The sequence below is a fragment of the Excalfactoria chinensis genome, chromosome 1 (assembly GCF_039878825.1).
Source record: "Excalfactoria chinensis isolate bCotChi1 chromosome 1, bCotChi1.hap2, whole genome shotgun sequence".
Lineage (NCBI taxonomy): Eukaryota > Metazoa > Chordata > Aves > Galliformes > Phasianidae > Excalfactoria > Excalfactoria chinensis.
The window spans coordinates 96137295-96209383 of record NC_092825.1 but is presented as its reverse complement, the minus strand read 5'-3'; the positions used below and the strand labels follow the sequence as shown (position 1 = coordinate 96209383).

The following is a 72089-nucleotide window of genomic DNA, read 5'->3' as shown; positions in this document are numbered from 1 at the left end:
TGGATGGAATCCCTTCCTTCTATTGTATTTTCTGCAATATTCATCTTGGTGTCACCAGCAAACTTGTTGAGGATACACTTGATCCCATTTTCTATGTCACTGAGAAAAATGTTGAAGGACACCAGTCCCAAGACTGACCTCTCTGGGATACCACTCATGCTCAGTCTTCATCTTGACAAAGAACCATTGATAACAGCTGTCTCATTGCTATCATGCAACCAATTATTTATCCATCTGATAGTCTGCCCTTCAAATCCATCTCTCCCCAATTTAGAGATAAAGATGATGGGTGGGACCACATCAAAGTCAGGGAGGTGGTTGAATCGCCATCCCTGGATGTGTTTAAGAGCCGTTTGGATGTGGTAATGTGGTACTCAGGGATATGATTTAGCAGAGGTTGGGTTTTTTTTTTTGTTTTTTTTTTTAGAGATGGGGTACTGGTTAGGCTGCGGTTGGACTTGATGATCTTCAAGGTCTTTTCCAACCTGGATAATTCTATGATTCTATGAATTAGAATCTAATCCTCTGAATAACTTTTAAAGTCCTTGCACAAATCCAGGCTGATGGCATCAGCTGAATTGCCTTTGTTAGCCAATGCCTTCACTCCATCATGAAATGCCACCATTGTTTGTTGATTATTTTTTGTGCCCACACAAGGGCATGATCTGCATTTGGTGAAGCCATCCTGGCTGTGTTGGATCACCTTCTTGTCTTGCATGTGTCCTAACATAATTTGCAGGAGGATCTGCTCCAAGGTGAGGCTCACCAGCCTGTAGTTCCCCTGTCTTCCTTTTTTTTTTTTTTTTCCCCTTTTTTAAGAGTGATGTTTCTCATTTTTCAGTCACAGCAGACTTGGCCTACCAGCCATGATTTTTCAAAGATGATATTACTTCAGTCTTAAGTCTATCAAGTGGTATTTATAGAATGATGAAGGATTAATATTAGCCTTGTCACTCACACATGTTGAATGACAGACACGGGCAAGACATGGGACAGGCTTCTACAGGTATACAGAACCTTTAAGTTACAAATTGGGATTTGCTTTTGTTCTAGGATAAGCTTGCACTATCAAATACAGGCAAGAAGTATTATAGTGACTTGACTGCTTTTACCCCTTGTATCACACTGCCATCTACTTTGAAACAATTTGTCATTTACACAATTTCTTAGATTTGGAGAGAATCCAACCACTATCAGTGACCTCTCCTGCTTAAATAAAGACATTTTTGTTTGTTTGTCTTAATGCATTGGAGTCTCCTCTACTATAGTCTTAAGTTATTATCCTGTAGTATAAATGAATCTGTGCTATCTACAGAGAATAGTGGGTTATTGGATTTTTATGTTTTTTACTTTCTATTTCTATTTTACTTTCACACCATCACCACCTGCAAGTGCAGGGAATTGATTCTAACAACACCTCTATTCTCTCCCACTGCCTCATAAAAAAAGTTTCTGTGCTCTCAAACAATCATGAATTCATGAGTTAGGAGAAAAAGTGCAGTACAGAGAGAACATCTCGGACCCACTGCAAACATAAGCAAGGTTCAACACAACTTTTGAATGAACTGTTTTATTTCCCAAGGGGATAATCCTACAGATCCAATTTGGTAAAGCATATATGAATATAGAAGTCATTAGGTTTAAAACCCAATTCCTCACATTTATTCTATAGTTACTACCGTTCTGTATAAATCTTGGGAAATCAGGAGTATTTGTGAAATGAAATTATAGTTTCTATATTAGTAAATGCTTGCGTTGAATGATGCTGCTTCTTTTCTTTGCAGTTTCACCCCTTCCTGTGCACAGAAATACAACAAACTTAACAGAATGCATTTTTTCTTCCATTTCTTTATGAAACTGTTGCTCCAAGTGCTTAGACAGAGCAAGGCAACCTTTCCATGCTTCTACTATCTTGACTTATCCAGTCCTTTTCCTTACAGCTTTGTTATCTGAAAATTAAGTACGTTTTTCTCTCCATCTCATTTTCCCATTTCTCTAGGTTTCATGTAATTCCAAAATTTATCAATGCCACTGTAAAGTGGGGAAAAAAGATAGTGAAAGGCACCAAACTCTTTTTTAAGGATCATTATATTTTAGTAAGTATTCAAAATACATAATGCCTGACTTCTTCTGAAGTACTTAAATGTGATAACAGCAATAGAGACCTTTACAGCAATGTTCTGTAACGCATATTAGATGATACAGAAATAGGGAAGCCAGAAAGCAAAAATCACTTGTAAATATTAAAGAACATATACAATTTATTTTGTATGTGCAAGAAAAGCAAACAGCCTAGCAGAAGAACAAGGACATGGAGTGGCGGCTGAATATGCAGGCTGTAAAGGAGGGTGCACCAATGCTGAGGTTGTAGCAGTGACTGCAGTTAGCATAAAACCAGCTTAGATATATTGCGACACTTACTTAAAGTATCAGTACCAATTTGGCTGTGGCAGCACAAAGTGCAGCATAGGCTGCAAAACCAAGCCAAGGCGCAGGATACATGAATCTGTGTTCTGCTCTCAAGACTAGAATCCCCCTAGTGTACAAGATAGCTGTTATCAATCAGATCAGGGATCTCTATGCAGTTGCTTTTGCGCCTGCCCTGGAGATATAATCTAACAGAGACTTTTTTTTTTTTTTTTTTTTTTTTTTTTTTTTTTAAATGAGGGTGATGGAGGGTAGAGAGGCTGTCAGGGCTGTGGGTGGCAAATTTAGAGACATGGTCGTGCATGAGACAAAAACAATCAGCATAGCGAAGCAGAGACTGCTCTGTTTTTCCAGACTGCACATAAAAAAAAGATACAACACCATGATCTGATAAAAATGTTTTGCTCAGAATAGACTGTGCATATAATAAGAATGGCTCAATTTCCACTGGGCTTTTTAAACCATTTCTTCTTCTCCATACTACTTTTTCATAACCCTTTTGTGACAGGGTATGAAGTATTTACTTTTTGATAATTAGTGCAGGTTTTCAGTTTTCCCTTCTTTATTCAATGAGTTTGTTTGCATTATTTACTCAAGTGCCTGCTACTGACTACGTGGGAATTGGGAACTCACAAAGATAAATGAGACTGTTGACTCCTTACAGCACTACTGTTCAGTCCTCCTTCAGGCTTATTTAGAACTCAATATAATGGCTATGTATTGCATACACTGTATACCTTCTGCAATTATTTTTTTGCCTTCAACCTTAACAAAATATTTTCATTTTTTCAATAGAAATTAGGAGATGTTTCAAGAGAACATAAAGGCCATAAGGAAGTTAACTCAGCATTTTACATATAGCCATATATTCAGGATGTAAAATATCTCCTTCTGAGTCCTGAAAAGGTCTGTGAGCATTGAAGCTTGATGTTAAACATCCATTTGAATGATAAGTGATCAAGATAGATTTGACAAGAAATGATAAAACTCTCTTAAATTGCCTAGATATGATAGTAAGTGAAATAAATAAGGAAAAGTAGAAAAACAAAGTCAAGCTGCTTGTCATTAACAATACCCATAGGACTGGAAGGAGTCACTTATTCTTCTGCGCTACGAATAGAAGACAAAAATAACAAGAGATCATTACTAATACTTATCTTAGTGATCCAGCCTAGAACGTTTCCAGCATTAGAAGTCTCTGTTGACATTTAGGTGTTAAGCCATTTTGTTTCTCTATTTTTTCAGGTTCATTAGCCACTAGTCCCAAGAAATGTTTCAGCAGTCATCAGTTGGTTTCATCCCTTCAGGTTGTTGTCCTTCAGAGAGTTATCCTGCAAAAAGAAAAAGTAAAAAACATGCACTGGATCAATTGGGTTAATGTATTTTTGAAGTATTATTCCAAAGACTAGCTGTCATTGATAAAGCAATTTATTTTACGTTTACACAGTTATATTAATCTATTACCTTCATCTGAACTGTTTGTGCTGCAGGATTGTTTTAGTTTGTTTGATTTTGTGTTGTTTTTGTGGGGTTTTTGTTGTTGTTTTTGTTTTGTTTTAAGGGAAGGGGATATTGTGAGTTTGTGGGGTTTTTTACATTTTTACATTAATTTTTTACATGTTAGGACATCTCCAGGGAACAGTTCCTAGTGAGTTCAGCTCCAAGCTGTCTTCCTTGGGTCTCTGCTTGCTCTAGAGCCAATACAATTTGATGTTTTCATAATTTTGGCATTCTGCTATTTTCTAGAGACATTAAATATACTCTTTAAAGTGACTGCTATACTGTTCGGTCACAAATTCTAACATTTTGGGAACATCTGCAAAAGGATCAGCCACCTTCTCATACTGGGGCTCCTATACCCATCACCCTGGGTATACATATGGCAAGTTAAGGAATTAATGAGTACAGAGAACATTGAGACTCGAGGGTAATTTTCCTCCTGCAGCCTGCTAGGGCTGAGCATATGTTTACAACAGGCAGGCAAAAACACAGCCAGCTACTAACAGATGTACTGAGACAGAACTGTGCTTTTGCGGGCAGCACATGCACATAAACAGCACACACATAAACAGGAATGATACAAATGGCCTCTTCCTGTTCTTACTCACTAGCTAATCAGGCCTGATGCATACTAGCAGATGTCATGCTTGTATCCATCTCCATGGCAAATGCTGGAATCTTTTACACAGACACTACATGCTTCTGGCCCCCCAGAATAATAAAAAAATGCATCTAACATACACCTAGGTGGCTCACACAAATGCTTGTTGCCAATACGTCCTCCTAAACAAACACACAGAAAGCAAAATGGTGCACCAGACAGCCCATGAGCACACCTTCAGGACAGGTGTCACACAGACATGCCAAGGGCACAGTGCCACTTGGATTGACACACTCTGTACTTTGAGGGACAACAATATACTGCCTGCCCTGGCAGCAGAGATAACCAGCACTGTCCCGGGATGTTAATAAAAGGGGCACAGGTGGTAGACTGAGAGAAGGGTTTGCACTCTTTTAATCAGCCCTAGTAAGACTGCATCTAGATACTTTGTCCAGTTTAAGATCCATTAGCACAAGAAAGACAGTGATAAAGTATATCAAGGTCTTGGGAGAACCACCCAGCTATTTACAGGCCCCACAGGTAGGAATGGAGGGATCAGTGATTAGCCTGTAGAAGAGAGAGCTATAGAGAATCTTTAGTGTCTGCCTGCCTGTAACTTCATGGACGTCAAAGAGCAGATAGAACTGATGGTGCATAGGAAATAGAGACAAAAGGCACAGACTGAAACAGAGGTTCAGGCTGGATATGTATTCATTTGCAGGTGAGAGAAGCTGCTGCGCCCTTCTATGTAGATAGTCAGTAATAGGAAAATGTTTAATGTCACAGAAAGCAGTTTCACAAGAGGCTGATACTGGAATATGTGTCCTTAGATCATCATTTATTATAGTGCTGCAACATTCTGGGCCAACCTCTCTTCTGAAAATTTGCTGGACCTTCACTAAGTCAGAAAAGAAACTTACTTTCAGACTAGGAAACCAGGATTCTGCATAAGAAATCTCATTTATTTTTATTTACTCCTGCTTCTTTTTTTGCTGTTTTTTATTTTCATACAGTCTTTCTTCCACGTCACATACATGTGTAGAGTGGGGTCTTTTGTTAAAGAGACCTTGCTTAGATAGTGCTGGTCAAATAAACTCTCACCTCTTCGCCTTCTCTGAGGATAACTGTAGGAGTATGCTGCTCCTCACGCCATCCCAACTGAGATTCATTTAACTGTTGCAGATCTGACAAGGAGACAAAGAATGTGGCACCAACTGATCTAGTTTTCCCCCAAAACAACAGGAAAGATGGAAGAGTCAGAGGAAATTAATCTCCATTTCTATTTTGCTTTTTACTTTTTTTTTTTCTTTTTTCTTTTTTTTTTCTTTTTTTTTTTTTTTTTTTAAACATGGTTCTAGTCCAGACTATTCCTAAATCTCATGCCATTCTTACTTTTTCTTAGCAAATGCTTACTGTCTTATTTTATTCTGTCATTAAATTAGATTAGAATAGACCAGACACCTATCCAGACATTCTTTTCAAATTATGCTGCTATCTAGCATTATATCACTAGTTGGAAAAAGAAACATGTTCAAATTCAGTTTGATGAGATGATTTTAATGTTTCATTTAAAGAGACTACTTCAGGGAGTCACACATGCAAAAGACTTTCACAAATACCAGATCTACCAAAAAGCCAATATAAACCCCATTATTATTATGTTTAAATTTTAAAGTCTTCTGGTGTAAACTCTTTCAAATTCTAGAGGAGTGGAACTCAAATATACGATTTTAAAGTTCTCAAAGTAGTTTACAGAGGAAGTCACATATTTAGGCAGAAAGGCAGCTGCAGCAAATACCTCATATAGCCTCAAAATACCCTGTAAAAAGAATGAAATTCTTATTCAGACTTGTCTCTTCAGCTAAACCAAACATTTTTTTTTATCAAATATTTGTATTCATGATTCAAAGAAGGAAGAGTGGATATCAGAATTACAGCAGGAAAAAAAATAATGCTGTAGTTAAAGCATGTTATCTTCATTATTTCTGTCTTTATCAGCAATCTTCCTCCCATGAATTCAAAATTCATAATAGTAAGAATTACTTGAATTAAAGTGGGAGAGGAGAGGAGAGGAGAGGAGAGGAGAGGAGAGGAGAGGAGAGGAGAGGAGAGGAGAGGAGAGGAGAGGAGAGGAGAGGAGAGGAGAGGAGAGGAGAGGAGAGGAGAGGAGAGGAGAGGAGAGGAGAGGAGAGGAGAGGAGAGGAGAGGAGAGGAGAGGAGAGGAGAGGAGAGGAGAGGAGAGGAGAGGAGAGGAGAGGAGAGGAGAGGAGAGGAGAGGAGGCTGAGAGACTTGGGGTTGTTCAGCCTGGAGGAAGGCTCAAGGGAGACCTTATGTAGAAAGGCTCAAGGGAGCCTTTCTGTACTTAAAGGGGGACCTACAGGAAAGCTGGAGAAGTCTATCAGTTTTAAGTGATACGAAAAGGAGTAATACCTTGAAACTGAGAGAGTAGATTTAGACTACATATTAGGAAGAAATTCTTTACTTAGACAGTGGTGAAGCACTGAAAAAAGATTGTCCAGAGAAGCTGTGGATGGTACATCCTTGAAAGTGTCCAAGGCCAGGTTGGATGGGCTTCTGAGCAACTCAATCTAGTGAGAGGTATCCCCACCCATGGCAGGGGGGTTGGAACCAAATGATTTTTAAGGTCCCTTCCAACCCAAACTGTACTATGATTCTATGACTTACTAGCAGGGCTGGAAATAAACTCCTGTTCTTGATTTATTGACCATAGATTATTCTGCTGTGGATCACTATTCCTTCATGAAAATACCATATAGACCCATAGTTTTGGCAAGAATCTGCTTTGAATTTTGCTTACATTCTACATCTTATAAATCAACATCATAGTCTATTTTTAAATATGTTTTGGGAAGGAGCTAATCTTTTCTGCCTTTTCTGACATACTCCTGAGGGTGGTACTACATGGAGAACTGACTGTCAAATAAGTAATGACTTCTAATATTTATACATTCTTTTTCACAACACTTCAGTTCTCTGAGAGATTCTCAGCAGGGGAAAGGGACCAGATAAGCCATATATCTGAAAATGAATACCATTACTCTCAGAGCACACATATGACTCAAAATATTCCTGAAGACCCAACCATCAGAACTGGCATTTGGTTCAGTTCATACCACAGTCCCCTGAGACTTCCCCCCTGCTAACTGAAAAAGAAGTTGCATTATTTCTGACATTCATTTTATAATGGAGGGAGTAGCATCTGAAAATGCTATTACATAGTGTCCATTAATTAGCGCTGTTATAGAGTGCAAACTATTTCATAGTGTATCTAGTTCAAGCAATAAGAGAGTATTCAGCTCTCCTATGAGCTATAAAGGTGAGTTAACATTAGAGCACTACTAGCAAAGGATAAATTTTAGGGCCAATTGTTTTTGCTTCAAGTGACACAGAAGAAAATAATGACACATTTTGCTAGATGCAGAGCAAGTGAGAAGATGGTTATTTTGGGTTAATAAATTACATAACTGTAATGCAAGTCAAAGTTTTAAAAAACAGAGAAAGTTAATTGATTTTAAATCTAAGCCATTCTGTTTTTATGTTGAGTTTTATATCTGAACATATTATTTTGCCACGCTACAATTTACGATTTTGTAATTACATTTTCCTGGCATTGTGTTATTTCCTAGGAAGCTTTTCTATTCTTGCATAGAAGCAACAAAATAAATTATAGATGTGAAGATAAGAACCAGAGTTTCCTTCCCAGTTGCCATTGTCAGGTAGGGCTTTTACTGAAAGAGTAGTGATATATTGTATGTTTTTATTCATTTTACAATATTCATGAACTGTTTAAAATGTGGAAAGGAAGTTCACTGCATTACAGTATTGTTCTCTCATGCGTTTATTACAAACATAGAATGCATAGTTTATAAATAAAGTCAAAAGATGAACAATAAAAGAAAGTTAACATTCAAACATGTCATTAGAAATAGTGTAGGAAGTGATCATCCCCTGTACTCAGGAAGAAATACCTTGAATGCCTTTTTCAGTTTTGGACACCTCACTATAAGCAAGATATTGAGACCCTGGAGTATGTCCATAAAACGGCAAACAATCTGGTGAAGAATCTAGAGTACAAATCTTGTGGGGAGCACTGAAGGCATGGGGACTCTTTAGTCTGGAGATAAAGAGGCTCAAGAGAGATCCCATTGCTGTCTACAATGATATGAAAGAAGTCTAGCAAGGTAAGTGTCTGTCTCTTCTAATGGGGTACCGAGTGATTAGACAAGAGGGAATGGCCTCAAGTTGCATCAGGAGAAATTCAGGTTGGATATTAGGAAAAATTTCTTCTCTGTAAGAGCAGTGAGGCAGTGGCACAGGCTGCCCAGGGACATGATGGAGTCACCATCCCTGGAGTGTTCAAGAACCATGTGGATGTGGCACTGAGGGACATGATTATTGGGCATGTTGGTTATGGGTCAGTGGTTGTACTTGATAATCTAAGAGGACTTTTCTAACTTTCATGATTCTATGGTTTTGTGATTCATTTATGAAGTCTGTTGTGTTGCTTTGTACTTCGGGTTTGGTTTGGTATTTCATTCTCACTACATGCATGGTTCAAGAGTTTTTAATACTCCTCATAGTCAAAATATAGAAAATGCATGTTATTTTTATAGACCATGGGTATCCAGTGTTTTGGCTTGCCTGCATTATCTGCATTATCATCTGCATTAAATGAAGAATTGTCTTGGGCTGCATATAGAATATATAATATAGTTAATGCGTATAAGTAAAAAAAACTTCTTTTCCTTTCTTTACAGGTTTTATTAATATATATATATATAAAGAGTTAAAGCATAAGGATAGTGCATATTTGTCCTTGTTTTTGTTAAGCTAATGCATAATTTGGAACACAGCATAGATAAGTTGATTTTTACCTTGAAGATGCATGTTTAGCTTATATAAATTAGTGATCAGATCCACCAAAAAATGCTAAATCAGTGAGCCATTTTTTCATCTTCAAGTAGTGGTACAAGTTTTCCTTTTGATTCCATACATTATTTGATTTCATTTCACAAATTAGAAGATCTTCTTAGCATTTTACCTTCCCAGCCACTGCTCCTCCTACTTAAAGAGGGGAAAATCATCAGAAACTTTCTTCTGATTATTAAAAAGAAGGGGAATCAGGGAGAAATGGGCAAACAGACCTGATGGGATGAGGAGCCTCAGCATCACTGTTGCCCAGTTGTAGTGTCCATCCCCAACAGCATTCTTCAGTAAAGAACTGAGTGAAACCATCTTATCTGAACAGTAATACCTGCATTCTGAAGGAAAACAAACAAACAAACACTTTGAAAGAGCCTAAGTATTATAAGAGTTGATAGATACCATTGAGCATAACAAGTTTATCCCTATGTCCATACTATTTAACTTACTCTAGGTTTTTCAGGTTTTGACGTAAATGATTTTTAAAGAAAAGCAGTCCAGAATTAAGATTAATACATATATATATATATATACATGACAGAAAATATATGTACATATAGACACCTCATAAAGTAACAGCAAAGTATTTGTCCATTCTTCAGAAGTAGAAAAATATAATTAAACTCTAATCATGTTTACTGACTTCTATTTGACATCTTCTGAGACTCATGGGACAGAAAGACAAGAAGTTGACACAATTTAAATATGTGAAACACTTCACCAAATTGCATTTATTGAGGTGAAATACAGCATCTAAAACTTCATGAATTTGACCTTAAATATCAGTGTTCAGAAAAGGAAGATTTACACAGGGGGAACAAAACAGGACAAGAAACCAGTAAGATGATTCACAGTAAAGACATCATTGAGTTACTCAGAAATTACTTGTCCAGGATTATCTGTCTGCTGCATTATTGGCAAGACTATCACCTGTTTCTAACAGCTTTCTCCTAGATAGGGATTAGGCAAGGCATTATTATATCTTCCTGATCAATGTCAAGTCTTTTGAAGTCTGGGAATCCTTTAGGTGCTTATTTACTCTTTGTTTCCTTTTTACTTTACTAAGAGAATAGGCACTAGCTATTTTTCCATGTAACACCAGGTTTGAATAAAAATCTACCATGTCTTACATAAAGACTTCCATGTGGATTTTCCTTGGTTCAAAACATTACTGTCCAGCAAATAAAAATGAGGGGAAAAAAACGAAATAATCAAACAACAACATCACACACCATGAAAGGGAGACTGAAAAGACACTTTACCAGGGAACACTATACTTATCTCAGAAGCATCCTTTCCACCATCAAGGCTGCTGGCACACAAGCCTTGAAATGCCAATCTTACTAATATTCACTCAGGACTGGAAATGAAATAGAACAGGAGACCCATTAAGCATGATTTTTTTTTTTTTAATTTTTTTTTTTTTTTGTCCAAATTTGCTCTCAGTAAACTCTACTTTTACAAAAATTGTCATCACGTTTTTATCATTTTACATAAAAATCAAGAATTCATTAATTAGGACAGCATAGGCTGCCTGCAAAAGAAATACGTTTTGTATCTAGCAATAAAAATCTTACTCCTGGAGCCACCAGTCTGCCTTGATAAGGGATATTTCATCAGTTCAGCATGCTTTCTATTTCAGTGTACTTTGGTTGCAAAAGATTTAGATGTATTTCATCTCTTCAAAAGATGTAGTTCCTATGAAGGAAATTATTCACAGAATAAATAAGGCTTCTGAGTGCTTGAAATATTTTCACTTTCCTCTACGCCAACTGCTTTTCTTGATAGCAAAATTTAGAATATACATTGTAGAATCTGATTTTTTTTCTCTCTCCAATGTTGTCATTTCATGTACTCTCAAGCTTATTTTGTATATTTGGTCACAGAAGCACTGCCTAAAAGTGACACAACTGTACCATTTTTTATGGCAGAGATTTACATTTATGCATCAAATTGTGAAATGACTTCTGACTCCTTTAAAATTCCCCGCTAAATTTTATCTGAGGATAAGGATAAGGATACCTTTTTAAACAGATATGCTCCTCTTTAAAATTGTTAAGAAAGGCCAACATTTTCATAAATTAAAAACTGATTTTATATTTTAATGTGTATCAGAGACTTTAACCTAGAAGACTGTTACACTGTTTGGAACCAGCTCAGCTAACAGGATAGGGATAGGTATATCTCACAGCAGTTCAGATGAAATATGAGTAGTTTTGTTCTTTCCAGTTGAAGTTATAGAAGACTTACCTGAATAAAAGTGAAAAATGAGGAATTTTTAACATTTTCAGTTTTCCAGATAGGAAAACCAAGGCCTGTATGTTCAAAAATGCATTAAATAAAGATGTTCAGACAATCACTAGCAGCAGTACTGTATTTTTGCATAAAGTTGTCATTCTCTATGGTTTCCTTTGGCTTACAGAGCAGATTGAGAAGGGAAATCCTATAATAAGTCAAATTTAAATACATATGTATACTTAAAAATCTGTAAGTTGAACACAATTAGCCTGTGCTACTATTAATTACTATATCATAAAATATTGTATCTAAATTATGAAGCTGTTTGGGGATTTAAGAAAAATTAACAATAGATTCAGAAATGCAAAACATTGAATAGAAATAAAAGGTACTGGAGGGGAAGAAAGAAGAAATTTGTTGATTTTGACAGGAAAAATAACACACTGCCAAGTGGTCTGGACACATCACTACAAGTTAAGAAGACAACATCAATTACAGTAGTTTATCGTTCCAATAATCCCTGCACTTCTTGAAGTGTCTTGAGCAAAAGTAAGTAAACTATCAAAAATTAAAGCCAATTAGGCCAAGTCTGGGAACCTGTAAAGTATTAGTCTTCTTTTCTAGACAGTTTGCAAAGAAAGTAACAACACAGAAACTAAACTAAACCCTAAAGACTGGAAGCTTGAATCTACAAATCCTGTGTGATTTGACCATACATTGACACTGCCCTGAGAAGTTCCAGGTGGGCCTAAACTACGAATGAAATTTTACCATTTGGATGGACTAATGACTTCTCTGTTTAATCATTTCTCACATATAATGCTGTAAGAGATAAGCACTTAAAGAATGTTAAGCCAGCAGGATACCCTACTGAAGATCCTTGCAATTGCTGACTTCATTTGCTACATATCGCCTACACCACGTACATGCAGAAAACCCACAACTATTCTAATTAAAGCAGCATCATGATAAAGATTTTAGGTAAAATGGCAAGTACAGTCTTAACCATTCACTGGATAATAACAAATATCTCCACAAATCAAAGGATAAATGTACCCACTTATTTCTTTGCTTAGGTTTCCTGTTTTTTTTTAACAGTAGCTGAATAGGCTGCCTCATAGTGAAAGGCATCTTAGGATGCACAGGCAGCTGGAACTGATGAATGCTTTCTCATTATATAATAATATTTCTGTAGAATGTTTATGACATTAAATTACTTTACCAGATTAAACTTTCATTCAACAAACATTACATAAAACAAACAAAGCTCAGCTTTCAAGGATAGGAGTCTTTCCTACATTGAAGAGGTTGTGCAAGTATTTCTCCATACTATCTGCAGCTATGCTACATTTGGTGTCTTTAAACTTTAGAGTGCACACGTTCCTCTGTTCTAGAAGAAAGCATAAAGGGCAGACTAGAGCAGCATGAAAGAGGTCAAAGTCAATTTATATTTAGATGTCTTGAAATAACAGCCAGAAGCCATCCAAAAGGAACCTAGCCTACTGGGATGCAAACTCAGCCCGCTCCCTCTGCCTGTGCAAAAGGAGCTACTGCTGTTGGTAAACCTTGGACAAGTAAGCCTCCAGCTTCCTAGCAAAACCACCCATCATACTAAGTTTCCCAGTGCAGACAGTGTCAAAAGGATTAAGTCACATTCCTCTGGTTTAACTCAGCATGCATTTCACTCCTTAGGGCCAGTACAAAATATAACCAAAGGAAAACTCCCAGATGACAAAGTCACTGCTGGTGCAAGTACACAGCATGTCAAACTTTCTCAATTTGCATGGTGATTATTAGACGAGGACAAGCTGTAAAACCAAAAACCAAAGATGGACAAATCTGTTATGGAAACAAATTTCATGCTGAGGGTTCTCAGGTGTTTTTAGTTTCACTGACAAATGAGAAATATTATTCGAAATAAATCTAAACACAATTCACTGTTATTTTTCTGCAGCTTTACCTGGGGGGGGGGGTGGGGGGGGGGAAGATAATTTTGACTGCATTAACAGATGCAGTGCAAATCTAGGCAGGACTAGTATTTTTAATTTTCACAGAATCATAGAATGGCTTGGGTTGGAAGGGATCTTCAGGATCATCAAGCTCCAGTTCCCCTGCTGCAGGCAAGGCCACCAACCTCCATATCTAATACTAGACCAAGCTGCACAGGGCCCCATCCAGTCTGGCCTTGAACACCTCTGGGGATGGGGCATCCACACCTTCTCTGAGCAGCCTGTTCCAGCACCTCACCACTCTCTTGGTAGAGAACTTCTTCCTGACATCCAACCTAAATTTTCCCTCCTTCAACTTAAAACCATTTCCCCTTGTCCTGCCATTATCTACCCTTGTAAAGAGTTGACTCACCTCCTGTTTATAGGTTCCTTTAGGTACTGGAAGGCTATAATGAGGTCACCCCACAGCCTTCTTTTCTCCATGCTGAACAAGCCCAGCTCTCTCAGCCTGCCTTCGCAGGGGGAGGTTTCTCTTGTCCCTTATAATTCAAAGGGAAATGTGATAAAACCACATTTATTTACTGCTATGTAGACAGCTGCAGCAGCAAGTTCCCATGGGAATGCTCTTTTGTTGGATAGTAGAAATGATGAACATAGTTGTCTTCTTTGTGAGAAAATCCCACAGGAGCTCATAGGAACAAACTGAGGAACACTTGCATGGATGGACTCTTCATAGCATGCTACACCATGCTTCAGGGCCCATTTGGTGCTAGACTGCTCAGGGCTCCCACCTTCTGAAGGGACAAGGGATTATCCATACTGTTCATTGTTAGCTCTAATAGACAGCATTTAAAATTATCTTTTGTAGAGTCTGAGTGCCTTTCTTACCAGGATAACAACAAACCAGCATCTGCTGGTGCAAAGCAGACGGAGAGTATCATGAGTATTCAAATTCTGTTTTCATTCCTCTCTGATCATGAGGTACAGTCAATCTGAGCAAAACATTTGTTTTCCCTTCTCTGCAGATCAGAGAAATAGATGTTGGGCCTGAGATGGCTAGCAAAGAAACTTGTGCTTGAAAGAGAAATTAATTTTCACAGGAACAATCCCAGTTAAACTGCTATTTAAAATGCATATATAGTGTGATGTCCTTCAACTGCAAAAAAACCAAGGCTGTTCATCATACATAACTGTCACAGCAAGCAATGCTTTTAACTAGAGAAGTGTTACTGCTAATCAGAACAGACAAAGGGAGCCCTCTAAAGCAAATTATTGTCCTGACTATCACTCCATTTGAAAATCTGTTTGATAAAAGGTTATATAAATATAACGTGTGAATACTAAAACAGTAGAAGGCTCAATATGATGTAATTTGTACTTAAAGAGTCATCAGAGTGTGCTGTCAGGCTGTCTTGCAAAAACTTGTTTTCTTTTTAAGTGCTTAGGTACTAAAAATGGCAAGGGCAAATATTGTGAAGGAGTCCAGCCAAAAATCCTAAAATGAATGAATCGGTTTAGGATTCAGGATCACTGACAGTGCACTGGAACAATCTGCCCAGAGAGGTTTTGTAAACTTCTCTGGAGATATTCAAAACTTGCCTGGTTGCTTTCCTGTGCAACCTACTGTAGGGAACTTCTTTAGCAGGGGATTGGACTAGACTGTCTCCAGAGGTCCCTTTCAAAACCTACAATTCTGTGATTTCTGTGAGCTCCTACAGAACCCCTAAGACGCTGTACATTGCAAATTACATCCCTAAGAACAAAGCCAAAATAATGAACAGTCTTTCGCAGACTTGATGGTGTGCTGTGTAAAATGGAAAACCAAACCAAACCAAAACAAAAACTGTTTTCTTTGAAATTCTACAAGTTTTACTTATCCAAGTATACTGTACAGCAAAGAACACAATTCTTTTAAATATCTTTCTATTTCTAGATATATTTATTTTCTGTCTTGAAGCCTGCTTTTGTAGTCAAGCAACAGATATGCCATTCTGGTTTGCACTAAAGTTAAGAGGAGCTCTGGTATGCACTTTATAAAATGGTAAGCATTGAGCTAAAGCATAAAGAAACGCCAATGTCTTTCAGTATTTCATACAGCATTTGCTGTTCCACTGGATTTGCCATGGATAAAAGACAACCTCAAACAAATATAAGATCAGTTATTTGAAATGTACCTCAGCTTTTATACAAAATGAAAATGACTACTTCACAAATACATGAAGCAGACATCATAATATAAACCCAAGAAATCAAGATGAAAACAATTTAAGAGTCATGGGTACTCAGGTTTAAATTCTTTATCAGAATAACTACGTAGTTTATTATCCTTAGATTGCAGACTATTCTAGGTACTGTATGTAGCAAGATTGCAGACAAAAAGAATATAATCAACATTCTTTTCAAGTACATGTGTGCTAGATACCAGCAATTTGATTTAAATTATTCTTTATGAGCCATACTACTATTATACTGAGATAAAGTGTCCTCAAACAGGTTAATAAACAACATTTATCTAAATCCATTTCATTATCTGCTCTTCAAAATATAACAAAAACTTAAGTAACAAGAATCTTCTTTACTCTTAAGAGCATAAACTGAAGAAAAAAAATGTTTTCCAGTACTGACACTGCAAGGTGCTGATATATTCAAAGAAACTATTCAGAGGCAGGAAGGAAAATTCACAGGAGACAGAGTTTAACAAATAAGGAAGGCAAAGAAGCAACATAATAGTTAGAAATTGAATTGTAGTTCATATGATTAAAAATTAACCAAGTGCTTTTATGGTATACTTAAAACACCATACATTTCTAAAAGGTCTAAAAATACACAGAAATCCATAAGATTTCCCCAGCAGAGGATGAGTGGGCTGGCAGTATTTCTAACAATGTTTAATTAAAACCTGCAAATGGCTACTGATGTCCTTCAGAAGATTCCTTTCAAATTTAACTACAATGGAATGAGGTTGTTAAAGTGATATCAAAGATAATGACATTAAAATGAGGACAAGAATTAACAGCTTTTGGAATTATGCTCCTCATCTATTGTCTTTACCTTCAAAGCAGGTCTAAGCAACAAAATATTCTTTGTTTTTGGCATTGGCAAACTTATGTGAGTTCAGTTCATGAAGAAAATAATGAAAATAAAAGCAACTTCATGGAAACTACCTAGTACAACATGCTATCTGGTAAGAAAACATCTCTGTTACATCTAGGCATTCTGAAATACCAGTTTGACAAAGAAAGTGGATGGAGTTTTTGGTGAAGTAAGAGAATACTATTTTTTCAACATACAATTTAAATTGGCACGGGAGAGAGGCTGTGCCCTTGAGTCCCAAGTGAGTAAGGAGCAGACTCACTGGGAACGATTCCTTAACAAAGACTCAGCATTAGATGTAAGAATGAAGACTATATGAAGCTGAGATTTCACATTGCACTTTTTATCAGAGAATCATAGAGCTCTGCTGAAGGATGTTTCCTCATCTTTAGAAGCAGAGAGGCATGATATACTAAAATAAACTTAGTCACAGTCACACAGCAATTCAAGGACACCACTAAGATGAGCTCTAGTTCTCCCATTTTTCCAAGCCACGTCACTACACCATACTGCTTTCTAAGGACAGTTGAACATATAACTCACAGAAAACAGTGACAAGTGCAATTATGGATAAGGTACCTTAGAATCTGTATGCGGATTACACTTATTAAACAAAATTTGACTCTGAAAATGAGAAATTACTACTCATGGAACACCGTATTTGTTTGTGTATTAAATGAAGGACAAAAATATGAAAAACAAATTCTTTGAAAACATAACTTGGTTTGCAATACTACTGTTCTTAGGAAATCACTGAATAAGCTGTAGTTCATAGAGACAGATGTGCTGGCCAAGCCTGGCCTGTTACTTCCCCAGAGGGGAAAAAACTAAATCCAAGGCAGCACTTTCTTTTTTCCTCCTATCGCTTTCTCTGCCCTTGGCAATACACCAGCTTGTAAGTGAAATCTGCTACTGTACAGTCCTGCTATAAACTAAAAATGAGAAGAGGAGCCAGAAAATAATGGGAGGGAAAAGATGGCTGTGCAGACTGTTCATGCTCTGAATTAAGAGGTCCAAGCTGGCAATATCTCTGCATGTCATATAAGGTTTTCCAGATTTGCTGCTAACCAGAAAATCTGAGTTGATGGAAAGTGGTGACCAGTAGGCTTCTTCTTGTCAGTAAGACTCCAGAATGACTTGAGGAAAAGCAGAAAGTGCTCAGAAGTTAGAATGAGGTACAGAATTAGAGAGAAAAAATTGGGGCTGACAAACCTATCAAAACTGAACAGCAACAGTCTGAGAAGTTTTCTTGGACTTTACAGACAGTCGGAAATGTGGACATGATCCAGCCATTCAGGCAGACTCTGAAGTTTTATCCTCACTTTCAATTTATCACAGTATCACAGTATCACAGTATCACAGTATCACAGTATCACAGTATCGTGCGAGTTGGAAGGGACCTTAGAGATCAAGTCCCACTCCTGGGATTCGAGCCCTCTAGTGTAGCAGAGCGGCAGTTTTACGCCTTGCGCCACAAGGGGGATTTGAACCCGGGCCCTCTGGTGTTGCAAGCGGCGGTTCTAACACCGTGCGCCACCGGGGGCACACATTTATGATGTGCTTATATCGTTCTAGAAATGTATGTCAGTATGGTGGTAATATGAAGGATAAAGGAAAATCTTAGCATAAGAATACCACCAGAATTTACCACTTCTGGACTTCATGCTTTTCTTTTTTTGGGGAAAGTAAATTTTATAAAATACTACAGTCTCTTCTCCACAGACAGTAATATATGAAGAAAAGATTAAGAGAAGGAAAATACTTAAAGATACATGTATACATATATACACATTCAATTTGATGAAAGTATGTGCAGGTATTATCTTGTTTCTTTACAAGAATTACATCTCAAAGGCGAAAATCAACCTGTGTATGGAAAGCGATAACATTCACTGCAGAAAAATGTGAGAACCATTGCAAACCTATAAATGTGCAAGAACAGAAGATAACATTTAATGCAAGAACTCTTCTTTCTGATTTATCAAACACTATTACAATCATCATCTTGATAAACTTCCTTGACCATTGTTCTTTCTCCCATTTATATCCTTTTTGTCTTTTTCTTTCACATGAAGTTTCTCCCATGTATTTCCACCAAGTCTTCTTCTCCGGCAAGAATACATGCAATCCTGTTCTCAGCCTATGCATACAATACAGTATTTTCAACTTGCTAGCTGATTTAAACCTGGCTGAACAATAAAGTTTTTTAATGCTCCTGCAAAGGCAGTGAAAATGGTTAGCCAAGTAGGGGAAGGAGGGCACGCTGAGCTTGTTGCTGAATAACAGTTTTCAGAGAATCACTGAGAAAAGTGACATTAAAAATGTCTCAATCCCAGAAAAGGCTTGCAGATCTTAGAACAACAAAGGCAATCAAACTTCATTCACCCTGGTGATGTAAATTATTTCTTACACCTTAGTTCTTACTGTGAAGTAAGGAGAGACTAAAATATAGCCTTATGTATTGAAAAAAACGATAGTGATCTTAGCTCACACCACTTATATTTCAATGAGCTGAATTTTGCACTCTGTTTGCCTGCATTTCCTTTATATGAGCACTAAAAGCCATGAAATGACCAATTTGAAATTGCAGTAGGAATAGTTAAAGTTTTTACCACATCCATTTGTAATCTTTTTCAGACTACATCTGTATTGCACAATTGTCTTTTTTTCCTTTGAAACCTGCAATTAAGCATCAAAATTTTAATATCCCATACAATCGGCGACAGGCGCTTTACTACTTCAACCTTTTCAGTATGCTGCATTTTCATTGTCCTCCTGCCTTTTCCTTCCACACAGTTCACAGTCTTAGAGAACAGTGGGAAAAATGTTCTGTCAGCAAGCAAAACCACAAAACACTGAAGCTGAAAGAGAAAAGGTCAGGAGTTTCAAAATCCACTGCCCTATTTTATGGATTTCATAAATATTAATAACCTCAGGAGGAATCTTTACATTACCTTATTTTAAGAAAGGATAATTTGCTATTGAAAGTTTTGTTTTTGCTTTTGTTTGTTGTTTTTTTGTTGTATGTTTTTATAAAAAGAGAAGCATTAATTGATTACATTTAATTCATTTTTCAGTTAGAAAAGAACAAAACCATGTGAATTGCTCCTCTTTACACTGTTCTTCAAAATACTAGTCCAAGATACAAATTTCAGGCATTTGTCATGTAAGAAGAAAAAATGAAAGGCTGGTTTCTTAATTTTGAAAAACAAGGAGGTTCCACCAACCCCATCCCTTTAGCTGCTTTTATGCAACAGCACATAAAATGCATCAAATCCATGTTTCATGCTGTCAGCTGTTTGGGAAGGCTGAAATCTCTGGTTTACACAGGGAAACCTCTGCCCACAAAGCAGCCTTGTAAGTCAGACCATGGGACAGTCCAGTGCTGTTTTCTTTGGTCTCCTTATATTGTAGCTTTCAAGTATGTAAATATTCCGTAAATCAACTCAAGAAGTCACCACGAAGCATCATGGGGATGTGGCATTGGATGCACGTAACTGAACAGATCCTTGTGCAAGCTTCATTGAATTTAATTTATATAATTTATATATAAAACAGCTTAAATTACACTAAGTGAGACCAATTCATCAAACTCAGGACTGTCCTACAAATAAGTACTAATCCTCTTCCTACTTTGCCAGAGAATTTTTCCAATCTGCAGATTATTTGAAACTGAGAAAACATTCTGGAAAAGGGCTGCTGCATACCTGTTTGCTGTTTGTGTTGCTTTCTGGGCTGCTGTGGTTCCTCACTGCTCACACACGAGTGAGGTGGCACCATCTGCACTTTGGGCCTGTACTAAGTGCTGTTCATCCATCCTGTTCTCTCCTTCTTGCCCTGCAGCCCAAAGCTAATAACATATTCAGACAAACCTAAGAGTAGCTAGGTATTTGGGAAAAGGTTATTACTGAAATGGAAAGAAACAGCTAGATTTACAATAGACATCCTAATAGCCGCAGGAAACGACTAGAAATACAATACATTAAACTTACTGAGAAGGAAATAGATAAATCTTATTCCTTTGCACATCAGCAAGGTATAATAAAGAAATTAATTCTTCAAATATTTTCTTCATTATGAATTGAAAGGCTAAAATGATCAGAAGTGCCTACATCCTCTGACCATGTTTACATAAAATGTTTACTCCTTCAAAGGTGAATCTCCTGTTGTGGCAAAATGTGCTCTGGTAACATCAAAGAATTGAGACTACATTCTCTTTAACCTTCTTTCAGTTGTTCATAAAGACAAGTATAATGTTGTTTAAGGAACGCAAATTTAGCAAAACAAATTCCAAAACCTCTTCTCCAGCTGCAGTTACTAATGTTAACACTGATCAACAGCAGTGCTAAAGTACCTAATAAGTCTGAATTCAGCCATGCTCAATCCCCCATGACTTGAGGTCACAGTTTCCAGTACAGAACAACTGCTTCAACTCCACATAGCAACACAAGCTCCTCTACAGAATTTTAGTGTATATCTATAATGGCCTGTAAAATATTCTGACTTGAGAAGATATCTCATTAAATTAAATTAAAATAATTTAAAAAAAAAAGCACAAAAACAAGCAAAACAAAACAAACAAAATAAAGTTGTCAATATGAGGTGAGTAAAACAGTAAAGGTGAGTAAAACAGAACAGCATATTAAGACTAGTGACACTACCTCTCCTACTTTTAGCAATGTATCCACAAGTCGTGGTGCATATATCTGACACACAAGCGATCAGTTGCTACTTTCCACGAAACATTAATCCATGCTTTGTTTCAGTAACCTGCCACGTTTAAATCTGAATGTTGTATTAACCACTGAGAAGTAGAGCATGGCCACCATGAATGATCTCTGACCACATGTCAGAAGTCTGTGATTCTCAAGACCAGAGACTAGTGCAATTACTGAGCTCAATGAATTCCAGTGCAACCTTCAACTGAGATGGTTATTTTGTGTTATGCCTAAAGTTGTTCTAATACTTAATGAAAAAAATATATATATGTGTGTGTACTTGGGAAGCAGGTGGGTATTTAGTACATTAGCAGATGAAATTGGTTTGGTCACTGAACTTGCAAGTAGGGAAATATAGAATTTTAGCAGGTTCTTTGGAAGTATTATTTTATTTTCATTAATTTCCTCGACATGACCTCTTTCCTTCCTTCATAAAATGATCTTTGCATGGTGATTGATTACTTGTTTGGTTCAGATCACTGCAGATAAATCCTTTATCCTTTTAGAGTGGATATTCTCAGTAAGATTTGCATCCATGAAAATACCAGTTAAATGCATCTCTTTACTGATAGCAATAACGGGCACCACTTCAGTACAACTGTAAAAGATAAGTAAGTTAGAACATGTGCACAAGCTCTGGACTTTGGTGAGATTATTCCTGTTGTTTTAACTGCTAGCAGTGGTCAAATACTGAATTATTCTGTGTATCTGTAATAAATTCTGCTATTACTAACTGCTGATAAGTAATGAATTACTTTCAATTTGAGCAAGTTATCATTTTGGGCGAGTTACCACCTTACCAAGTTCCTTCAAAGCACTCACCTTAGTGGCTACAAAATGCAGCATGTTTCAGAGAAACCCTGAGTATCTGTGACAAACTGCAGGGAGTTGCAGCTGTACCCATGAGATGTTGCAGTTGCTGCTGATCTATCCACAACATAAGAAGAGCTCCTTAGCTTGTGAACAAAACTGTATTGCTTTTAGAAGTCAACAAAAAGAACAGAACTACGAGCACATACATTACTGCCTCCCCAGTTTTTGTTTTTGTTTTTTTTTTTTGTTTTTTTTTTTTTTAATAAAGTCATGGATTTCACAGTACTTTTTCAGTATCTTCTGGACACATCAACTAGTGGATACAGCATGTGTTGGGTTTGTTTGTTTGTTTTTCATAATTACTCATGCAAGTGATTTTAAAAATGTGCAAATGCATTTTTCCAGGAACAAAGTTTGCAGCTAGAGTTAGCTGCCAGGAATGCAAGTTGGGCAGACCAGCACAAGTGGCAGCTTGCTTTGCTGCAGCAAATGTGGAACTCTTCCAGATTGTTCTTTCAGGAAGTGTATGAACATAAAATAAAATTTAAAAAGAAGAGAAGCTAGTGGTATTCTCTTTCATGAATAATGTCTGCAAAAGACAAAGCAAGTAGTGTTTGAAAAAGAGTGACATTTATGCACACTAAATGCTTATGAAGTTCTTGATGTTTTCCATATGTAATTATCTCTCAACATTGCATCCTGACACATAGAGAAGGCTACAACAGCTGTTCACTTTATAGCCAACTGTTATTTTTGCTTTCATACAGATAATTTTTCAATGTTTTTATGTACATATATACATGCATGTATGTGTACACATTCACAGAAATGTATTATTTCTACACTTGCACATATATATTAATAAATGGCTAAGAGAGCAAGTCTTCCTTTTGCTTCATAGTCTATCAGTGAATACCAAAACTGACAAAACTGACACTCCTGATGAATGGCTGAGTAGGATATAACAAAATTAAGAACTGGAAGTCAATAAGTTTTAATGGAGATACTTTCTTTAAGAAAAATAAGAAGAAAACACAGAAGAAACAGAGCTTGCCTTCATTTTTATTTTGTATCCTTAAAAAAATACATCTGCTTTCTGACAGTTTTATACCATCTCACAAACAAATCAGGGAACAGAATCTGGGTTCAGCCATTTTACTCACAAACAATCCATTTCTACATGTTTCATTAACAGTGTGGGAACACTCCATTTATCATTGTGGGAAAGGGTATCAGACGTGGTCTACAGCTAACTTGGAATATTATAGTAGATAAACAAATCTTCATTTAAGAAAGATAAAACTACTAATGATTCTCTCCTTTTCTTGAGGGTGGGAGAGTGGGGGTCAGGGAAGAAGGAAAAAAAAGTAAAAAAAAAAAACAACTACTGACTGGATTCTTCTATTCTTCAGTTTCCTCTGGTCACTTACCACTGCTGAGTCAACATGAAACACTAAAGTACTTGCTCTCTGGCTTCAGATGTCCTGTGGAGAGTCAGTCTGCCCTTTCAGCTGACAAATGGTTAGGATGTAAAGCTAGTACAGACAAAGGAAGCACTAGCTGTTAGTGCCTCCCCCCTTCCCACTGAACATACAGAGGACATCCCGGAGAAGAATGAATGGGAATAGTACATGACACAGCAGAGCTCTTCTATTTAAAACCTTGACTGCTATGAAAGTTAACAGCTAAACTAAAATAATACCAGATGATATTCCATCTATAACACAGTAAGCGGGTAAAAGATAATTATAGCAAGTATATTAGTTTAGAGAGTTTCTCTGATCACTGGTATCTGTTATTAGTTATCATATTTTTAAGTACCAGTAGGTTTACAATTTGTTTGCAAAGACTAGTGAGGAAAGTCTTGACTGATCCATACTGGCAATTTTAATCAAAGTTAAAGTGTAATAGTACATCAGTGTTTTCAGGTCAGGAGTGGCTGCAATGAAATGCGCACTTTTTTGGAGGGACCATTTTTTGCTTAGTTTTCTGATCATTCTATTTTCCAACCAAATTAAAGGCAGCATTAAATTTCCAGGCCTTTCTTACCAAATTCTAAAGGATAATCTTGATGTTCATCCAAGGTTAATATATTGAGATGATAGGTATTCAAAGTCCCAGGATTTTCCACATTAGAACAGTATTCATAGCACTTTCCTGAAAATAAGCAATTATTGTAAACAAAATCCAACATCCTTTCAAATTCAAACAAATAAAAAAGAAAATGTGAGGGCACTAGATAACAACAAAATGCAGCGAACACAAAGGGACTGTGAAAGAGATGAAATGTGGAAAGCAATGATAATAAGCATAGAGTTTGTCCATGGTCAAGTTTAAAATCTCCTTATCAGCTGGGTTTCTTATGTGCTTGGCAAGGCACGCTTTAAACTAATATTGCTGTTATGCAGAAATTTCTCACTTGGCATCCCTTTCTAAAGGTCATACAGCAATTTTTTCTAAAAGGAAAACTGAAAATATTTATTCATAAATAAATATATTCCATAACAGCTTTAATGACATTTAACCACCCACTTACATTCAGTCACCCCTAACAAGTATATTGTTTCTATATACCGTAATTACTGTACAAGATAAAGGTCTCATATGTGCAACTAACCACTTAGTAAATGATAGGCTGTGTTGTTAATTACAGACATTGCTGAAATAATAAAATGAAAATCTTTTTCTAAGTTTCCTAATAATCTTCCCTCTAGGCAGTTTCCTATTAAACATGAATTCTATAGAAGCCTTAAGAAATTGTCATAATGCAGAAATATGTGTTTGAACAGTTCCTGCTGCCAGCAGCAAACTATAATTTATCACGCTCTGGGATACACAGGCTGTCATTAGTTCAACTTGAATTCATGAGAGCTTATTTATTCTGTTTTGTAGTCACATGGAAAGATTTGGTCTAAATAGCATCAGTAGCATCTTGCAGGAATTTCTTGATGATACTGAAAGTTGTTCCAACTTGTTGGTTTAGAATACCCTTCTTCCCAGCCTTCAAACCATTATCCAGTTATCGCTGGTAAAAGGTAGGTAATTTTTGAAAAATATTTTTTAATCCATCTCTGCTGGCAGCTAAAAAAAAAAAAAGAGAGAGAGAGAGAGAGAGAGAGATTTAATGGGAGATTTGGCCTGCTTAAATTCGCTTCAGATCATAAATTCCACTCAGAAGATAGAACAAAGCAATGGTGTAGTAAGAGGGAACTGATTGGAGACACAAACTGGACTTTGAGAAAAAATATCACTCTGAAAAGAGATTCTGTTGTTATACATGTAATCTGGTTTTGCTGTAAGTTTCTGAACCTGTCTACCCATCCGAGACTGTATTGAATGCCAGTACATCATGTATTAAAGTGTCTGAGAACTTTACAGTGCCTTTATAGATAAGTAAAGGGCATGTTTTACGAACACTGATAAAGAGTATAACTTACATTACTTGCTCTTCTCGTCCAAATTATGGGCAAAAGTGATTGTAGCTTTTTCTTGGTTGGCTGAGGAAACTATACATTCCAGACTTTCTACCTCATATCTCTGAAATGTCTATACTCTCTCTTCACTCTAACAGAAAAATCTCTGAAAGTTTATAGTTGCCATTTAGGAATAAAAGGAACTACTGATTGGACTTTTGATTTTTTTTCAAATACTTCCTCACCATATTAGGAAGGACCAGAGTCTGGGTAACCAAGGGTCTCCGTTCCAAAGATTTGAAGGCTCGGTTTTAAATTCTTCAGAGTTGCATCAGTAAAAGAGTTATGCATTTTCTTATTTTCTGTGGAGACTATGTGTGCACAAGTTGTGATTCTAAAACTACAATATGCAATATTTTCACAGCAACATTCTATCTCAAGATCATTCTATAGTTGTTCCCGAAAATGATCAGTAGAACAGCTGGCAAATTTGAAGTTTCCTAAAACTTCTGTATTTAATCTCAAGGCTGTCAAACTCTGCAAGATGCTCATGCTCTTCTCCTAAAAGAAATACTGAAATAAATTCAAGGTTTCAAGCAGGGAAAAACAAAACCCAAAACAGAAACAAGTTCCTAATAAGGATTTATAAATAAAAGGAAAAGCCACATATTTATTTCCAAAATGCTATTAAAAAGACTCTGAAACAAACAAACAAACAAACAAACAAACAAACAAAACATTGCTTCCAAATTTTACTTTGAACAAAGTTCAATTGGTGAGTTAATCATATTACTCACAGAACCACAGAATGATTTGGGTTAGGAAGTATCTTCATCTTGTTCCAATCCCCTACTATGGGCAGGGTTATCAAACTAGAACCAGTTGCCTTGAGTGCTTCCAGGAATGGGGCAGCCTGTGTCAGTGCCTCATACCCTCTGCATAAAGAATTCCTTCCTAACATCTAACTTAGATTTGCCCTCTTTTAGTATAAAAACATTCTATATCCTTCTATAGTATAGTTGCTATTTTACTTTAATCCTCAGTTCCATAACGTCATGTGGTAATATAAGAATTTTAGATTTTGCTATTTTCTTTTTTTTCCTGGCTGCAAAGAAAACATTGAATTGAAGGACTGCAAAACAGAACGTAGATCACCCTCCTCCCCCAGAAAAAAAGAACCCCCAAAGCTCCCACAATTAGTCACTTGCATGTAAATTTATGTTTTGTTGTTTTTTTTTTCTGAGGACTAGTGCATGATTTTTGAATGCCAAATGTTGGCAATATTTGATTATTCTGATTGTTAAAGACAAATTAATAATCACATTCAGTTAATATTTGTTCTCGTAAACATTTAATATCATGGATAATTTTTGAGGCTTGTTATCTATTGTCGAATGAACTGTCTTTTGAGTTCCAAGAAGTGACACATTACCAGAAGAACGACATAAACACTTTTTCAACTTTATTAAAACCTTCTCAGAAGCAAACTTTGGATCATTTTCAAGCAAGTAGTTTGTATGTGTTCAAAGGTCATGGAATTTTAAGGTAAGAAAGAAAATAGCAGTTTAACAAACTCATTTCATCTTAGAATACCTATGTTAGTTTATAGCCCCACTATCTTCTGGCTACTGTCAGCAAGAATGACTGAAAGAGTGAGTTGTAAAAGTAGTCTATGTGCTATCTGTTTAAATGGGAGACATACACAGACAAAGGCACATTCACATTCACATATGCCCTTCAAAATCATTACACATCTCCATATAGCTGAAAGGCTTCAAAAATACGCATGGTAAAGATTAAAAACCGAGCTGTTTAGTTATGTCTTGACAAAGAGAAGTAACTGTGGGTAAAATGTTAATACCACTCTTCCCTTCTCTTTTATGTTGAATAAATTATTAATCTGCCATTTATTAACTTGCTGTGCATATTTCATGCTTTCTTTAAAGATTAATAATTACTTTATGCAATTTGAAGTATTTACGCAGGATCTATAAGATTTTTTTCCACTCTGACAGTTTAAATGCAACATCATATAAAATACAGTGATTACTATAGCCTGGTCTGAAAGAAAGTTGTAAAAACATGTCTCGTTAATTTTATGAGGTCATACAATTGATGTAAGGGAGTACTGGAGATTTCAGCTCATAGCTGTAAGACAAGCAAATTCATGTGCGCACACAGGTTGTGCCTGGGAGCAATGCTGCTGTACAGTCCACCAGCCAAGCAGGCCATGTGGCAGCCAGCCTCCTCTTTGGTGGTACTTACTTTTTGAGCGATAGTGGCCTGGTCACACATGATGAACCATCAAGAAGCTCAGCATTCTTGAGGGCCAACACAGAACTATGCGCGCAAATTTTACTTAAGGGCTCTGCTGTAATCTGCGAACATAGATAAAGGAACTATTAATGGAGCCATTTGAAGGAGGGGAGAAGCACATGGCAATGTGCCCAGGTACAGGTCCATGATGATAAAGCAGCATGTTGTTGCAAAGCAGAATACAGAAAAGGTTTACCAGAACCAGACAGTAACAGAGTATGTCACCTGTACTGTGCTGAAACTTACTAGTTTTGAACATTCTAGTTTTTTATATGCATTTGAAATGGCCTAATAAGTTCAACTATTATTTTTTGTATCCAAATGGATTGGCAAACACTAATTCACAGCTACGTTAAAGATGTACATCTGAATCATTTCAGTGTAAGGGTAGGTGGACATCTAAGTTTCGGGGCCTAATTCTCAACTCACGCATACTCATAAATATTAAATATAGTGCAGAAAGGAAAAGAAAGCAAAACAAAACAAAACAACAACAAAACAAACACATTAACCTCAGTACAAGGCTGTTGTCAAGCTCTGCAAGTGTCACTGAGCTGGAAGTGATTGCACATTAATAAATCACACAATTGAGTTGGAAGAGACCTTTAAAGGTCAACTAATCCAATCCCCCTGCAATGAACAGGGACGCCTGCCGTTAGATCAGGTTGCTCAGAGTCCCATCCAACCTGACCTTGGATGTCTCCAGGGACAGGGCAACCACCCCCCTCTCTATGCAATCTGTTCCAGTGCTTCAGCACCCTTATCATTAGAAAAGATCTTATTCCCAAACTAAATCTCTCTTTTAGTTTGAAAACATTTCCTCTTGTCCTTTGACAACATACCCTGCTAAAAAGTCTGTCATCTTCTTTCCTGTAGCTCCTCTTCAGATACAGAAAGGCTATACACTATCCAGTCTCCCAGGAGCCTTCTCTTCTCCAGGCTGAACAGCCCTAGCTCTCTCAGACTGGTCGGTTAGGAGAGGTGTTCTATTCCCTGGACCATTTCTGAGGCCCTCCTCTGGACATACTCCAAGAGGTCTGTGTCTCTCTTGTACTGAGGACTCCATATCTGGACAGAGTACTCCAGGTGAGGCCTCATTGCTGCAGAGCAGAGGGGCAGGATCACCTCCCTCAACCTGCCTGCCACATTTCTTTTGGTGCACCTCAGCATACAGTTGGTTTTGGGTTGTGAGTGCACATTGCTGGCCCATATCCAGTCTCCTATCCACCAGTACCCTCAACTCTTTTTTGTCAGGGAAATTCAATTGTCAAATCAGTTATAAATTGTGTTTTCTCCAGAAAGGCTAAATCAATATAGAATGGAGATACAAAAGTTTGTTTCAAGATACAAACAGAATTATCCTACATAAAAGACTTTTATATGTATTATTTATCTGTTGGTACTGGTGAAAAATAGCATCATCATTGAACACTTACTGAAATCCTAATTTGCTAACATCACCATGAAAGATTAAGAAGAAAAAAAACAGTACATTCTGCAGCTGTAGTAATGCTGCCCGTGGCAAAGCTGTATCACATATCAATAAAGATGCCTTAGACAACCGTGCAGTCCCTTTCAGTCTATTGGGTTTTGTTTGACTTTTTTTCTTTAAATACTAGGTCTCTGCTTACTATACTGGCAATTATGTTTACATGTTGCTATACAGTGACATGGAATATTTAAGGTAACTATACAGCCATTGCTAGAAGACAAGCAAGAACCTGAGAGCAAGCACTAAAGGTAAATGCATATTTTCAGTAGTCAGCACCATTACTTGTAAGAATTTAAAGAGATGGCAGACACAAAGTATTCAAAATTAAAATTAATAAATAAATACAAATATCTCTATCCCTCTTTATCACTTTGCATAGTATTACTGGCTTTTACTGTGCTCTGTTGCTAAGATAACATGGATAAATACTTCCTGTCAGAAGAATTAGTACAGTAATTAATACTAATGCCAAAGTTCCAGCTATTTCTAAAGTGATCAGTATAAGCAGTTGACATTTCCAGAGACTATGCACTTTATAGATGATTGCATATTTATGAGCATCTTATGCGCTTAATGTTAAAGTAGAAAAATACAAGAGGCTCTCTAAATATCTTTGCTCCTCCTCCAAGTGACATTCATACAGCTCTATAAGAAATCTCATAAAAGAAGGAGATTCAGAAACATGCTCAAAGCTCCTCAAATGAGCAGGTCAAGAGTCACAAGTACAATTTAAAAGATTTCAAAGCAACTAGTCAAGTTTTTACTGCCATGTACATATTTTCATATCTCAGTGAATCAAATTCATAGTAGCCCTCTATCATTTCATCTAAATTCTGAATGTGCAGTATACCAGCGCTTCACACTCCTGACACTTTCCATAGTTTTATAACACTGAGGAGCAGAAGAAACATATAAGCATTAAAATGTGAAAGTTTCAGCCATAGCCAGAAAAGCAATTTCTTCCCATACAGAATGTAGTTCGCAGTTGAAGAGTTCAGAGGATAACACAATATTCATTGCTGGCTAGGCAGTAGTCTAATATTGGGAATTATCAAATTCCAGTGAGCATTCAGGGTAGGACAGGATAGACCATCACCACAAAGATGCATTTCTGTGTTCTTATGAATATAGTTTTGGGTATTACCCAAAATCAGAACAAATAGTGACAGAGAATAATATTAGAAGCATCACTTTTCCGGCAGACTGCTATCTGCATTAGCAAACATTATTTCAGAGTAGAACACAGTGTAGAACATGAAGGGTAAAAATCTTAAGTAATTCTGTGGAAGAGAAGGAAATTAAACCAGTTTTTACTAATCTACAGGCTTTTGGCCACTGTTGATATAGAAATACCTGGTAGTGTGTGCGACTAAAGTATTTTACTGCCAGAAACTCAAGGTTTGGTAGATAACTAAGGTGATGTGTTTGTCCTTCAGTAACTGGTGCAAGCTACATTTAAAAATGAAAGAATAGCTACACAAAAGATTAACAATCTGAGTAGTACAAGAGTAACAAGAGTACTCACTTTTTTCTTCTGTAGAAATACATCATCTCCAGCCAACTTCCAAACACCTGAGATTTTAGGATTCCTAAATCCCATTATTTTTGGTCTAAGAATCTGATCAAAGCAATTTGTTATAAACACATTTAGGTCTCTCTGATAGTAATGCCTCCTATTTATTTATATGGAAACTGCAACAAAGAGCACAATAAGCCAAATAAATAAATAAACAAACAAACAAATAAATAAATTTCAGCTACAAAATACATAGTCACCACATTAGTTACGCCAGCAATACCACCATTTTCACTAGCAATAAACAAGAGCCTGCATGCTGTGCCTGTAAAAATCTGCACCAGCGGAGGTGATCCACTGTCACCACTGCTGAAACGCAGCACTTACCACCTCACTGTGCTCACAGACACTGTTTGGTCTCCATAAACGTTCAGCAAACACTGATGAATGTTAATGGTTGTGATTTATTCTGCATGGACAAATTCAATGACATGCCTTTGCTTCATATGCACTTCCATGTCAGATGACATTTTGCCAGACTGCCCCTCTACTGCCATCTGTCATACAGCAATAAAATGTAACAGAATATTGGTGGGAAGGTTCAACTTCTACTGCCATACCACCAATATCTGCCTCTGACAGTGTGGGCCAGGATAATAAAATAGGAACATTACTTTCAGAGCAGCCCTCAAAAAATATCTTTTGAATGACCTTTTCTAAATTAGTTGCTGATTTTGATTACAGGAATGAAGTGACTAAAGAATGGATTTGAATGACCTGCTTACTCCAGTCTGTAACACTGTGGGTACACATGGAGCCCCCATTGCTCCTCTCAGACTTAATTAGATACATAATATGAAAGTTGCAGCTCTAAACTAGAGTGCTTGATTCTTCTTCATAAATAGAAAAATTTAGCTTTAAAAATCACTAATCGATACTTAGTCTTAACAAAGGTATATAATTTCATTGTTTTTATGCTGCAGCCTTTTAATAATGAATTCTGAGATTTAGAAATAAGTGCTGAATAGTTTAGAATTAGTTGATACTTGCAAAACAACAGAAACATACTTGTCTGAAATTCAGATTAGAAAAATAAAAGTCATGGAACATCCAGAGCTGTGAGGGTCTCACAAGGATCATTAAATCCAACTCCACACAGCACCATCCAAAACTCAAACCCCATGTCTGAGAGCACTGATCAAATTCTTCTTGAATTCTGTCAGCTCAGAGCCATGACCACTGCCCAGGGGAGCCTGTTGCAGGGCCCAATAACACTCTAGTGAAGAATCATTTTCTAACTCCCAACATGAGTTCTGACACAGCCCCATGCCTGCATACATTCCATGTAATGAACTCCAGCAAAGTCCAGGAGCACACTTGGAGACTTCATATCTATTCTGATGAGCAACACACTTCAAGGGAAGTCCTGGAACAGCCTGCAAAACTCAGCATGTATATATATCACAAAGACAGCAAAACTGTCTTTGCATGCATATATATCACAAAGACAGCAAAGCTTACCTCACAGTCATGACTATATTAATCTGTGCAGAAATTAATCAACTATCTTCATGTAGTTAGTTACATCTTATAGACAACATCCACACCTCACTCAGTTCACGCAATTAAGTATTTATAACATCCTAAGGTTCGTTAGTGTTTTCAAGCTATTCTCCACTTATTCCACCCACTTTCATTCCCCCCCATGGTACTTTTTTCAGTGGTGTGGCAAACTGAAATTCACAAAGAGGCATAACTGAGTATTATTCAACCAATGTTTTAATACACCCACATCAGCTGGAAATCTTCAGGAGTTCACTGCTGTTGCCCAGATTTTTTTGCATTCACGACTGCTTCTGTAATGGGATTAAAATTATTTCTAACTCGCTCCTACCAAAGTAGTCACTTCATTCTTTAATTATATTGCAATCTTCTTGTATTTCACCCCTCCACACACAGTCCATTGCACAATAATTTGTATTTCTCTTTATGCCTGTACTTCTGCTTCTGCAGTTCCATTATATTTTGAATACAGAACTGTAAATACTTGGACTTCCATTTCTTAAATTCAAACATAAGTTTTCCTAAAAAACAAACAACAACAACAACAAAAAGTGTTAAATTCTGATGCTTTGAAGTCCATGCAAGCTAGTCATATTTGGAAATATCTAAAAAAAAAAAAAGGTGTTCTTCCTTAACAAAGTACTTTTCAAAAAACTCTGCTTTCAGAATGTATATGAAGCAATTAGACCTTTACTGTTTTGAGGGGAGGAGGGAAGGTTCTAAAACAGCTGTGTAGTAATGATAGAATGTTTTCTTTGTTCCAGGATTCAATAAACACAGTAAATACGTCTCCTTATATAGAAAGATGGATGCAGGAAATGAATGCACATGTGTATTGCTCTGAATGAAGGCCTGAAGAAGTCACTGAAAGTTTTCAATTCCTTTTTAGACATCTTGCATTCTTGTCTGTATGGCTATTCTCTTTTAGGAGCATATCATAGAATGAGCATATCATAGAATCATAGCAACACCAAGGTTTAAAAAGACCTGCAAGATCATTCAGTCTACCCGCCATCTTTTCACTAAACTATGTCCTTAGGCAGCCTGTTCCAGTTCCTGACCACTCTCTCAAAGAAGTGTGTCCTAACATCCAAATTGAATCTCCCCTGGTGCAACTTGCAGCCATTCCCTCTATTTCTAGTTACATATGAGAACAGGCCAGCCCCCATCTCACCACTTCTGGTAGTTGTACAGAGAATAAGGTCACCCCTGAGCCTCCTGTTCTCCACATGATATAATCCCAGCGCCCTCACCCATTCCTCACAAGGCTTGTGCTCCAGACCCCTCACCAGCTTTGCTGCCCTTTTCTGAACACATTCCAGGGCCTTAATGTCTTTCTTGCAGTGAAGGGTCAGCTAAAAGGGTGATTAGCCCTATCATTAACTAACTAAAGGTGAGAAAGGTGGGGTTGAAATCTCATGACCACTACAGCCAACTATCCAAGCACCTAGAGGTAGTACACCCGAATACTGTATGTAAGGGATGTGCCTTTCCTTTCTTGGGGTGTACATTAGGAAGGAAATATCCCTGTGTAACTGCTACCATAATAAAGACTGCCTGCTTCTTAATATCATTTTTATCTTAAGGAGTTTTATTTGGGCTAATGTTTGTCTGGAAATGGTATGAAGTTGTATCAAGCATTTTGCAGAACTAAATGAATACGAAATGAAGTGGCATAATTACTTATTGCCAGGAATAATAATATGCATCTAATGTCTATCAGAGCTCTTTACAGTGGCCTCCAAAAAAATTAATGAAATAGACTTCACTTATGATTACTGCCTTAAAGTCACTGTGTGACAGATTGCATTTAAAGCTTACTGCTTAAGCTATTTATATGCCTCTACACCCCACTAACTATGTAGGAAACTTTTTTTCTTTCTTTCTTTCTTTTTTTAATTCTGAGAGTAAATTATTGCCATTTTGCTAGGATGAATCCAATAATTTTCAAGAGACTTTTGACCTAAAAGTACATCCTTTACATTTCCATATTTTTCCTTGCAGTCCCTTTTCTCTGTGCTGAAATCTGAACTCAGATTAATAATGAAAAAAGCTGAGTAAAGGCAACAACCACTGCTAAATTCAAACAATTTGCATTTAAATCCAACAGCCAAGGCAAACCACAATGAATTCATTCCTTACATCACAGGATATGGGAGATAAAAATGTCATCCTAGCCACTCATTCCTTTTGACACTGATGAGACTGTAGGAGTTAAGCCACATATGGGCTGCATTCTCCATGGCATTTCCCACTCAGTGCCAATTAAGGGATTTCAGAGGAACAACTGCCTCTGATTTGGGTTTGAGTGTTTGTTTTGTTTTGTTTGTGGTGGGCTTTTGCTTGTTTTTATTTACTTTGTGCATGTATTTGTGTTTTGTTAAAAAAACAAAAACAAAAAACCTTGCCTCTAGAGACATTCTGTCTTCCAACACCTCATTTTGACTTGTTGAAATACAATGGTAGTGAAAGTACTCCTTATTTTTGATCCCACAATACAGTTCATCACCTTCAAAGAAAATCCCAGTACATATTCTTACCAGAAAAGAAACTTCATAAGCTTCTTGAGATAAAAGAGGCTTGTGAACAAGGCGTCCTTGCAGACAAACTGTGCAGAAGCTTCCAGATTCCTCTCCACTTGTTTGTACTTACTTCGTAAACTTTCACCAAATAAAGCTTAAGTTACAAGGCCTCAACAACTTGAACTTGTGAACTTTGGACTTACAGTTCAGAACTAATAGGCTAATTAATATTAACTCCTCAGCTTTCTAGGCAACAGAGTTAATTCCACATGCAACGCATGATAGATGGGGTACAGTGACACACAAGGGAGAACCTCTCCAGGAAGCCTGTAACCTTCAAGTATTTCAGCCAATGAGGAAAGGAGAAGGGACAATGAGGTAGGGAAACGGGGACAAGAAGAGGCTGTGCCTTCAATACTTTGAAAGACCCTACAAGGGAAATGCCTTGTCCACACTGGACTCTCCCTTTATTCAAATAAAGAAAGCTAAGACTCACCTCTGTCTCTTTTTGAGATAATCAGTCAACTGATCTGAACAAAAATTTTCACGTCTCTGAAAATGAATCATCCTCAGAGTCTGATCCTTGACAAACACTTATTTCTTTAAACCATCAACAGAACAAGGTCTCTTTTGACTCCTCTATAGTCTCAAGTGCTTAATTTTACTTTTGACTCAAAGCTGTTCACTACAAATTCCCAGAAATGGGCGTACCTAGACAGATGTCACCTAGCTTGGTATCTTCTTTGAAGCTCCTATTTTCTGCTGGCACTGCCTTGGTAGGATGTTATCCCTCCTCCAACCTCCTGAGTTCTTGCTTAGAGACTGACAGCATGCTCCCGATTGCAGTCCTCTTGAGACAAACTAACTCTTCCCACAATCCTCTAGTTCTCTAAAGCATTCAGAGTTGCAGTTTTCCTGGGTGAAGTCCTATATGCAGCCGTACTGTGCTGTGCTTAACAGAAAGCAGTCCAGAATTCAGGCTTCAAGTAAGCCCAGTCTGCAAGCAAGATTATTCAGCTGGTCATACACAAGAAAAAAAAAAAAAAAAAAAAAAAAAAAAAAAAAAAAAAGACCACCTCAGACATGTTCAGAGCAGTATTCATTCATTTGACGGAATACTCATAAACCAACAAAATAAATCCTTTTATTTTTTCTTGAAGGCTTAACCACCTGAAAAGATTTGTGTCTGATAAGCATCGAATATGAGAATAAGAAAGGTTACCGAAGAAGCCTCTCATTAATACCTATGGTCAATTAATTTACAAAGTAACTCATTGGGAAGCCTCTGAAAATCTTCAGAAGAACATTAATAAGCTTATCTCCTCTCCTGATGCTGGATATAAAAACAGGAACAGCTTTAGAATGCTCCATTGAAGAAAGGTGTCACCCTTAAACTCAGTTTCAGATTTAAAAAATAGTTGCTTGAACCTGTGTTATTAAGTCAATGACTATTTACCTATGCTTTCCAACTGAGATTTTTTGTGCAATCCACACATAAAGATGTGTAGATTTCTTTGAATAACATCCCACTTCACAGTGTGACTGCAAATATTTGAAAAGAAGGAGTTTCTAGAATACTTCTCACAATGTAAATCTTGGGTAATTAGTACCTACTAGAATTTGCTTCAGACAGGATTAAACAAATAAAATACTTTTTTTTTTCCAATTATTATTAACACGTGACCTATTTGATCTGTTGGAGGGCATTACTGTCAACAGCATGTGAATATCTGTTCTGTTTAAAAGAAGTAGAACTATTCTGCTTGGAGACAGGCTAATTTTGTTTGTACTTTGGTGTTTCAGAAGCTGTTAATTTACAGCAAAAAGACACATACATAATTGTTACATAAAAGGCTTTTATGTATATATGATGGTGCCTGGAACACAAAAATGTATTCTGCATAGACTTCATAAGAAAATCAAACACATTAGAAGTCAAAGATGTTAGTGGGAACAATTTTGTGTAACTGTTCATTTTTCAGTCCACATTGATAAAATAAAGACAGTTTGTGTAAACAAATGTAACTATTTGACACTAATCATTACCATTGGTGTATTAGGAAATGTTCTTCATCAGCAGATTTAAGGGCAAAGATAAGGACAGCAGACTTACAAGTTGACTTGTAAATCAGGAGGAGGTGGAGAGACTGTTCTGCTGCTGGGCGCAACCCTTTCCCCTCTCCCCCAGGATTCTGTGCTGAAGTTATCAGTATAAGCCTGTGCTGTCTGCTCCTCTGGAAAACTGCTCTCTCTTTCTTTTTTTAACTACTTCAATAGAGCTTTTCCCTGAAGAAAAGTTCTTCCCTGAATAGCTAAAGGGCTCAAACTGGAAAATGCAAATAGCCCAGGAAGATTTTGTCCATTCTCACAAGTAGTATTTATCCAGAATTTCTTAATAAAATAGTGCATTTAGCCTAGGTAGGCATCACAACCAATATGTTAATTAGTAAAGATTAATAAAAAAACAAACAACAACAACAACAAAAAGCAGGTTGGAATTTCAGATAAAGTGCTACAGATGATTATTTAAACTTGGAGAATGACAAGTGTTCATTTCAGTTATCTCATAGCGCCATCATGTTCAAATAACAATTTGAATTGTTCTGCAAATAATATTAATTCAGCATTAACTCTCTAAAACATCAACAAAAATCAACCAACAAACACCATCATCAAAACCTACTTTTAAGCAGGTTTTATTAGGCAGAGAAAAATGTATGTTTCAGGAAGAGAGATCAGGAAATGCTGGGAAATGAGGTTATAAAGAGGCTTGAAAATATTCCTTTATGCAAACACCAGGAGATGGAAAATTCTGCTCTAGTTATTTGCTAAGAGTAGCTTATAGTCAGAAGGATGAGGAACGTGAAAAATGATGGTAATATTTTTCAGGTATGAGTATGGCTGAACATATGACAGGGATCTGAGTTCATGAGAATTTGTACTAAGAGAAATAAACTGGATTGATGATGCAAAATACTGGGGATGAAGGTAAGAAGGTGCGTGCATCATTGTCAGCTGAAAAGTATCTCTGGGTAGAAAGAAAGTAGATGTTATAAAGTTATGATGAAAGAAAGAAGTTTTCATGCAGAAATCTGAAATTTTGTGTTCATTTATCACATTCAGTATGTTTTCTTTTACTCACACAAGAAACCTAACTGAAAAAAAAAAAACAACAACAAAAAACAAACTAATCAAACACCAAATAAATCACTATTAATTGCCATTCTTCTCAAAGATGTGGAGAAATGAGGAATGGCATCTGTGATGGAATCTGCCTTCTCTCTGCTACCTTGGTCTGATTCTTCTACCAGCTGCTTGCCTTTTTACTGCATTGTAATAGCATCTAGCAAAGAAGTCTGTTCTAATGACTTGTGCAAGAGAAGTTTTTTCATTAATACATTAAGAATTCTAATCCAACATACTACAGTGACATAAGTTACAGTTTCAAATCTACATATATCTTTGTTAAGGTTTAATGGTAGAGTAGTAGAGTTAATGAATTATTAGCATCAGCTTCTCTTCCATATATTATTACAATGCAATGATTCATGTAGATGCATGCTATTAAGTTATAGAAACAACGCCTTTTATCCTACAAAACTCTTCGGGAGAATCAGAAAGTCCAAAACACTGACTTTCAAGTGACACCCTTCTGAATGATTGTCTACAGTCTCTGCTATAGTTACAAGTAATAAACCATATTTTTACAGATGTAGTTAAAATGGTAACCTCAAATACCATTGAGGCCTTGATGTCCTTTCATGATACATCAAATATGGAATGGGACCAAAATATATGCTACAGAAAATTGTATATAAAAAGAGAAAAAAAAATGTTCCAACACAGACAGTCATCAATAGGCTGCTTTGCAGGGAATGTAACACCTGGGACAAGAGAACAAATTTTTCATTTGGTGTGAAATGAGAGTAATAACCCATGAAAAAAAACCTAAAAACAGCTACTGTAACAAGACAATGAGAAAAACCCAACACTTCTCTCATTCAGGACTTTAAAACTTTCTCTACATTGTTTACAACTTATTTTCAATACGATCCTGACTATGGAACAGTTTTTGCATCTATCACATAATTGTCACAATTATTATGCTGTCACAAACAAGTCCTCCATTCACACTTCCTCCAGCAACAGCTTCAAATCATTGCCCACTCTTGCCCTACAGCACACTATTCCAGACTTCACAGAAACTCTGGAGACTCGTCATTCTTTTTAATGTAGCACCTTTTTTTACTCACCTCCTTTTTCTTGTATCTGCCCTACATATTTCTCCTACTTCTGAAGTAGCTCAAAGTAATCACCTCAATGTGACCACTTCTTGGTTCATTTCTGTAGTGAAAACTGCAAGCTGCAAGCAGTTCCACAAGGTAGAAATAAGAAATGTTTAATATTCAGAAGTGCAAACAAAATACACTGCTCAAAATATTCTCTAAACAGTTTATATATATATAATATATATATACACATATATATACACATACATATACAGGAAAATAAAGGCAATTCCATGGAAAACTTAATAAAAATTTTGCAGGGAGTCTTAACACTTGGGACAAGAGAACAAGAGAAGTAATAGATGTTGAAGAGTGATATACACCTGCGTGCAGAGTGCATATCTCTATTCTCTATAGTAAGAAGAAAAATAGCATCTCTAAAACTTGAGGGAGTTGTGAATTAGCTGAATTAATGCCTTAAGCATTTACTCAGAACAAAGATAAAACTTCAGGTCTTCCCTGCGGAGTCATCCATATTAAAATGATAGCTATCTCCTTCCATTAATACAGTAAATAGAGATAATCAACCACTAAGCAACTAAGTTTATTAAAATTAGTTAAATAAAGCTCTGTAAGTAAGTAAATGAAATGCGTGTTAACCTGTTATATAGTGAATACAGAGAGAAATTTACTGAGAGAATTCAAGATGTCTATGTGTAAAACAAGTTTACTTACTACAGCGCCTTGATTAATTTCCAAAGTCAAGCTTCTTTTAAGACAGTTTAGATTATTACTGCATTTTCAATAGGTACTGAAGATGTCATGTTACCCAGGTGAAATCCTTTCAAGAAATGCAATCATTCAATTACTAGGAAGAGTGGAACTTTGGTTTGGTAGAGAAAGGATTCAATTGCAAGCAACCTTTTGATCTGGATTCTTCCTGTGGAAAGTGCCATGTTTTACTGAAGGAGTTTGAATTTATAACTCCCAGTTAAAGGAAGTATCTCAACAACTCTCTGCACTGCTGAGGGCATCTGGTTCTATCTAATAAATTATTAATTTTACCACGGAGATAAATTTAAAACTATCATTTGAGCTCCTTTCCTATACCTATATTGCTGCCATGCTTTAAGAGAGCTACAGTAGAGTGCATTCAGTGCCCAGTCCTCTCTACTCATCAGAAGACAAGGCAACACCCTTGATATGCCTTCTGTTAGTTCAAAGGGAAGACTCGGTGGAAGTAATATAGGCCTGTTAAAAGGAATGAAATAGAACAACTTTGTTTGCATAAACCTCTTGACTCACCAGTAAATAATTTCCTGGAAAGATAATCTGAAATGGTAATTTTGCTTTAGGAAATTAAATGGAAAACTTCCAATATCTATGCTATACGTGGAGTTATCATACAGAATTACATGTGTTTTATGTTTGTTTGCTTTTTAATAAACATCCTTAGTTCTATTCCAGGACAGGAAAAAATGATATGGTATATTTTGACTATGGCACATCACCATTTTCTCAGCCTGAGGACAAATGTCAGCTAATATACAGTCTCTCAATCAGTGACAGCTGAGATCCATTTACAAAATGGATTAAGAAATTACTATATAGAAAAGGAATGTAGTAAGACTATTGTCATGACTGTTCTTCACAAATGCTATTCAGAAAATGAGTTTATATATTTCAGCTGCACATGCAGAAAATCACCCTTTTCTAGTTTACTGCTCCTTAGGCCAAGGATGTTTTCATTCCCTGGCACTCGAACACGTCTGAAATTACCATTTCTCAAGCACGAGAAGAAACATAAAATCTTTTGGCATTATTTGTCAGCAAGAGCTGTATTCATTACTGTCTTTATCCAGACATTTCAATTGTCTACTCTTAATGTTTTGTATATCAAAATTGTGAGAAATTAAATGTTACTGAAGTCATTACAAAAATAACAACCTTTTTATGTAACTTAACTCAATTACATGCACTGATCCATTTAAACAAATGTGAGAAACTAGTATATTGTTATGACAGAGACAATAAGGCGCACTCCCCTTAACAGTGTCCAAATCTTTCTTAACAAGCCACCTCTACTATCCTTGTCCTGCAATTTCACAGTTGCATTTAAACAGATGGTCTCTTAGGTTCTGCTTTTTTCTGCACTCTTCTGTAGAAGTGTAAACAGAAAATGTACTGGGCTAAAGGTGATGTTTGCAAATGATTACATACAAGAATGGAATGTTTAAGCCTACTCCGTTGTTAATGAAAACATAAGTGCGGAATTATTGAATATGTTTGTATTGGAATGTAAATCTAACACACGTGTGGTAGCTTAAGGACCTGAGCCACAGGAAATTCAGTATTTACTAAAACTTTTTAACATACAGGTATATATATAGTATATACACATATAAATATAAATATACTGTGTACTGCATCTGCACATATATACATATATCCAGTCATGCTCTTGTGCAGTATGACCTCCCCTACTCCACAGTTTAATAGCATATAAACAGGAAACAAGATTATAAGACTGTAATTAAGACAAATGTTATTCCTTTAGAGTTTCTTGACCTGACTTTTGATCAACATAGCAGACCTTTTAATAGCTCTTTTAATAGCAACCATCTGTATTCAAATACCTGGTAGATAATCTTTACCTGATTCTCTCCTGTGTTTCTGTATGCCCACACATCTTCTACAGAGGTCGAATTGTCTTGGAGCCACAGTGAAATAAGATGCAAAGTGACTGAGGAGCCTTCAAGTCATTAAGAGTCAAAATAATAAAAAAGAGAAAAAAAGTAAAAAATCCATTTCTATTTGAGTATAATTTAGGAATTACCTTAGTATGCAGATGTGTTCATTGTTTTGCATTGTTTTCAAAACATTTGAAATATGAGTTTGGTGGACTCTCAATTAAGATAAAATGGCACAAACAAATTTACATATATTTTAGATGCATATATTTAGTCCAGCATACTTCAGAAAATACACTAACTTGTTCAATAAAGAGTTGTCAAAGTCACCTAGAGGAGCTGACTACGGAGCTTTGTGAAGCAGAATGATTAAGTTCTTTTGGTTCCAAATCAAGCCTTGCCTTCTACCCAGAATATTTTATGACAGGATCAAAACAAAACAAAACGAAACAACAACAACAAAACAAAAACAAAAAACAAATAAAAAGTCTGTGCTTTAATCTGTCCTCTGTCAAAGGGCTTCTTATTTCTCTTTTTTATTATCCAACATTGCATCTAAGCTCTCATGAATCAGGGAACTCCACTCAGGCACTAGGTCTTAATTATCTTTTTAAAAACTGCTTTAAAACATCCATTTAAAATGCTCTTTTTGGATGAATTTCTGATTCCGCACTCCCTCATGAAAGACATGTTATGAATAAATGTAACTGTTATCATGAAAGTGACAGTGATGAACAATGATGAGCCATGAAGAGGGGAACCCACCCCATGTTTCTGGGTTAGAAAGCAGTAAAACAGCAAGAAAGGTATTTTAATCTGTGAAAGAGTATATCAAATGGTTACAGACAGCACAACCAATCAATTTGCTGTGCTTATTTCAGAAATTAGTATGTCTGAACCACTGAGACTTGATCTGTAGGTTTCAGGCTTGCTATTTTCCTTTCTTGCTAATACTTACTTTGAAAGTATGTTTAGCAGGAACCCATACCAGAGATGACAAACAAAAATTTTGCAGAGAATTAAAGCAATTTCTTCTAAACAAATATATTCCTCATATACTTCAAAGCATACTGAATAGCAGAAGCTTACAACCATCTGACTTTACATTGGCTTTCTCTAATATTTTTCAGTATCTGCTTTACAGCAAATTGCTCTCAACTCAGTTGCCTCCTTCTTTATAAAGAGGAATGGGCAGGGAAAATTTAATCAGTAACCATCCATTTGATTTAAGCTCTGAGCTTCAAAAAATGATGTGGAACTTGGACTGTAAATGTTGACAGATGTAGCAGTGGGATTATTTTTTAAGTTTTATTGAGATTCTTTAATATATTCTCTAGTGATGAAAGAGAGTCGAGCTAATGCTGGTTGTTTTATTATTATTTTATTTATTTATTTTTGTTTGTTTGCAGATGCATAAGGCTAATTTTTTTCTCTAATATTCTCAGTAATGTGAACAGTCTTTAAACAAAGTTGCTTGATAACTTTCTTTTGAGCTAGGCTGCACTCCAAAAATTGGTAAAGACTTATTTCCCATGTTAGATATTTCAGGTACCTTCACATCTTTTTCATGCTTTAGTTTAACACTATATAGTAGAAACAATTTCCAGTGGTAGCCAATAGACATACTAATAACATAGCACTCATGAGTATTTCTTGCAAGGTGCACAAATAAATTCTCACAAATGTGATTTGTTGTTGCTTTGAAGAGCAACTTCCAATGTAACAACTTTGCAAAGAAACCAATTATTATAAATAGCTAATGAGAGGAAATGGGTGAGAAGAGTAGTTTCTTCTTTCCTGAAACTGAAGAATAGAATAAAGGAATAGAAAAAACTTTCCAAATTTTTTCGCTTGTATGTGTTGGATTCCTACCCAAACAAATCAAATTTGCATAAAGTCATGCACAATTTGGTAGATGCATATTTTTTCTTTCAGCCATGGTGAAGATTGACAGGATATTTTTACATATGCAGAAATAGTAATAATAAGAAAAACAAATCTCACAGAGTTTAGGGACATCCAGCCCAGCCCATGTATTCTTCTTCAGTACGCAAAAGAAACTGTGGACAGCTTTCGTGATACTAGGAATACATTTATATATTTATCCAGCGCAGGGTCATTAAATTCATCTTCCACACATATCATTCAAGCATCCTGCAGCAAAGGCCATACCAGCCTTCAGAAATTTTAAGAAATACCAGGTTAAACAGATGTGAAAATCTACAACTTTAGAGAGACGATTGAAGTAGCCACGCTACCTCCATTTCTTTGATCTCCAATGAAAATCCAAAGCTAGTGAAGCTTGGGGCATACAAAGATCTCTCGTCTTTTCTGGTTTAATAATCAATATAAAAATCCTTGTTAGTCATAGGCTGAGTACTCTTAGCTTTCTGTACTGCTGAGAAGGTTATAAGTCAGAAAGTTTAATGACTTAGGACCTATAGTTTGACACTTTGGTAACAATGTGCCAGCTGCTAGACGATTTGCACAGTGTTTGCACGCTCCAAGGTTCCTCAGGATTGCTTTCTATGGTTTCGTTTCTTTTGTTATCTTTAGTATTTGAGCCTAACATAAAAACCCACATACCAGTTATACTTCTCTGACAAAATAAGCTTTATGAAGTCATAGAGTAAGTAGATAATATTTCTGTAAGGGTATGTAGGAGAGTGTCAGCACCTTTAAAGGTATCTGGTGAAGGACCTTACCCAAGGGAAGCGGGAATTATAAGAAAGGGAGGTGGTGATTAGGACCTCCACAAAATATTTTTCTAGTGATTCCAAAACTGCAGCCTGAGACATGTAATCCAATAAAAAACAGTATCTTGCGCTCTGAAAACTCCCAGTATCTAAAAGCTTTTTCACATCATCCTGGTTCATGAGTTTTCCTGAGTTTTCTATTAAAATATTTCAGATGTTTTCTGTTTGTCATTTCAGTAAATAGACTGTTACCAATTCAAAGCATATTTTTTCACTTTTTAACTAGTAGAGTCTGATGAAATAATCAAACAGAAAATGTTCAGAAGTATCTATTCTGGGTAAGATATCTCAAGTCTCAGAACCAGAATATCTCATTCCACTCCATGAATGGGGTTGGACCATATGAATTCAACTATTTTTCACTTCTGTTTTCCAGAAAAATATAAAAATAAATAAATAAATAAATAAATAATGTCAGGATTCCCAAGGGGACTGAAGTTTGGAACAAGAAGTGGTGTTTGAACGTATTTTAAATCACGTCCACTGCCTACCATGAAAGCACCACACCCTCATATTTCTGTTGAATCTAATTTAAACTGTCTAGTTTTATGAGTGAAGCCCAATGACAGATTTCTGGTATCTATAATTTAGCCCTCTATGGTGTAGAGCTGATATCAGATCACAGGCTGACTTCAAACCTCTGCCTATCAAAGAATGAATTAATTTCCACACAGTTCCCATATCAGTATCTAATTTGCAGAACTGTCATGCTAACAGCAACTCTGAGTTAACTCTTTTTGGCAGATCTTAAAGAAGAATGCTGTCATATGAGGACTTCGAGAGGTTCCCCACTATGCTATATCATGATGATAATGAAGATAATGCTTCTGCCAATGAAATGACAAATGGTTGGTAGATTTTTTTAAAGCCATTTCAGATGACTACCTCATGTCTTCTGCGCGTCTACTTCAATTTCTACAACTACATGAAAAACCTAAATTTACCTTAATCCCTTGGTGAACCTGTAGAACACAGCCAGCCATATAAGGTCAGGACTTTCATAGAATCATAAAATCATAGAATCATAGAATCACAGAATCACAGAATGGTCTGGGTTGAAAAGGACCACAATGATCATTAGTTTCCCCCTGCCATATGCAGGGCTTCCAACCACTAGACCAGGCTGCCCAGAGCCACATCCAGCCTGGCCTTGAATGCCTCTGGGGATGGGGCATCCATGACCTCCCTGGGCAACCTGTTCCAGAGTGCTGCCACCCTCTGTGTGAAAAACATTCTCCTAATCTCTAACCTAAATCTCTCCTGTCTTAGTTTAAAACCATTCTCCCTTGTCCTATCACTATCCACTCTCGTAAACAGGTGTTCCCCCTCCTGTTTAGCACTCCCTTCAAGTACTAGAAGACCGCAATGAGATCTCCCCAGAGCCTTCTCTTCTCCAAGCTAAACAATCCTAGTTCCCTCAACCTTTTCTCATAGGAGAGGTGCTCCAGCCCTCTGATCATCTTAGTGGCCCTGCTCTAGACCCACTCCAAGAGTTCCTTGTTCTTCTTGTATTGGGGGGTCCAGGTCTGGTCGCAATACTCCAGATGGGGCCTCACAAGAGCTGAGTAGAGGGGGACAATCACCTCCCTCTCCCTGCTGGCCACCCCTTTTTTAATGCAGCCCAAAACACAGTTGGCTTTCCAGGCTGCAAGCATGCACTGCTGGCTCATATCCAGCTTCTCATCCACCAGGACCCCGAGGTCCCTCTCCACAGGGCTGCTCTCAAGATCTTCCCCCAGTTTATAAAAATACTTGGGGTTGCCCCAACCCAAGTGCAACACCTTGCACTTGGCCTTATTGATCCTCATTAGTTTTACACAGGCCCACTTCTCCAGCCTGTCCAGGTCCCTCTGGATGGCTTCCCTTCTTTCCAATGTATCAATGGCACCACTCAGCTTGGTATCATCTGTAAACTTGCTGAAGGTTGAAATCCCGCGAGTGCAAGTGTGTGCATGCCTGTGAAATCAGTGGTGAATTTTCACTCAGGGTTCAAACCTCACATAGAATCATCCCTAAGACCTCATCACAGAGCATTTATCTTATTAATTCCAGCCCAACATGTGACAAGAAGCTACCACAACTTCATCTCACCTGTTTTACAAATAGTTCTTACTGCATAGTAGTTGCCACACATTGTAAATTAATTAGAAAACCACTACACATTAAACTCACTTGAGAATACTGAAGTTAGGATAGGAATCCATTTCCATACAATAAGTAGTTCTTCACTTTTTCTTGCTTAATGATTGTGCCTTTTGAAACCTCAGTGCTTTGGTACCTGAAAAAGTGATATACTTCCACTTATGTAAAGCAAACAACATTAGAACAGAAGTTTATATCTCTGAAGAAATTATGTGTATAAAGGTGTTTTGTTTTAGTAGCCCATTTCAGCGTTTACAAACCTCCTATTATTTAGGAACTAAGCCACATCATCCCAGAATTTGAATCCATGAATTAGCTGATGTATGTACATAAAATGGCAAATAACCTTGCTGCACTTGAACACCTACTGATCTGTAAATGCTGGCTGCTGTGCTAGAAGTTATCTTGGCTACCTGACTGCATTAACTTGCAATCACAGTTCTCCCTTCAGCTCAGCCTTTTTATACAATTATGTCTAGGAATGACTTGAGAGATCTAACAAGTGTAGTGTTTCATGGAGGTGAACTAACCAGGAAATCTGTTTGCCATAGCAAATCAAAGTTCTTTAAATGAGCTCTGCAGTATGATCTCAGAAATAAGGTAAAAAATACCATTATATTCCAGAAATATTCACAGTAGAATAAAAAAGCGCTTTAAGAAACTAAACAAGTTGCAATTTGTCAAATACAGTGTAGTATAAAGCCACTTTCAATCTAAATGTATTCACATTATAGACAGGTTCAAGAACTCAGTCTACAAATGCCCTCCGCACAGAAGTGAGTTTAATTTAAATATGATTTTTGAAAATGTGATCTCCTTAAGATTTTTAAGTAAAAATAAGAAATATTTATTTGATGTTGGATAGATATTTAAACACAAAACACGCATAAACTAAAATCAGACAATACAGCTATAATTTAATAATCATTTGAAAATAAACTGCTATTCAGGATAGACTCTTCTAGCCATAATTTCATCAGAAGATTTTTATTCCCTGAAACATCTAATACAAAAAAAGATCTGAACCTAAGACACAGAATACAATGTCCTCGAGTGAATTTTTAGCAGGACTTAGGAAATTAATTCTGCAACTGTTACTATTGTTAATGGGAGTTATTCAGCCAAATATTCATGCACAAGTTTCAATTAATATGTACTCCTTATGTGTGGTTTTTTTCTGCATATTATCTGAAATTAATTTCCATAAACAAGTTCCCAGCAGTTATTTAATACACTAGATTTGATTCTGATTCCACAAAGGTCCCTTGATTCATTTCAATCTAAGTCTGACTGCACAGCAACATTAAAAGAAGTAAAGCCCCCAGATGAATACTTCAAATTAAATACTCACTCTGGTGTAATTTGAGTAACTTCAGTTCAAAGATACACTGATATAAACAAAATCAGAATTGGACCTACAGTGGAATTTCTGCAAACCAACTTGTTCCCTAGCTTATCCACTGTTACACTTCCACATCAGTAATTTTTCATCTGTAATCTATAAACACTTCACCTCCTTGCTCAATTGGCAACTGCTTTATGTTTAGATTTAGTATTGGTGGGGAATATTCTAGCCAGATCTTCTAATATCTCTTTTAAATTTGAAACTCTGTCACTACTTCACTGAGAATATACACTAATATGAAAGAAGTGAGGAAAATTGTTTGCTGTTTATCCTATCTTTAACCTTGCTTGAAAGGAAACAGTAATCTAATATATTTCAGTACTGGTCCAGCTCTTCACTGCATTTTGCAAGAGTCTCTTGCATTTAAGGAACTCTTGGATAAACTGAAAGGAAAGAGGGTGGCCCATGAAATGAGGAAAAAAGGCCTGTCTACCTCAGAAAAGTATTGGAATGTTGTCAGGTCCTGAAGGGATACAACGAGAAAGGTCAAGGTCCTCTTGGAATTATCCTTGCAAAGGAGGTGAAGAATAACAAGTAAGGTTTTTTTAAGTAAGTCAACAGTAAAAGGAAGACTAGGGGGAAATGCAGGTACACTGCTAAATGAGGGGGGTGTTCTGGTAACAGGGGATGCTGAGAAGGAAGAGATAAAGAATGCCTTCTCTGCTTCAGTCTTTAATGCTAAGACCAGCCCTCAGGAATCCCAGACACTGAAGTTAAGAGAAAGAGTCAGGGGAAAGTAAGACTTTCCTTTGGTTAAGCAGGATATGGTCAGAGACCATTGAGCCAAAATCCATGCACACAAATCCATGGCCTGGCTGGAATGCATTCACATGTGCTGAAGGAGCAGGCCAATGCTATTGTTGAACCACCCTCTACCATCTTTGAAAAGTCTCGGCAAATGGGAGAGGTGCTTGAAGACTCAAGGACAGCCGGTGTTACTTCAGTTTTCAAAAAGGGCAAGAGGAAGGAACTGGGAAACTGCAGGCCAGTCAGCCTTACCTCTGACTCTGCAAAGTTAAAGAAACAACTTGTCCTAGATACCTTCTCCATACAATTGGAAGAGAAGATTATTAGGAGTTGTCAACATGCATTCACCATGTTTGACTAACCAGGTAACTTTCTATGATGTCATCACTGGCTTGGTAGACTGAGGTAGTGCAGTGAATGTTGTATATCTTGACTTCAGCAAGGTATCTGACACCATTTTCCACAACATCCTTGTTATGAAACTTAGAAATTGTGGGATAGATGATTGGATGGTGAGGTAGATGGAGAACTGGCTTACTAGAAGAGCTCAGAGGGTTGTTATCAGTGGCACAGAATCTGGTTGTAGGCCTGTAAATAGTGGTGCTCTCCAAGGGTGGGTGGGATAAAGTGCACTCTCAGCAAGTTTGCTGATGATACAAAGCTGGGGGGATTGACTGACACACCTAAAGGCCATGCTGTCATTCAACAAGACCTGGACAGGCTGGAGAGTTGGGCAGGGAGGAACATTACAAGGTTTAACAAGAGCAAGTGTACAATCTTGCACGTGGGGAGGAATAATGCCATGCATCAGTACAGGTTCAGGAATGACCTGCTGGAGAAGAGCTCTGCAGAGAAGGACCTGGGACTCCTGGTGGACAACAGGTTGGCCATGAACCAGCAGTGTGCCCTTGTGGCCAAGAAGGCCAGTGGTATCCGGGGATGTATTAAAAAGAACGTGGCCAGCAAATTGAGGGAGGTGATCCTCCCCACCTATTCTGGCCTGGTGAATCTAAATTTAAACTACTGCGTCCAGTTCTGAGATCCCCAGTTCAAAACAGACAGGGATCTCCTGGAAGGAGCCCATCAGAGGGTCAGAAAGATGACTAAGGGCCTGGAACACATCTCATATGAGGAAAGACTGAATAACCTGGGCCTGTTTGGCCTGAAGAAAAGAAGACTGAGATAAGATCTGATTAATGTTTAGAAATACATATAGGGAGGTGGGAATCAAGTGGATGAGCTAGGCATTTGTCAGTGATGTGTAGCAGTAAGACAAGGAGTAACAGCCTAATACTTGTATATACGAAGTTCCATATTAACATGCCAAAGAATATCTTTACAGTAAGGGTTTGTGCTTAGTTTCAGACATGACTTGAACAGTTTATCCTAACTTTTGCAATGCTGTCATAAAAGTTTCCTGTCTACAGTACCATTTGCCACAGTACCAATCCTGCTAATTTTGGTTTATGTGCATTGCCTTATGCAGTGATGGAAGGAGCAAGCCAGTTTGTACAGATGAGGAGGTGCTGACAATATGCTGGTCTGCTATTTCTGCTGGAGGCTTCTACTCCTCCTCATTGGTACTAAAAAGACATCCACAGGCACAAAAGCACTAGCTGAGGCTTAGGTATTGATGTAATGAATCCCACATAGGCTGGCCTACTATTGAGCAAGAAGTGATTAAAAAAAAAAATCCATTTAAAGTACCTGAGAGATTTTTTTTGTTCTAAAAGTATCATTAACAAGACAGGATTTGTTGTTGTTGTTGTTGCTGTTGTTCTAATATTATCATTAACAATTTATGTTACAGAAAGCAAGTTTATAAAGCCAGTCTGGGGAAAAAGCTCAACCAGGCTCAGAGCTGTGGTGAAACCAGAAGTGGTTGTACTTCTGAGAAGACCTTGAAAGGAATATTATTATGCTTGTGTGGTACTGCATTTGCTCTAGTAAATCCTGCCTACCTCAAGGGTCTCTGTGGAATCATCTTCATATCTCTGCAACCGCAGCCCTGCTTATTTGCAACCCTGAACTACCCATGGATTATAAGAGCTTGCTCCATTTCCATACCTCTAAACCTAGCTTATATATCCTCTTATTCAGTCTCTCATTCACCATCTAAAGCTGAGTAATGTCCTATCTTAAGCTATTAGATTAAGATAGAATTAAAAGACATGAGAAAGGACAGCAGAGTACAGACTACAGTAATTATGATTTTCTGTAATTGTCCTGAAAAATAAAAATGCAGTAATATGTAGCAGAGAGAGGATAAAATTGAGTCGTCAGTCTTTGTAGTTTTGGAAGGAGGCAAGATGCTGATGCTACCTGAAACCACATGGAGTATCTTGCATTTCAGCCACAGTGAGAGTATAACAGCTTATCTCTGGATCTGCTCTTGTAAGTAAAAGCACGTGCTTGCAAAAATGTTTCCAAATCTATTTTTTTTCTGATTTGAAATAGCATCAGCATTTTTTTTCTGTGTTGCATCTAACAACAATAAGGAAAATAATTGGTTTTTTTAATGATAAAGGTGTTGAGACACTAGCACAGGTTGCCCAGAGAGGTGGTGGATGCCCCATCCCTGGAGACAGGCTCAGACAGACAGGCTCTGAGCAACCTGATCTAACTGTAGATGTCCCTGCTCATTGCAGGGGAGTTGGACTGGGTGACCTTTAAAGGTTCTTTTGAACTCAAATGATTCTATGACTCCATTATATTCTATATAATGAGAGGTAAATGCAAATTAGAAAGAAAAAAAAAAAAAAAAAAAAAAGAAAAGAAATATTCAAATGACAAAAAGTCTGTGTGCCAAAGAAATCTCTGAGTAATCTTTTAGAAGCAATCTACTTCTGCTAATATACAAAGAAATCCCATGTCAGAAATACAGTTTGAAACCTTATGAACATGTGTATCATTAAAATCACTTGAAGAGTCTGTGAATTCAGGAATTTAGATTAGATCAAGGCTTTGAAAAACAGCACCAAATAGTTTTACTTAGGTGTTTAAATACCTGAAATATATTTAGATATTAAATCTAGAAAGCAAGTTAACAAAACATACTGAAAATACTAAAAAGAAAATAAAGTATTTGAACAGAAGAAGAGAAAATACAAATACTATGGGATGCTGTGAATTAGCAAGAGAGAAGAAAAATAGCAAGGTTATATTATCAGACTGAAAAAAGCAAGAAGAAAACAACTAAGTGCACTTGGGAAAAACAGATAGGAAAGCGTTAAGGTAAAATGCTAGCCTAGCAGCCCTCACACATGGAGAGTATTTTTTAACTAAAATTCACTCCTTTTAGCTTAGCACCTCCATCCATTTGAAACAGTCAAAAACAGTTTTCTCATTTAGGTCAGTTCAGTACTAATCAGCTCCACAGCTGCAACTCATGCCTCCCACCTTCTCTATGGGGCATACCATTATGCTCCCTCTCTTTCATGTACTGTTCTATTTGGGTTCAGTGCTTCATGGGGAAAACAGTACTTAGGAATACTGTAAGGGAGGTACTCCATATTTAGAAAACAGACTATGGGATATCTGCACTTCAGCTACATTAAGGTACCATGCAAAATGCACAGATGTAAGATGAAGTCTTAATGCAATACTTCAATATTTTTTCAAACACATAATACATGCCACATTTTCTGAATTTTTTAGAACTTGTAATTAAGAAAATATATGTGATATGAAAGCAATCACATTAAATGCAACATACCAAAATTCTTTGCCGAAGAGCAGAGAGGGTCAGGTCTGCAGGCAATTAAGGTGGAAGCTGTTGTGCATCTCTTCCACGCTGCAAATTTCTGAACATGCTGTGCTGCTGCTGAATCTGCCTTCAGCCTACTCAAAGCTCAGGAAGGTGTGTGAGTCATCGAGCTGCACTCCAGGTATCATCTCAGTAGAGAAGTGTGCATGGAGGTGGTGGTCACCTTGATCTTGCAGGAGCTGCGGGAGGACAGCACCGTCACGTGGCAGTTGTGTGACAGAGGCAGACACCCCAAGCTGGTTCTGGAACTAACAGGCCATTTTCTTGACATGCAGGTAGGAGCCATTGCATAAGGCATGTAGCAGGCTGGGATCCTGTTTCTCATCTCCTCCTGAGCATGGTGGAGAAAGCAGTAGCTTCTCCCTTGCACAGGTGCAATCCAGATCAACATGCAGGCAGGACTTCCTTGCTGGTATCTCCTCAGCATCATCTAGCTCCAGGTGGAAGCTGTGCCCAGGGGATGGACTCAGGGGAATGAGCAGATGGTAAAGGACATTTTCTTCATGGGCACTCCATCTTTCATATTCACAGGCCACCCCAATGGCCATCAGCAGATGTGGCCTGAAGGTGTGGCAGGAGAGTCCCAAAGAAAATCATCCACCAGCTCCTCCACCACCTGGCACTTGTTCACTATGTACGGCGCCAGCCACTGGGTGCCATCAGCCCAAGCTGTGTCCAGGTCACACATCTGCTGCCTTTCTCTGCCTCACTACCTTTGTCCTCCTCCTTGCCTGGGGAGTTCTCCTGCTTGTTGCTGCTGTCTGGATTACACCTCCTCTTTCCAAGGAATTGCCAGAGCAGCAGCAGGTGCCCAGAAACAACCCAGAGCTGCCACTGCTGCTAGGCAGTGAAGAGTAGGGCTGCCTTGGCCACCCTGCTCTGCTCCCAGCTCCCCTGCACCACACTGTGCTGCGTGCAGTATTCAAGCAAGGCCATAAAAGCAAGAGCATGTCCTCTCTTATGCACCCCAGGATATACATGGCCCTTTGAGTTATCAGGGCATACAGTGGACTCAGATTCAGCTTGTCATCAGCCAGAGACCCAGATCCCTTTTTCACAGGGTTGCTCTCCAGCCTCTGTCCCCAAGCCTGTACTTAGATCCAGGACTGCCTTGTTCCAGGTTCAGAGTCCAGCACTTACTCTAGAACGCCATATGGCTGATGACTACCCAGCCATCCAATTTGTCATGATCTTTCAGGGAGGACTCTCTACCCTTAAGGGATTTAACAACTTAGTATACTTTCAAGTATAGATCATTTATAAAAATGGAGGCCCAGGGAGCCCCATCAATGACTGAACACAAAACTGATGTAGCCCCACTTACTACAACCCTTTAAGCCTGCTCCATCAGCAGACTGTTCACCTGCTATATTATGCTTTTTTGCTATTCATATGCTGGACATTTTGTCCGAAAGGATATTGTAAGAAACACTATTAAAAGCTTTGCTGAAATCCATGTTATATCAACTGGCTTTTCTTGATCAACTAACCTTGCCATAAATAGAAAGTAATTATGTTAAATAGCTCTTTCCCTTCATGTACCTGTGCTGACCACAACCAGTGTCTGTGTTGTTTTTCAGTTATTTTTCAGTAACTCCTACCATTATCTTGTCTGCAATTTTTCTGGACACCAAAGTGATACTGACAGACTTGTAATTAGCAGTGTCTTTTTTTTTTTTTTTGTATTCTTGAAAAATGGGATAACGTTTGCTATCTTCCAGTTGACTGGAACCTCTCCAGATTTCTAAGGCCACTGAAAAATTATTCATAGAGGTCTTGCAAGGATATTTGCCAGTTCTTTGAATACCCTGGGATGAATCTCACTGAGCCTTATAGACTTACATGCATCCAGCCAGAACAGCAAACCTTGCACAAGCTTGGGGTTGAACAGGAGGTTATCATTACTTCAGTCATGCTCACTAAACTCAGGACTACAGGGGTCCCAGAGTCCACCAATGATCTTGACAACAGAGGCAAAGAAATTTGCAGTACTAATCTATAGCTTCAGACTTGCTCAGTGCAGAAATGTGACAGAGAATTTAAGATAATTTTGCTGACATCGACTTCTCCTAAAAACATCTTATATCGGAATAGCTCCATATACAGAAAATGCTTTTTACTACAAAACGACTGTAAGTGATTAGTCTATAAAAAGTTTCATTTTTCCTACAACAGAAAATGAACAGATTTGCTCAGGCATCTGCTAGCAATGGAAAACACATTTTGTCTTTGGCCAAATGTCTGAAATAATGCTTATATTCTGGAATTGTTTTTCTATACTATATTTCCCTCATTTTTTGTTTTGTAGATTTTATGCGTTAGTCAACACAGTATTATTAACACCACTAACTTTTTGTATTCCTTAATAAGGAAACCTATGGTTTCAAATTAAAAAACATCACCAGAATTAACATTTGCATAGTCATTGTAGAGGAGTGATTAGACTAATCAAAATTCTTTGATTAAAGAATGTTTCCCAAGTGTCTGTCCCTGAAAATTACTATGCAACCACTACAGCTTAAGATGCCATAATTGGAGGCATTCAAACAGACGCTTTTTTACACATTTACAATTTTTTTTTTTTCATTTTATGTATGTTTGTAAGTAGCTGATAGAAGCGTATGACTTTGGATAGAGTAGTGTAGAAAATGCTATGGAGCATATAGTGAGATCACAAGTGCTAACAGTACAAAAATCTGTACTTCAGTTTTCTTAGCACAATTTCACTTAATTCTTCCCTTTCAAACTGAAAAGCATGACACCACAGGCTTATTGCACACTACTGAATACAAAAGATGAAAAAATACTTTAAGTAGGGAAAAAAAGAAAAAACAGATATGAACAAGTACGGCAGTAATTATTCTAAAATGTCTGCTCACTCTTTAATAACACATCCTTCCTACAGTGCCGTATGAATGTATCCAATTTTTTGATAGATTTGTCCTTGACTTTGCAAGATAAGAAGGTTATTTTCTGTTTTACAAGTTACCTTCATAAAAATATTTTGATTCAAGCGAAGTATCTGCAGCCTTGTCTATTTAAGAACTCAGCTACACTGACTAGAAGCTTAACTAAGCTAATTTACAAAGAATTGTTACTGATCTTTTTTTCTTTTATTTAAACATCAAACAAACAAACAAACAAAAACACTTAACAGAGGTAGGCCACAGCACAAAGAGATGTGGAGGAGGGAGAGGAAGAGAGCTAACCTGGTGCACTTGTGCCAGTGCTGAGAGACCAAGTGTCAGTTCTTTTGTCCCTTTCCCTGGGTTTCAGCCTTCATCTCCCAGCCAGCAGGAGCCCGCAATCTGTGGGCTGTGCTAGAATGAGAACCCTCTCTAACTTACCAGCTGAACTTGTTACTTTTTTTTTCTGAGGACAATCAGAGGCCAGAAGTCTGGTCAGGAAAATAAAGGAAAACACCTGATTATATATCGGTAAGAGGACAGTGTAAATTTCAGTGCCCACTCTAAATACTTTGAATATGTTTTACAATAAATAAAATACATCAGCAAAGTTCAGAGCAAAGATCACAGCCATTTCCTGATTTATTCTTATTTGCAGTCCCAAGCACAGATACAGGCTGGTCAGAGAATGGCTTGAGAGCAGCTCTGAGGAGAAGGATTTGAGGGTGTCAGTTGATAAAAGATTCAGCATGAATCCGGGCAGCAGTGTGCATTTGCAGCCCAGAAGGCCAACTGTATCCTGGGTTGCATCAAGAGAAGTGTGACCAGCAGCTCAAGGGAGGCAGTTCTGCTCCTCTGCTCTGCTCTGCTCTCGTGAGACCTCACCTGGAGTACTGTATTCAGTTCGCCCAACATGAAAAGGACATGGAGCTGCTGGTGCGGGTCCAGAGGAGGGCCATGAAGATGGTCAGGGAGCTGGAGCACATCCCTTATGAGAATAGGCTGGGAGAGCTGGAGCTGTTTAGCCTGAAAAAGGTAAGTCTCCAGTAGGACATAATAGCAGCCTTTGAGTACCTGAAGGGAGCCTACAGGAAAGCTGTGGAGGGGCTTTTTATAAGAGCGTGTGACAGCAGGATGAGAGGAAATGGTTTTAAACAGGAAGAGGGTACATTTAGATTAGGTATCAGGATGAAATTCTTTACTGTGAAGGTGGTGAGATGCTGATACAGGTTACCCAGTGAGGTTGCAGATGCCCCCTCCCTGGAAGCATTCAAGGCCAGACTGGATGGGGCTTTAAGCAACCTGATCTAGTGGAAGGTGTCCCTGCCTATAGCAAGAGGATTGGAACTAGGTGATCTTAAATGTCCCTTCCAACCCAAACCATTCTATGACTCTATGATTCTATAATTATTCCTTGATATTAGGAAATGTGGATAAAAGAAGATAATGAACATCTTGAGTATTGAGACCACTTGGAAATGGTCCGAAGGATAAATACTCTTTTTGTTCTCTGGTACATTTGAACATTATGCTACATTGGGCATACTGAACACCTAGATATTATGTTGGTTTTTCCAAGTATAACGTAGCAAATTCACAATTCGTGGATAAATGGTTTAAACAAAGCAGACACCATGCTACTCAGCTATGGACAAGACACAAGAACACTGAGAAATTGAAGTATCAGAGAAAAAATATTGCCTTGCCATTTTTTTTCTGGTAAAAGCTCTGTTCAGATTTTGAGACATTCATACTTAAAGAACAAAGCACTACACACACAGCAGCAACTTGCCCAAGGTCAAACCACCTACACAAAGATGACCAACTCCCAAGATCAGAGTTTCCAAGATCACTGCACGTTCTTACAAGAATAAGGTTTAATAGCAGCTATAATACGGAACTTAATTGCTTCCTATTTTAATTGAAACCAGAAATATGCTGGTAAATATATTCCGGATAATAGCATTCCCTTTACAGTATTAAGAAAATATATACATCACTCAATCTCACCTTTTTCTTTCACTCACAATGTTTGAATTATTTATGTAAACAGCAATTGGAAGGATGATTAAATAAAACTGTCTGGAAGAAGCTGTGCATAAATCTTACTATGTTTTTTCAGTCACAGTTGCATCATAGTGAAACATATATAAATCATAAAGGTTGTGTGAGAAGACACAAAAAGAAATAAAAGCATTTTACTTCTTAATTGGTATAAGTTTGATAAAAGTAACGTAACACCTTTATGCTGTGCAATCCTTTAGAATGGTGCATGAGTTCACTTCCACATGGGCCAAATGTAATCAGCATTAATAGCATCTGCTTGCTTCCATTCATAGCATGGCAGCAACAGCAATGCTGTTCTGGCAGGAAAGAGAAATCACTGAAATTACTGCATCTGTGATAAAAACCGTTGAGTTGGTGATTTGGTACTTTGTCAGGCACAAGTGCTTATCTGGCTGATCGAGTTCCTGGGAATGAGTGCTGCATTACGTGTTTGGAGGAAAGGAAAGCAAAAACCAAAATGGATCCATCTGTAGGGTTTTATATTTGTATTCAAGAAAGACAGTGATGCCTGGCTTTAAAAACATCACAAGTGAAGGGGTGAGAAGCAAGAAAGCAATACCTAATGTTCTTTAGAAAAAAATAAATAAATTCAATCTAACACCTACCGGGGTTTTTTTCACCCCACTATAAATCTGTATTCACTGACACAGCTAGCAAAAAATAAAAAGGGAAAAAAGTGACCTGTGCGCAAAAATCTCTTTTACTCTAGGTTGATACAATGTTTACAGTACTCATATGTGCTTTTGTCATTGTTCTAAGGAGATATTATTCCTTAAAACAAAATCCTTTGAGACGTAAGCAAAGAATTTTTGTTTAGTGTCACTAGCTTGTTTTGTGTTTAAGATGCTAATGTTGGTGATGGACTGAGACTGAAAAATTAAAATCTTTTAGCATGAAATTTAATTTCATGCATTACTTAATAAACATTAAAAATGATATGTAATATCTTCTTTACTCAAAAGAACAATGCCACCACAGAGGTTACAAGACATTAGCAGGACTTTAAAAGCTGAGATACTCATATCACAGTTTTTACATATCCTGGAATTATTTAGCTTCCTGACTTTGACAGTGCTTGGTATGAGTTTTGGTAATAGAAGTAGAAACAATAAAACAGAGGATGTAAGATCTCTTATGTCCTGTGTATTACGGCCTTTTGGTAAGGAGATTTAATTCATCTTGTATTTCCTCCAGTATAAGACAAGTACTTGCTCTGTTAACTTTCAATTATTGATGATAAAACAGAAAGGTTTTAATTAATATGTCTAATTCTTAACATACAAGACTGGTTGTACTTACTTACATTACGTCCATGCTACAAACAAATCATCTCAGCTGTCCTGGAATAGCTGCAATTATTCTTGAGAAATTATCGCTCCAAAAGTATTGCATGTAAGGTTTCCATTGACTTCAGTGGGGCCACAGATCCACAAGCTGGGCATCTCCTTAACATGTGATTAGAAACCTGAGCCTAAGACTATGAAAATTTAGAACAGACATGAAATCCACTCCCTGCACCCATGCAGAAAATTAACAGTGTCAAATTCCATCAGAGGTGAAACTGAAGTGCAGTCAGAAACAACTGCAAAAACTAAGAACAAGGAACAGATTGTGATTCACAGATTTCTCACGGATTTCAGAAACAAAAAGCAACACAAAATCATTCAAATGAAATACACCACAGGTAATGCCAACAGACTGCACAATAATAATAAAAAGAACAAAAAGAAAAATCGTTGCTCAGTACAGTCAACTTAATTTGATGAAATTCATAAAATGGAGATGAAATTAGTTCTCCATGTAGTTCAAGTGGTTGACATTCTGTGTTTGTGACAATTGATGTTTTTTGTTTGTGTGTTTTTGCATTGTTTTATTTTGAAAATGAAGCGTGGATTTAGTCAATAACATTTAGATAGGATGAAATGCGTTTTTAGGAATACCTGAAAAATTTGCATCTTCTGTTTTTCCAAGACTGCTTTACACCTCGTTCTCTGTATTACTCCATATACTGCCTTACTCCATATACTCCATTACATACCCTTTCCATGCACCTTTAGGGCTAATTAAGCAGCACCTGTTTTTCTCTTCCAGGCAATTACTAATTCAATATTATCTAATTACTAATACTGGAGAACTAAAATGGTTTAGAATTGGATGTTCTGTAGGCTAGTTGTGCAGACTGAATTGTACACATCAAGATGAAAGCTTCAGACATCTTTGCAGCAAGTAATTTGTGGGTACACACGAAAAAAAAAAAAAAAAAAAAAGAAAAAAAAGAAAAAAAAATATGAAAACATTTCCAACAGTCCCCTACTTTCTGTCCTCTGATTCCATGATTCATCTCTCTCCGCCTCTTCAACATATGTTTATGTCTCATGGTGCTACATGAAGGACATGACTGTCCCACTTGTCGTTAGTACAAAAAAGGGATTTAAAGGTTATTTGAGCTGACCTTTCTCAGCTAAGCAGTTCCTGTCTAAAATTAAATAGTGCCTGGTGTTAGCATATGACCACCCTGATTTATCTATACATTACACGTGCAAATATGTTCTCACTGATGTACTGAAGTCCCCTGAGGGCAACAGACATGTCTGCTTAGCATTCACCTGCAAGATGGTCTTTTCAAACATGTCCTCTGCAGCACTGTGTTACAATTATTACAGCAATGATGGTCTAACAGTTTGTCTTTTCCAATGCCACAAAGTCTATATGGAAAACAAAATCACTGTGCAACTTCAGCACAAGGTTATAAGTGAAGTGAGAAATGCAGACAGGGTTGGCATTCTTCAGTTTTAACTGTACATAGAGTTATTGTTTTCTACATGTGCATTTGCTTTAGAAAAATGGAGTAAGACAAAAGACTTACAACAGATATTTACCATCTCGTCCACATAATTATGCCAGGACCAGGGAACCCAGTCTCTGGGCTCTGCAATAAGGTCAGCTTTGCCATTGCTCAGGTGCATTTTTCGGGTAAGATCACAATCCTAATAACATAAGGTAACAGCAGTGAGACATGCGGAAGAATAAGCAAAGACACCAGGACCTGTCCTGATCCACATTTTGTGCAAAGCAAGGTGCTATCATTCTTAAGGAACATTAAGCCCATTTCTCTAAGATAGCATCTGACCAAACTACAGTACTTCCCATACTCACAGCATTGTTCTTATGCAGACTCTTTTTGGCTGCTACTTTGTTTGTACATCTGTCTTTCAGACTTTCACACAATCTAAGACATATAAGCTGTTCAATATAATAAGTCAGTAACTACTAATGGCTTCCTGAGAAGGTTTTGGCATAAGTTCAGTGAAAGGCATAATTTAGCAAGCAGATTTAGCAAGCAGCAGATAAAACAATTAGAATAAAAATCTTTGGGAAAGAAGTGGCTGACAGCACACCCGCCGTGAAGGATGACTTTGTAATTTAGCAAACAGACTTTATAAGTGGCAGATACAACAATTAACAGAAAAATCTTTTGTGAGGGAAATAACTCATCAAATATACACAGAGAAGGTGCATTTGCATGAAAATGATGTGTGGTTTTCCACTGAAAAGCAATTTACTTTTTTTCTGCCTTTACCCCCCCCCCCCCCCTCCATATTAACAGGGTTTGTGCTAGAAGAGTAATGGAAAACAGAGCACTTTATAAAGACATAAATTCCAGACAGGGAGTATGGGTCTATTTGGAGGATCAACCTAAAAAAATCTTGCATTAGAATTCAAATAATTCTGTGTATCAACTAACTTACCCTTTGTTCTTTGTTGTTTCTTTGTTTTGGGGTTGTTTTTTTTTTTAATCAAGCTTCCTTGTTTTATGATTGCTATGCTTTATTGTTTTATTTTAAATAAGTAAAATATATTTTAAATAAATAAAGTATACAGCCAAATGTTGACTGAAACACTGCACTGTAAAATTATGTTAAAGAATGTGGCATGCTGCAATTTTTGTTCCTCTGTGTGAAGGAAGGGGAAGTCACCAGATCTACTATAAAGACCTTGATCTCAGGTAACTATTTATTTCCATGGTGATATAAGTATATATAGCGCTAGAACACGTTTACCAAGCAAAACAAAACAAAACAAAAAACAAACAAAAACAAACAAACAAATAAACAAACAAAAAACATTAGTCCTGGAAAAACTTATGATCTTGGTTAACCACTTGACAGTACAACAGAATTTGCAGGAAATGGAAAACAGTTCATATCACAACTCACTAAGCAGGGAGCGCATCCTTGCAGTCATCCCCTGCAATCACTACAGAGCCTCTGGGGAAGAAGAATAAATTTGGTTTCCTGAAGAAGACAGCAATGTCTGTATTTATTCCGTCTTTGTAATAGTGAGACTGCAGAGCTGGTCTAGGTGGAGACTCACTGCTCAGCTGTGCCCTAATATACCACAGTGCATGAAGGATTTTCAGATAGTCTCAGCTATTTAGATAAATGCATCATTCTTGCCATATGTTTCCTCCAGTTTGAGAAAAAAAGGGGATCTGGACACAGACTTTGCAAATGGCCTCCTATGTGTGTCATTACAAACAGAAAGTGGTAACTGCTGCTACTATCACAAGAGTGTTATCTTTATGTGCAATTCCTTTATTTGCATCACTATAGCAGCGATCTTTCTTACACTGCAGCAACTAGCAAACAAGGAGCAATAGTAAAATAGTAGAAACCACATCCCTATTTCCCCTCCTACCTTCACAGAGTTCTTTTTGTTTATATAACTACCAGCTTGCACCACAGCACATATTGTTAAAGACAATTCATTCTCAATGGTACAAAAGATATGTCCAAGTTACCTGTCAAATATTTATATATACTGTGTACTTCTTCCCTAGAAACAACTCGTCACTCTATTTCAATGCAAATTTTTATCTCATCGATTGGTTAAACAAAAGATCTTCTAATCAGTTACGTTTTTGAATGTCATTTAGGCTTCTGTAAGGCAGTCCTTCTCACAGGATTAGCAATACACCCTTTGTCTTCAGGGAGTACATATTTAAAACAGTCAAAAACAGACTTGCAACTTTGGATGGATCAGGCCTGACAGCTCAGTCGTCACCAAAGACAATTCCATACAGGACACGTACCCAGGAGTCAAAAACTCCGATTTGAGACAAATCTGCTGCAACTTTCATTGTGAACAAAATATTTATGCCCATTTTATTCCCACTGTTAATGCATCATTGTCTCAAGAATGTATATACACCTAGCAGCACTACTTCCATCTCCCACAAAGATGTGTGAGAACACATTAATATAAATGCAAGATACAGTTTCTTCACAGTGCCATTAACTTTGACTAACAGAGTAGCTAGCTACCTGGTGATGGACTGCTTTATTATTTGTTTTATTGTAATGAGGAGCAACTGATTCATCTTTTCCACAGCTGCTCTGGCAACAGAAATAAGCAATTTTGCCCAGGGATACAATTTAGATGCTCTCAAGGGAGGCTGCTAATGCCCAAATTTTATCAAAATATAAAGCATGTGTAGATTTGGCAGTTTAAATAGAGTAGCTGGATTTTTTTGAGTTCTCATGTACAAAGAGAAGAGGCAGCAGTTATCGTTTAAAAGAAGAACTAATGTAACATCTTTTTATCAGTAAATAGGAATTACAAATGTCTGTGGCATTTTAAGCTACAATTATTTTGATTACAACTAAAATGAATAGCTAGAAGATACCTCACTGAGCATGAAGACTTGCAACTTCCTTTTGGGGCTGCCAGCAGTTAGTAAAGGATGCCACTGTCATTGCAGGGATGATGGGATCACCTGAGTGGTGTACAGCCAGGAGGCAGCTTCCCGAGCATTGACTGGACAGATGCTGAGCCAATGCTCACTGCAGCCACAAGCTGCATGCCATGAGACCCAGGTCAGCATTCTCCATTGGGCACGATGTACCACCTTATTCAAGCAAGTGCTCTTACCTCACTTAAATAACATGGTTTGGCAGCGTGTGTACCTTTCTTCATCAAATCACGCTGGAAATTTTACACTCTGATCTGGCTCCTGCTTGTAGGACCTCCTGCTGTAAGGCACCTCCAGCATCCTTATCTTTATGACATGATTCTATCTCCAAGTTCAAATAAGCTTTTCTCCTTTGTCAGTAGTGGAAAGATTCCCCCTTGTAAGCTCTATTTGGATACCAAGGAGTACTTGTGATGAGAAATGCTGTGCTTTTTCTAGTCGTTAATTTAATTTCCCAAAAAACAGGCTTCTGTGATCAAGCTGTTCATTCAAACACTGATGCTCTTCACTTCACTTCTTGACTCCAGTTTCAAAGCACATCCCAAAATTCAAAATGTTGCAGGACAGAGCAAAAAGCACTCACAGAGAGTGCAAGAATGGCTGTGAGGAACTCAGTTGTTACCTGCTCAGCATGGGCCCTGTCAGCAGCACAGAAGCTCTGCCCGCCACCATCTCTCCAGACCTACACACTTGGCATGGAACCTCCCCTTCACCTGGCCTGAAGCTTTGGGAAATGAAACAAGGCTGAGATCACAGCATAGAACAGAAAAAGGAGAGGGGCAATACTGGTTATATACATCAAGATACCTTCTATCACATGTACATATTTACAGCACATGTAGGTCTACTTGCAGGAATAAAATATGAGCAATAAAGATGCAAAAAGTGCATTTTGCTGTTACTGAGACCAACCAGACAGGCCACCTCCAGCTTCTGTGAACCATCATGATTATTAAGCCATACTCAACAGAGATATTGCAATTTAAATATTTTAAGATCAGAACAAAGCAAGTTTCTCCTAAAATACTACTTCAGTTTGGCCTCTGTGCTCTGGACATCATACATAACCACAAACACAGAGCAATAAAACATGAGCTATGAATGAAACAACAGTTCAAGTTCCTCAGATAACTCCCATGAAGTCTCCATTACTTGCTTGTGAAACTCTCTGATGAAAACTAGCTTTTCAGAAGTAAAACACTATTGCACTTCAGACCAGCTCAGGGAAAGCAAATTTTGACAGTAAACAAAACAGCAGCTGTTATGACTAGGTGGGTGTCCTATGAGTTCAATGAATTTTCTTCCTATACGCTTTACTTACACAAGGAAGTTTTCCTTCAAACAGCTTCACATGTATTGTTTGTTAACTTATTACAATAGAATGAAATAATAGCTGTTAGCAGAAAAGGTTATCACACTTATTTCAGCCTCAATTGTGGATTGCCATACTTTAGGAACAGGCTAGTATCATTTAAGTGGCTGCACAACAGTGTTCTCTGCACATAAAATTAGCTTGTGAGGTATGAGTAGTTCTCATGGGCACTTTCTAAACCACTTCCTTGTATTTTTAAATTAAATCTTCAAGATAAGTATTTGTAATGTCAACGACAGTTGTCCAAACTGCTTCAAGTGCTTTTCCTTTGAAAACAGGCATGCAAATGACAACCAAAAATCACTTTGTTCACAAATCAGTGAAAACAAAGCAACTGCTGACACTAGCAAGTCAATTTAAAAAGATATTTCAAGAACATTCCAATATGTTGAAACAACACAGCTAACACACCATCAAAAATATAGAAAGGAAAGAAGTGGAAAAATGACAACTTTTGAAGAGGCAGTATGTGTAAACAAATATGAACCATTCGATAGAGATGAAAAACTTACTGTTATTAAATAAATCAAATAATTATTACCTATTACAATACCTAACCTAGGACTCCCCCAGAAATCACAAAAATTGCTAAATTTTATTTATTTATTTATTTATTTATTTTTAAGTTGGGTTTAGAATATGAAGAATAATTTTGGGATATGGAATTAACTTCTGTGGGAAACCACTCTTAGTCTCCATTGTACTATACCCAATATCTTGGACTTCAGTGAGAAGTCCAATCCAGACAGTGAGTCTCTGAAATTTTCCTTGCAAGGAAGGAAGGGTTGATAGGTAAAATATATTGTTTTCTTACATATTTTAGCTGTTCGTGTGCTGTCATAATAAAGGCATAAAAGACCCTGTGCTAACTTTAAATAATAGTGTCTTTAAAATAGAACTAACCCTAATGTTCCCCCTTCTTTCTTTCATTCAAAAACATGTCAGCTGTTAACAAATAATATGCTCATTATGATTTTCATCATCTTGGACTCTCTCCCAGTAAGTAGTAATATGTTCAGTGGTAATAATTCTTGACATACTTGAATTGTGATAATGTACTTCAGCCAGAGCCTGGGTGATACCTCCCCTGAGGTGATCCACTGACAAAATGCATCAGCGGCCACTTTGCAAACTACTTAATTGTAGCCATGCAAGTTCCCAGGCTATTTTGGAAGTGGAAGACCACATCCAAACAAGAATTGCTTACTAAAATTTAGTAAAATTGTCACATTTATAAAAAACAGTGTGAAAGGCTATAACAGACAGTGCATATTTTTATCCTCACAAATCAAAAGAAAATTACATTTGTCTTAGTTTCTGCTGGGATTGACTGTTTTCTTTGAAGTGCCTGGTACGATGCTATGTTTTGGTTCCAGGAGAGCAATATTGATAACACACTCATGTTTATAGTTGCTTCTAAGCAAAGCTGTGCAGAGCCAAGGCCATTTGCAGCAAGGTGCCCAAGGAGCTGGGAGGGGACAGAATCAGAACAGCCAACTCAAACTGGCCAAGGGATATTCCATACCATATGACATCAAGTGGAAAGAGTTTTGGAGGAGTGGGAGTTCATCTCTCTCTCTGCTGTTTAGAGCCCTATCTGGACATCAGTCTGGGGGTAGTGGAAAATTGCTTGCACATCACTTCTTATATACATTTATATATATATGAGGATGTATATATATATACACTCATAAGTTTTATCCTTTTCCTTTTCTCTATCACAGTAAGTAGTTTTATCTTAACCAATGAATTCTATTTATTTATTTTTTCTCGATTCTCTTCCCCATCACACTGGAATTGGGGGAATTGAGCAAACAACTGCATGGTGCTCAGCCACCTGCCAGGTTAAACCACAGTGTTTCCTGCAGTCACCAGTTTGCATATAACATGCACTGAAATTGAACTATAATATCATTCAAGACAGTGCAGAAGGTATTATAAAACAACAGCTGCATCAGTAATTGTTGGATTTTTTTCCTTTTCCTAAGGACTTTCTGAATTAAACAATAAAATTTGCTACCATGTTGCTCCAAATGGATGGTATCAGAAATGGGGAGGGGGAGAGGGAGGTGCTGAAAATGTTTTGCAAAGGCAAACAGTTTGTCCAAGTGGTTTCAATGAAATCCAGAGGAGAGAAGCATACTCTCTTCTCCTCATCCTGCCTCACAAAAACTTGGATGACTTTTGCTTTTCTGAACATTCACGTTTCCAGAATCTGATTAAATAAATTAATTTGGAAAACGGAATAACTTCATTTTTATAAATTTGAAAATTTTGGTGTAATCTCAGTACGAGATATAATTCTATATATTTTCCCATTTCATCAATGCAAGGATGTTCAAAAGTATTTTGAAAAAGAAGTGTAAGCAAAACGACATTTGTATAGTTCTCCACCTGGAGTTTGTTTGTAGAATATAGCTTCACTGCAGTTTTGACTAAGTGTAAGCTTTTATAAAGATAGAATTTAGAAGTCTACAACTGCAGTGTATATCTCGATAAGTTAACCTCTAGAGAAAATCCATACATTCCCAGGCACTGATCTGAAATTTAGACCATTAAAATGGAACACTAATATTATACTTTCGTTTCCATCTTTGTTAAAAATGTGAATTAATATAAAATACCACATTAATTTGTACATCAGTTTTGATTCTCTCCCAGTAAATAACAATATATTCAATTTTAACAATACAATGAGATTTAAGCAATTTGCAATTCGGCATTATGAGAAATTATATAGAGTTCATCTTAATAAATGTCCAAAAGCAGTCTGTTTTTTTTTTGTTTGGTTTTTGTTTTTTTTGGTTGGTTTTTGTTATTGCTATTGTTAATTTGCTAACCCCAGTTATGATTTGAGAGAGATCTTTTTATTAGCCTGTAGATTCTAAGACTACACGTTCTTCATGCTCTGCTTTGCGTAAATGATTAATTACCAGGTCAAGACCAAAAACTACACACAGACACTAATTTCATGAACAGTGAAAAAATGGCTACTTTATTGCTTCGTGGTGTTTGTTTATATACAGGCTCTACTTCGTCTACACCCCTTTAAGATATGCATAATATTATCCAAACACAGAGCAGGGGAGGTCCTGTCACGTCACAGCTCGAGGGTTCGTGCACGCCTACTACACTAGCCCGATTAATAGAGGAAAAAAAGCCTGTTTTTCCTTACTCTTTCCTCTACCTTCCAGAAAGTTTTACTACAAGTGCTAAGAGTTCTGTAGAGGATCGTTCTTAAATAATGGTGCCTGATTAGGTTATCAAAAAGAGAAAATAGAACAAGGAACAAAAGATTAAAATTGTACTTACTAGTTCTAGGACTTAGTCATATATAGTAAACAGCTGGAAGTCTGAAATAACAGCAGCAGTGGCTGAAATTACCTACAAAATCAACTAGTAACAAAACAAAACAGTGACACTTCCTTTTTTTTTTTTTTTTTTTTTTTCATTCCCTCAAAAAGCCATGTTTAATTTCTGTATGCTACAGAGGTCTGTGAAATGATGGTTTACAAACATTGTGAGACTTCAACTTGTAGTAACAGAGAGGTTTTAGCGCAGAACAGATGAAAAATATTTAAGAAAGCAATTTAAAACCTGGTAAGACAAATTACTGAAGCCCAACAAACAATGGAACAAAGACAAATGAGGAAAACTATAAATAAGCCAAAGTAAAAATCACTATAAAAAATAGAGTGCAATAATACTACAGAAAGCAGCAATGAAATCATTGCATGGCAAAACTGGACACAAAAGTCCTCAAAGATGGGGCCTCCAGCAGCTACAAGACACAAAATGAAAGTATGAGTAAGTGTGCTGAGGGTAAAACCTAGTGTGCCCAGCTTAAGCACATTTATTTCTGTGAAGCCAATTCAAATGCTGTAAAATTCTTCAAGCATTTCATGTTGTGTAATAACCAATGGGAGGCAGCTTTAGGAGAATGTGATCTTTGTCTAGACACTTATAAAGCATTTTCCTGCTAATTACAGAGGGAATTAAAGGTGTTTAATTTAGCATATTATGTAGGAACAATCTGTATCCCAAAGATGATAAGAGTTCATTTGGGGTCAAATCTTAATCAGATCAGAGTCATAAATGTTAAAAAATAGGCTGCTCAGAAATCTCTGAAAGTGCTGAGAAGATACTGAAAGCAAATCTTTAATGTATAAGAACATATGGATACTGACCATACAGATTCTAAGACAAACATGGAAACAGAATTGTAGAATTCTTTAAGTTGGAAGGGATTCCTTACAGGTCAACTAGTCCAACTCCCCTGCAATGAATGGGGGCATGTACAGCTACATCAGGTAGCACAGAGTCTTGTCCAGCCTGACCTTGGATGTCTCCAAGGATGGGATATCCACCACCTTTCTGGACAACCTGCTCCAGTGCTACCCTTATCATAAAAAAAACTTCTTTATATCCAAACAATATCTCCTTTCTTTTACTTTGAAAGCATTTCCCCTTATCCTATAACAACAGACCCTGTTAAAGAGTCTATCCCCTTCTTTCTAGTAGCCCCACTTTAGATACTGAAAGGCCACTATCAGGTCTCTCAGAAGCCTACTCTTTTCCAGGCTGAACAGCCCCAGCTCTCTCAGCCTGTCTTTGTAGGGGAGGTGTTCCATTCCATGGATCATTTCTGGGGCTTTCCTCTGGACGTGCTCCAAAAGGCCCACATCTCTCCTGTACTGAGGACTCCACATCTAGACACTACTCCAGACCTCACCAGTGCAGAGCAGAGGGGCAGGATCACCTCCCTCAACCTGTCAGCAGTGCTTCCTTTAAAGCAGCCCAAGATGCAGTTGGCTTTATGGGCTGCGAGAGCACATTGCTGGTTCTTGTCCAGCTCGCCATCCACCAGTACCCCACCAGCCCCTCACCAGGGCTGTGCTTTCTCCTTTCATCCCCAAAGCATATACTGTCATGACCAAGGTACAAGACTTTCCTTCTTGACCTGTCACTATCAGAACATGTAAAAAGTCAGTCTCCCTCCTGCTTGTAAGTTCTCTTCAAGTACTGAAAGGCTGCAATGAAGTGTCCCTGGAGCATCCTCTTCTCTAAGCTAAACAATCCCAACTCCTTCAAATTTTCTTCAAGAGAGAGGTGTTCCAGCCTTTTTATCATATTCATGGCCCTCCTCTGGAACCACTCCCACAGCTCTGCATCCCTCCTGTACTGGGGGACACAGGCTTGAACAAAATAGTCCAAATGGGACCTCACAAGGGCAGAGTGGGAGAATCCCCTCCGCCTCCCTGCTGGCCACCTCTCTTTTGATACAGCCGAGGATAATGTTGACCTTCTGCAAATACACAATGCTGATTCACGTTCAGCTTTTTGTCCACTAGGACCCCCAAGTCCTTCTCCACACATTTGTTCTCAATGAGTTTCTCCCTGTCTACACTCATACCAAGACTGGAAAAGACCTACAGGATCATCCTCTCCAACTGTCCACTTATCACCAGTATTTTGCACTAAACCATGTCCCTTAGTACATTTACATGTTTCTTGAACACCTCTAGGGTCGGTGGCTCCACCACCTCCCTGGGCAGCTTATTCCAGTGCCTGACCAATCTCTCTGAGTAGTATTTCCTAATATCCAACCTTAATCTCCCATGGTGCAACTTGAGACCATTCTCTCTAGTCCTATTACTAGATACATGGGAGAAGAGGCCAACCCCCAGCTTACCACAACCTCCCTTTAGGTAGTTGTAGAGAGCAATAAGGTCTCCCCTGAGCCTCCTCTTCTCTAAACTGAAAAATCCCAGCTCCCTCAGTCTCTCCTCATAAGACTTGTGCTCCATATCCCTCCCTCACCACCTTCGTTGCCCTTCTCCAGACACACTCAAGGGCCTGCATGTCCTTCTTGTAGTGAGGGCCCCAAACTTGTACATTCTCTACAGGGCTGAGTACAGAGGGATTATCACTTCCCTGTCCCTGCTGAGGATGCTATTTCTGATACAAACCATCATGCCATTGGCCTTCCTAGTCACCTGGGAGCATGGCTGGTTCATGTTCCACCAAGCATCAACCAACACACCCAGATCCATTTCTTCCACAAAATCTTCCAGCCACTCTGCCCCAAGCGGTGTTTTGGGTTGTTGTGGCCAAAGCACAGGACTCAGCAATTGGTCATGTTGAATTTCATCCCAATGGCCTCAGCCCGGCAATCCAGCCTGTCCAGATTGCTCCATAGGGTCTTCCTACCCCCAGACAGATCAGTACTTCCTCACAACTTGCTCTTATCTGCAAACTTACTGAGGGTGCACTCAGTGCCCTCATCCAGGTCATCAATAAAGATATTAAACAGGACAGGTACCATGTATTTATACATGCATAGAAGGAGATCAGGTTGGTCAAGCAGGATCTGTGTTTTATGAACCCATGCTAGCCAGGCCCGATCCCCTGGTTATCCTGCACATAATATGTGATCTCCCTCAAATCTTTTGCTCCAAAACCTTAGTTGGCACCAAGGTCAGGCTGACAGGCCTGTTGCTCCCCAGATTTCCTTAGAAATCTTCTTGTGGATGAGAGTCACACTGGCAAGCCTCCTTATCTCTGGTACCTCTCTGGTTGTGCAGGACTGCTGACAGATGATGGAAAATGGTTTGGTTAACACCACCACCAGCTCCTTCAGCACTGTCAGGTGGTTCCCATCTGGCCCCATAGACTTATGGCAGTCCAGGTAGAGTAGTAGTTCATTAACTGTTTGCAACTGAATCATAGTAGGTTTATTCTGCTCCCCATCCAAGACTTCCAGGTCAGAGGGTAAAGTATTCTAAGGATAACTGGTCTGACTTTTAAAGACAGATGAAAAAAAGGCACTGACAGTCTCAGCCTTTCATGAGAGCAATAGCCACCTGGAACTGAAATTAACAGACAAGCCTATAGTTTAGTGTTTCTGAAAGCCACCTTTTATCCTGCAAGTTATTTATCCGTGAATTCAGTGTTAAAATAATTAAATCAAGGTGCAGAGGTGCCAATATGTTTCAATCAATTTCAGTGTGAAAAATCGACTGTTGATGCCCAGTGATGCAACTGACAGGTTTCAACTTTGTACACAGTGGGGGAGGATATCATGGCTTTATGATTTTTGGTTACTGATATTCTGCATGATATCATTTAGTGCACTGGGAGTTAGTGTTAAT

At 37.6% G+C, this 72089-nt stretch overlaps 1 long non-coding RNA gene across 1 annotated transcript; it reads right to left on the bottom strand.

The window, feature by feature from the left end:
* Positions 1-23321: 23321 nt before the first annotated feature.
* On the bottom strand, positions 23322-53055 carry LOC140257382 (uncharacterized). The gene is made up of 6 exons (XR_011905002.1): positions 52791-53055; positions 46954-47059; positions 41990-42087; positions 31031-31197; positions 27963-28075; positions 23322-25365 (listed from the first exon to the last, which is right to left on the bottom strand). It is a non-coding gene; the product is annotated as an uncharacterized lncRNA (long non-coding RNA).
* Between the last annotated feature and the right edge of the window lie 19034 nt (positions 53056-72089).